Source organism: Zingiber officinale, chromosome 4A, assembly GCF_018446385.1.
Source record: "Zingiber officinale cultivar Zhangliang chromosome 4A, Zo_v1.1, whole genome shotgun sequence".
NCBI lineage: Eukaryota > Viridiplantae > Streptophyta > Magnoliopsida > Zingiberales > Zingiberaceae > Zingiber > Zingiber officinale.
The window spans coordinates 9,723,718-9,795,806 of NC_055992.1; the positions used below are offsets into that span (position 1 = coordinate 9,723,718).

Genomic DNA, 72,089 nt, shown 5'->3' on the forward strand with positions numbered 1-72,089 from the left:
ATTTTATTAGAATACATATATTCTAATTCTGTTATTCATTACTCTTTGCCAAGATGTTGCATCTTTATCTTGGAGTGTTTCGTCATATGTCCGGAGATCAGGTTCATGTCCTCCAGGGATCGAGTCCAAAAACTCTCCCAAAACATGAATCTTTTTAGGTTACCTAACAACCCTCCCACTACGACAAGGCACTTTCTACAATTGTGTATCATTTGTGATACGTGTTGCAGTTTCCTTGTGGTATCTCATCTTGTACAGTTGGTACTAGATTAGACATGCCTTTTATTATTTCCTTAAGAACAAATTTTCTTATGGGCACATGGTTTATTACATAGTCCTTTTCTAAAAATCGGTCATTGATGCTAACAATGACCTTCTGATTTTTAAGATTATAAACCTACTTTCATTTCACTAGGATAACCCATAAACAAGTGAATTCCTGTCCAACTTATCATTGTCTCTCTTCTGCATATGTGCTGGACTACCCAAATCCGAATATGCTTCGAAATAGGCTTACGCCTATTCAGCAATTCTATATGAGTAGAGAGTTCTGACTTTGGAAGGTACTATATTCACTCCCGTTTCCAGAGTATATCCTTAAAATGATTTTGGTAATATTCTTAATAACTCATCAATCTACTTATTTCCATAAGAGTCCTATACCTTCCTTTTCCTACACCATTCTGTTGGGGTGTACCAGGTGCAGTTAGTTTGGATTGAATCCCTACTTCTGATAAATGACTCCTTAATTCTCCCAAGAGGTACTTGCCACTACGATCTTACCGTAGTGTTTTGATACTTTTACTTTGTCGTTTCTCCACATCAGCCTCGTACTCTGTGAACTAATCAAAGAACTTAGACTTGCGGCACATGAAGTAAATATATTCGTATCTCAAATAGTTGTCTATAAAATAGATGAAATATTTGAAACAACCTCTTGCTTGGATGTTCATAGGATCACACAAATCAGAATGAACCAATTCCAATATATCTTTGACTCCATACCCCTTAGACTTAAAAGCTTCTTGGTTATTTTTCCTTCCAAGTAAGACTCGTAGGTTGGAAAGATTTCCACTACTAATGAACCCAAAAGTTCATCAGCTACCAATGAATCCTACTCAAGTTAATATAACCTAGCCTTAGAAGCCAAAGATATAATTGGTTCATTTTTGAAGGTTACTTTCTCTTAAAGTTAGAAGATGTGTTACTAATTTCCATTTGTTGCATCGTGAGAGTTATTGGATTTATAAATTGCCAACCAATGTATCAGAATAGATAACTTCCCTCTTTTTCTTAATAACAACTTTGTTATTAAAAGAGGCAGAATATCAAGTTCTTTGAATAGTTTATAAACTGAAAACTAGTTCTTTCTAAACTTGGTGCGTAAAGACAATTACTCAAAAATCCATGTTTTCTTCTTATCAAAAGATAAACATCTCCCACTGCAACCATTTTACAGTAGTGCCCATGTAGACGGTGTTTTAATTTTCATTTAGTTGCCGGGTTTCCTGGAACCCTGCAATGAATTGCGGACATGATTAATGGCATTTGTATCTACACTCCAGGTTCTGGTAGATAACACCACTAAACATGTTTCAACTAATGAATTAAATACACCTATATTGTTCTTAGTTCTAAGAAGACAGTCTACCTTAATGTCCAAGTCCTATTTCCAATCATTACAATTGGGATTGCTAAGTCTTTCTTATAGTATGACTACTAGGGGATTGACAAACATTTTAAATCCTAAGAATCACAAAAATATTTGGTCAAGATCAACTCCTTAAAATCTCCATGAATTTTGTGTATACAAAATCGAAGAGGAGATTTTATTCATTAATTTTATTATCTCGTCAACTTTACTTTATGACGAATAAAATTAATAGTTGATCTGTCTTTGATCAAATATTTGGTCAAAACTCTTTGAATTAAAAATAACATTGATTCCTCAAACAATATTATTTAAATTCACCAACACCTCAAACACCGTGAATTTTGCATACCACGTTAGTGTGGACGTATACAAATTCATCATTTGTAAGAGGAGGGTTTTACCCATTGACTATCTTGTCAATATAACTTTTTGACAAATAAAATTACCTCAAACACCATGAATCTTGTATGCCACGTTAGTGTGGACGTATACAAATTCAAACATTTGTAAGAGGGGTTTATTAATTTTATTATATTGCCAATCTAGTTTTATGACAAATCAATAGTTGGTTTCCCTTTGGTCACACAAGTGATAGTAGTGACTCCGTTGGGAGGATACTATTAAATGTGTCTAAGTGTATACCATTACTTGACACTAAGTCCATTAATAAGATTATGCCCCTTCGTTGGGGAAGATCACACGCTCTTAATTAACTTCCTATAGTCATCCAAAATGGAAGTGCATTCTAGTGATCCACAAACAAGCTCATCCGTTATGGAGGAAGGCACTCGAGCCAAGCGCAAGCTTGTTTGCATCACTTACAAACCAGATAATGGAGACCATGGGATTTACTTAAAATCCTCTCCCACTTAGTTATTTATAAATGAGGAATTTTAACTATGCTAGCCTACTAAACTTGTAAACTAACATGCACACACAGCACAATATAAAAGCAATAAATAGAAAATCTAATTTTCAACTATTATGGCTTTTATCTCTAGTTGTCCTCCGTGTGTTGTCATCCCAAGCTGCTGCCATATTTGGCCACCACCACCGGGTCTAGTTGTCGCATCCATCTTGCTCCTAGTTCCGCTGCGCCTCTGGTCCTTAGAAGGTTCCACGCTTTGCAAGATTTGATCCGCGACATAAATAGAATTTTATATTTTTGATCCTATATTCCATAAAAGGAATGTACATGTATCTAGATAAAAAATAAAATCCTAATAAAACTAAATACAGCTCCTGCTGTATTTTAATACAATCATGCACACACATATAAATGCCCTTGACATGTCCAAGGGTCCAATCACACACATAATAACTAAAAGCCATAATAGTTGGATCCTGCATCCACAAAGTTAACACATCCTACTATTAACCTGCCTAAATTATGTATGACATGTGCATAATTAAACTAATACCAAATACACAGAGGCAAAACCCTAGCTCTGATACCAATTGTTGGTTGCTACTCGGAAAACCTAGAGGTTCCACTGTACAAAAATTTTGTACAAAGGTATGAACCTTTTCCTAGCTACCATGTGTTCTTTTAAATTAAATTTTGGATTGCCTGCGGAACTTAACACGTTTGATCCAAAACTTAATCTATTCGTTCTTTTAGGTTTTGAGTTGGGTCTCCTGCGGAACTTAACACGTTCGACCCAAATCACCTTAAGTTATTAATTCCATTAAATATTAATTTCCATAATTGGTTCCCAGTACTGACGTGGCGAGGCACATGGCCTTCTTGGATATGGGAGCAACCACCACCGACTAGACAAAACCTTTTATGGAAAGCTAATATTTAATTTCCTAAAATAACTTTAAGTTAACCGAAAAGAACAATCAAATCACAAGGAAAAGAAAAACAAAAGAACACTATATCGAAAAAATATATTCGAAATTCTAGAATCGTAAGCCTCTTGTATTTGGTATTATTTCCATAAATAACTAGTATGATGCGGAAAGAAAAATTACTAGTTATACCTTGTACAAAAACCTCTTGATCTTCTACCGTATTCCTCTTCTAATCTCGGACGTTGTGTGGGCAACGATCTTCCAAGATGAGAAACCACCAACCACCTTCTTCTCCTCCTAGCTAGGTTCGGCCACAAAAAATAAAGCTTCACCAAGGAAGAAGAAAAAACACCAACCAAGCTCCAAGAGATGCAAGCTTTCTCTCCTCCTTCTTCTTCTTCTCCAAGTAGTATCCGGCCTCCACAAGAGCTCCAAGCAATAGAGAATTTCGGCCACCACAAAGAGGAAGAAAGGGAGAAGATGTTGGCCGGCCACACCAAAGAATAGGAGAGGGAGAATAATAGAGGTTGTATCTTCTGAAAGCACCCTCACCCCTTCTTTTATATTCCTTGGCCTAGGCAAATTAGGAAATTTAATTACAATAAAATTTCCTTAATTCCCTTGACATGATTTAATTGAGAAAAATAAAATAATATTTCCCCAATTAATCTCTAATGGCCGGCCACATCAAGAGGAAATAAATTAGACAAGTTTTAATCAACAAATTAAAACTTCCTAATTTATTTCAGGAAATTTTAAAAATAAAATTTCTCTTTAAAAATCTCTTCATGGTTGATAAAAGGAAATTTCTATAATTTTAATAAATCAACATGTGGATAATTTTAAAGAGAAAATAAAATATCTCACCAATCTACAAATAAGGAAAGAGATTTAATCTCTTTCTTTAATCTTTTGTAGATCTTTTACAAGAGAGATATTTTAATTTTAATTCTCTTTAATAAATTATTTCTTCCACATAATAAAAATTAAAATTAAAATCCCTTTTTAATTTAATTTGGCCGGCCCCCACTAGCTTGAGTTCAAGCTAGGGCCGGCCACCCAATTTTATACCTAGGCCGACCCTAGCTTGGTTCCCAAGCTAGCTTGGCCGGCCCCCTATTGGTGGGTATAGAAGGTGGGTATAGGTGAGTATAGTACTCTATAAATAAGAGGCTACGATAGGGACCGAGAGGAGGAATTGGTTTTGGTCTCCCGATAAAAATAAGCATCCCGTGTTCGCCCCGAACACACAACTTAATTTTATCAATAATAATTCATTCCACTAGAGAACTATTATTGAACTACCGCACCAATCCCAAATTACATTTTTGGGCTCCTTCTTATTATGAGTGTGTTAGTCTCCCTGTGTTTAAGATATCGAATGTCCACTAATTAAGTGAGTTACTGACAACTCATTTAATTAATATCTTAGTCCAAGAGTAGTACCACTCAACCTTATCGTCATGTCGGACTAAGTCCACTGCAGGTTTAACATGACAATCTTTATGAGCTCCTCTTGGGGACATTATCAACCTAGTATCTCTAGGACACAGTTTCCTTCTATAATCAACAACACACACTATAAGTGATACCATTTCCCAACTTATCGGGCTTATTGATTCATCGAACTAAATCTCACCCATTGATAAATTAAAGAAATAAATATCAAATATATGTTCTTGTTATTATATTAGGATTAAGAGCACACACTTCCATAATAACAGAGGTCTTTATTTCTTTATAAAGTCAGTATAAAAGAAACGACCTCAAATGGTCCTACTCAATACACTCTGAGTGTACTAGTGTAATTATACAGTCAAGATAAACTGATACCTAATTACACTACGACCTTTCAATGGTTTGTTCCTTTCCATTATGGTCGTGAGCTACTGTTTATAATTTATAAGGTACTGATAACATGATCCTCTGTGTGTGACGCCACACACCATGTTATCTACAATATAAATTAATTGAACAACTACATTTATCATAAATGTAGACATTTGACCAATGTGATTCTTATTTCTAGATAAATGTTTATACCAAAAGCTAGGCTTTTAGTATACACTCTAACAGACCCGACAACTAGGATGAGGCCGGAGGAAGCTCCTGAAGGCAAAGCGTGAAGGATGAGGAGATATCCGAGGGATGCAAGATTGATGGAGGAGGCTAGAAGGCTAGTTCGAGGTTGGTCGCGTGTGGCCAAATGCTAGGCATGGAGACCCAACAGGTCACGATTGACCGGAAGTTGGGGTTGGGACTTTGGACTTGAGTTTGAGTCAAGTTCAGGGTGTTCAATCAATCGGGCGATCGATTGAATAGGGTCCAAATCGATCGGTCGATCGATTGGGACTGTGCTGCGATTATGGGAAGGCCCAATCGATCGGTCGATCGATTGGGATGTGAAATCGCAAGCACAGAGACTTTCCCAATCAATCGGGCAATCGATTGGGAGTTGCCAATCGATCGGTCGATCGATTTGGCAGCAGAAGCTCTTGCGCGATCGCGAGAGCATAGAAAGGTTCTGAATCGATCGACCGATCGATTCAAGCAGTCCCAATCGATTGGTCGATCGATTGGGAAGTGATCGTTGCGTAGGATGCAGGTGATGGACGGCTGCGATGGAGCGATACTGATGTGACTATCGATTGGGGTTGATTTCAATCGATTGGGAGCACTGTATATAGCCTGGGCAGAGCTTTTTCTTCGCCAGAACTTTGCGTTCTTCTCCTGTGATTTTCTGCGATTTTCACCAGCGATCTCCTCCGAGATTCTTGATAGTTCTTGAGGGTTCTTGGAGTGCATCTCCAAGATTCAAGAGGCAACAACAACAAGCAACAAGTAAGCAAGAAGAAGGGTGTATTTCAGTTACATTCTTGTATTTTTTTTCTTGTGTGAGTGTTGTAGTGTTGTGTGTGTTTGTACAAGACTTCTCCACCTCCGGTTGCGATCGAGAAGGAGTATTTCATAGTGGAGGAGTGAGTCGGTGTGTGGATCCTTAGATTAGTCATCTCTTCTTGAGGTGGATACCAAGTAAACTCTAGGTGTTAGCGTTTTGGTTTATTGTGTCTTTCTTTCCACTGCATATCATCAAGACGACGCAACCAACGAGCGCACGACGAGACACTATTCACCCCCCTCTAGCGGGCACATCGGTCCCAACAGGTTTTTCTAATGCCCCCTCTATATTTATGTGGCTTATGAATCATATTTTTAAGCATTCATTGGAAAATTTATTGTTGTCTACTTTGATAACATTTTGATGTACAACTCTAGCGGGAAAGAACACTTGGAGCACATTTGACAAGTTTTTGAGTTGTTTCAAGAGTAAAAATCGTTTGCCAACTTGAAGAAGTGGCATTTCTTTACTAATAGCCTAATTTTCTTTGAATATATTATTTCCTCATATGGCATCAAAATGGATGAGAACAAGATTGAAGCTATGAGCTGGTTGACTCTTAAATCGCTACATGATATTCGAAGTTTCCATGGCTTGGCGTCTTTTTATCACATGTTTATTAAGAACTTTAGTACTATCATTGCACCTATAACGGAATATTTGAAGGGTGGCAACTTCAAGTGTATAGAGGAAGCACAACAAAGCTGAACTTCTTAAAAGAAAGGTGACAGAAGCTCCAATACTATAAGTATCATATTTTGATAAAGTCTTTAAGGTGGATTGTGACGTATCAAATGTGGGAATTGGTGGTGTTCTGAGCTAAGAAGGTAAGCCCATTGCTTTCATTAGTAAAATGTTGAATCATTCTTGACGAAATTATTATATATATGAAAAAGAATTCTTTGCTATTATCCGAGCATTGGATCATTGACAATATTATCTCCTACATAAAGAGTTTGTTCTTTTCTCGAATTATGAGGCCTTGAAGTACTTAAACACTCAACAAAAATTGAAACCTCATCATGCTAAATGAGTGGAGTTCCTACAAGCCTTTGACTTTGTTATCAAACACAAGTTCAGTGTTTTTAATCTGGTGGCAGATGCTCTTAGCTGACAACATGCTTTATTGTATACTCTACAACTAAGGGTACTTGGATTTGAGGTGGTCAAAGATCTCTACAAAAATGATCCCTATTTTGGTTACATCTAGGAATAATGTCTGAACGATCCATTCAGACTTTTCTTGATTCATGTTAGGTTTCTCTTCAAGGACAAATGTCTATGTGTTCCAGATTGTTCTCTAAAGTATGTCATCATCAATGAAGTCCATAGTGGAGGTCTTGCGGGATATTTTGGTAGGGACAAGACTCTTGCACTTGGCCAAGAGAATTGGCCAAGCATGGATCGGGATGTAAAAAAATATATTGAAAGTTGTTGAACTTGTCACATTACCAAGAGTTATGGTCAAAATACTGGACTATATACTCCATTACTAGTACCATCAGGTTTGTGGGAGGATTTAAGTATAGACTTTGTGGTTGGATTACCACACACCCAAAGGAACAAAGATTCAATAATGGTGGTGGTTGATCGGTTCTCAAAAATGGCACACTTTATTCTCCGTACCAAGAATTTGGATAATACACATGTAGCTAATCTATATTTCAAAAAAATTGTAAGACTTCATGGTATTCTGAAAATCATCACATCTGATCAGGATTCTAAATTTATGAGTCATTTTTGGTGCACCTTATGGCAGAAGCTGGGAACTCAACTCCAATTCATAAACAGATGGACAAACAGAAATAGTAACCCGAAGTTTGGAAAATCTTCTTAGAAGCTTGGTTGGTAAAAATCTCTACCAATTGGATGCGATCATAGCTCAAGCCGAGTTTGCTTATAATCAGACTATGAGTCAAACTACAAGACAAAGTCCCTTCAAGATTGTATATAGACTTAATCTCTGTCACTCATCATTTAAGTGGAGATGGAGAAGAGTATGTATGGTCCATCAAGAAGTTGCATGAGCAAGTTCGACAAGAAATTATTAAGTAGAATGAAAAATATTAGAAAAATGCGAATGAGAACCGAAGACAAGCGGTTTTCAAGGAAGGGGAATTGGTATGGAGTTACTTAAGAAAAGAGTGATTCCTGTTAGGATCGACGGTCTCGGCTAGAGAGGGGGGGTGTGAATAGCCGCCCCAAATCGTTCGTTTCTTTCTACAAATCAAGGTTAGCGCAGCGGAAATAAACAATAGAAATGACAACGGAGAATAGAAAACCTCAAACTCGTCGATGTAACGAGGTTCGGAGATGAAACTCCTACTCCTCGGCGTGTCCGTAAGGTGGACGAAGCCTATCAATCCGTCGGTGGATAAGTCCCCGGAAAACCGGCTAATAAGAACACTCCTTCTGGGTGGAGAAACCTCGCCACAGAAACTTCTTGCAACAGCAAGAAAGGTGTACAAAAATACAGCACAAAACAGAAGACAATATGAATGTACAAAACAAAGCTTGCCTACTGTTCTTGTCGACTGGAACCCGAAGCAGCAATTTCAGGAAACTCACAGCAGTCGAGGAAAGCTCACCTGAAGCTTCAAGAAGGAGCTCACACGAAGCTCAGTAAGCTAAGAGCTCAGCAAAGCTCGATCACAGTCAGGAGTAGGAAGAAGAAGAGTAGCAGCACTGTAGAAGCCCTTGAACTCCTTTTATAACTCGACTCAGCACCTGCACTGCGAAGAGCGAAGGCGAAGACTAGCGTTGTGAGCCAGCGGCTGATTCGACCGATCGAGCTTCTGATCGGTCGAGGAACTCGATCGGTCACGGGGACCGAACAGGTGGCAATCGGTCCTCGGACGATCCCACCTCTCAGAAGAGAGGTGGTGCGTCTCGATCGATCGTGGAGACCGATCAGACTCCTGTGATCGGTCTCGGTGATCGGATGACTCTGAATCCTTCATTTGTTATCGATCGGTCATCGGACCGTCGAGATACTCGGCATATCATTGGATCGGTCACGGACCGATCCGGTTTAGAGCTCCGACCTAAACCTAAATGGTCCACGAGCGAGCTACGAGCCTCTCTTGACCTAGTCAGAAGAACGTGCTACGAGCCCTCTCCGACGTCCGGTCCGAGAACGAGCTACCGAGCCCTCTCCGACTTTCCGTGCCAAGTCTCCAACTTGGTCTTCTCCGTGCAAGTCTTCATACTTGGACTTTTCCGTGCCAAGCTCCCTGCTTGGACTTTTCACCTGATGGTCAACCTTGACCCATCTGGATTTCCTGCACGGCTTCACTCACCGGGACTTCCAAACTACGACTTCACTCACGGGACTTTCCCTTGCCGCTTCACTCACTGTGTCTTCCCAACCGCCTAGCTTCACTCACGGGACTTTCTCCAATTGGCTTCACTCACGTGACTTTCACTTTCACCTAGCTTCACTCACTAGGATTTTCACCGGCTTCACTCACCAGGATTTCCACTCTGCCTGGCTTCACTTTCACTCACCAGGACTTTCGATCTGCCTAACATCCCAGTTAGGACTTCCCAGTCAAGTATCCGGTCAACCTTGACCTACTTGACTCTTCTTCATCCAACCTGATCAGACCCTGATCAGTATCTCTCCGCATGGACAACTGCACCTGCATTGTCCATGTCTACATGTCTTTCTGTATTGTCAAACATCGAAACCATGACCAAGGTTTACGCTTGGTCAACTAGGTCAACCTTGACCTACTGGAAATTGCACCAACAATCTCTCCCTTTTTGATGTTTGACAATACCTTTAAGTTAGGCTAATCCAATAGCCTCAACTTTCTTCATGTCACTAGGTAATGAAACATAAGTTACAACCTTACATTCTCCTTCTAAGAAGGCAACCTCCTTCTTAGATAATGAAGGCCTAACTTAAACCCTTCATTCTCCCCCTATTGGCACACATCAACAAACTCTCCCCCTGAAGAGTAAGTTATTGTTGTTCACAACTTCACTCGTCGTGATCAACAAACTCTCCCACTAACTCCAATGTTCTTCCTTGAACATTCTCTACACATTCTTCCCCTTTTTGACACACATCAAAAGGAGTGAATCAAGGTCAAGAGTTTCTCCCTAATGAAAGTCTCATACCTTTCATTGAAACCCTTAATTTCCCCCTTGATACTAAATTCAACAATCAACTTAGTGATAATCCCATATCACTCATCCTCAAAAATTTCGACGAGTAAAAACTCCCCCTAAAAGTCAACTCCTCCTTGACTAATAGGTAAAACTCCCCCTAAAGGTCAACTCCCCCTTGACCATTGCACCAACAATGTCTTGGAGAGTTTCAAACCTTTAGAACTCTAAAACACCACTTCCATAGCTACAATTTCAGACAAACAGTCGAAATTCAGCAGGTTGGCACGCCCTGATCGGTCACCAGACCGATCAGGCTCCCTCTGGATCGGTCACAGTGACCGATCCAGGCTCCCCTGGACCGATCAGAAACCCTTCTGATCGGTCCACAAACCTGATAAAGGTCTGATTTCTCTCCACGAAATTCAGAAACCTCTAGAAAATTACAGAAAATTTCAAAAATTGTGAAATTTTGAGGATACATTCCTCATAATATATACTATCAAGGAAAAATAGTTTTCTATGAAAATAACTTCCATTTTTCAATCTTGATACAAAGTTCACAAGTCTTTGAAATAGCTCAAAGTTAACTCATCTTTGTATCACTTTGCTCAATGATGAATGCTATCACTAGAAAAGCTTCATCAAGGTTTTTCAAATCAATTTTGAAATGATTTTAAACCCTTTAATTTGGGACCACAATCTTAGGGCTAAATGTACATGACCTGTACATAAGCTTTCCCTATGATCCTCAATTTCGAATTAGGCTCATCTAGGTACAAGAACTATGCACCTTGATCCTAACTCATAATCCTAATATCTTACACACATCTAAGGTGTATCAAACACATCCAAGTCAATTTTGATGTGAGATATGGGTTTAGGTCATCTTAAGCTAAGTTCTCATGCATTTTCTAAACAACAATTTGATTTCCGTATCAAATTATGTTTTTGTCCTTAAATCAAATTAATTGATTTTAAATGCAAATGATGATGACATGGCATAATACAATATCATAAGTAAAAACATATGTCAATGTCATGATGTCATGGCATAAAGTATGAAACTTAAATAAAGCATGACATCTAAATAACCTAAGCATTATCATGACATTTCAAATGATACTAAATTAAATATGATGTCATGACATGGCATATGACAAACAATATATGACAAATAACATGTAAAAGTATAGAAGATACCTAATTCTAGCCTTAATTGCCATTTTTGATAGTTTTGATCATTTTGCCATAAATTCTATATTCCTAAGTGTAATAGACCTAAAATCATATCCTCAAGACTTTTAGATCACTATGTGCCAACTAGATTGACTCTAGAAAAATTCCTCAAATGTGGTTGGCACATCCTAATTATCTTAGGAATAATTTTCATTTCATTTTCAAGGCTTGATTACACCTTGAAAATTCCTAAGGTGCCACCTTTTGCCATGATTAGGTTAACTACCTATTCAAGTAAGGTTGGCACACCCTAAACCATCTAGTGTGATGGAATCACGCTCCTAGGAACCCAATACCTATTGGAGCTCATTGGGTTCACTAAGTATTCACTAGGGATGACTTCCCTAGCGACCCTTCTAATGACTCTCCTAGGCTTTGAAGCCTTGGTCATTTGGGACTCATCAAGATCAACTCTAGGGGTGACTCCCCTTGTGACCTTGGTGATGATCTTCCTTGCCCTAGATTTTGTTCCATAATCTAATGGAACATTGTGATAAGTGGGCTTGACCACTTGGGACTTAGGTTTGTGACCCAAACCTTTCTTGTCCTTGGACATTGGTTTTTGACCCTTAAACCCTAGAGATGACTTCTCCAAGTTCTTAAGAGCATTTTCCAAAGTATCAAGTCTTGACCTCAAGACTTGATTCTCCTTCTCTAATACCTCAATTTTTAATTTTTCATTTTTCTTTGAGGTATTCCTAGGCATGTGTCTAGTTGTCTTGGGGTTTCTACCTAGATTTTCCTTAACCTTAGATGAATTAATCCTAGGGTTGGTATTTCTAGTGTTGTCCTTATCTAGGCTCACATGTTTGGCACCTAAGCATGTGTATCGATTCCTATAATTAACATGCTTATCATTATTAGCAATTGCAATAAAACTACTAGCATGTGTCTTATTAGAATTGCAATAATGTGCCTTAAAAGGTACCTTAGGGTTTGCCTTAGCTCCCCCTATCAATGTGCTCGGTCTCTTGTCCTTGTGAGGTTGCCTCCCCCTCGGACATTGACTCCTATAGTGTCCCCTTTGCTTGCATTGGAAGCACACCACGTGCTCCTTGCCTTTACGTATCGGGACTCCGACTTTCTTGACCTTTGGCACCAGTGGGGACTTTCTAATCCTCTTTGGACACTTACTCTTGTAGTGCCCAAATTCCCTACACTCAAAGCACATTATGTGTAATTTGCTAGAAATTAAAATGCTTGAGTTACCTAGGTTTGAGGATGGATGAAAGCTCTCTTCTTCATCCCTTCCGGAGGTAGAAACTTCTTCTTCTTCTTGCTCCGAACTTGAAAAGGAGCTCTCCTCCACTTCATCCTTAGATGTTGAGTGGCCCTCAACTTCTAATTCGACACTTCCATGATGTGAGCTACTTGGCTCACTTGACTCCTCCTCATGGCTTGAATTGGAGCTCTCCTCATGGAACTTCGCCAAGTTGTTCCACAACTCCTTGGCATCGTTGTAACCACCTATCTCACACAAGACATCATTAGGTAATGAAAATTCCAGAATTTTCGTTACCTCGTCATTGATTCCGGATCGGTGGATTTGATCCTTCGTCCACTTTTTCTTCTCGATAGGTTTTCCTTCTTCATCCATTGGAGGAGCGAAACCTACTTGGACACAACTCCAATTCTCAAGATTAGTCATAAGAAAATATTTCATTCTTACCTTCCAAAATGTGAAGTCGTCACCATCGTAGAAGGGTGGAATCGTGATGTCTTCTTCAAGTAGATCCATTCTCTAGCTTGTGCTCCCTTGGGTGTTAATCCGTCGAAGAGCAACCTTGCTCTGATACCACTTGTTAGGATCGACGGTCTCAGCTAGAGAGGGGGGTGTGAATAGCCGCCCCAAATCGTTCGTTTCTTTCTACAAATCAAGGTTAGCGCAACGGAAATAAACAATAGAAATGACAACGGAGAATAGCAAACCTCAAACTCGTCGATGTAACGAGGTTCGGAGATGAAACTCCTACTCCTCGGCGTGTCCGTAAGGTGGACGAAGCCTATCAATCCGTCGGTGGATGAGTCCCCGGAAAACTGGCTAATAAGAACACTCCTTCTGGGTCGAAAAACCTCGCCACAGAAACTTCTTGCAACAGCAAGAAAGGTGTACAAAAATACAGCACAAAACAGAAGACAATATGAATGTACAAAACAAAGCTTGCCCTCGTTTTGTCGATGGAACCCGCAACTTCAAAACTCACAGCAGATGATCGAGGAAAGCTCACCAAGCTTCAAGAAGGAGCTCACACGGCTCGAGCTAAGAGCTCAAGAAAGCTCGATCACGATCGGAGTGGGAAGAAGAAGAGCGTGAAGCCCCGAACTCCTTTTATAACTCGTGACTCAACCCGCACTGCGAAGAAGAAGACTAGCGTTGTGAGCCAGCGGCTGAGTTCGACCGACCGAGCTTCACCGATCGGTCGGAACCTCGATCGGTCCCGGGACCGATCGATCGGCTTGATCGGTCCGGACGATCCCACCTCTCGTAAAGAGGTGGTGCATCTCTGATCGATCGTGAGACCGATCAGACTCCCGATCGGTCTCCGGCCGATCGGATGACTTACTAACCCTTCTGTTTGTTATCGATCGGTCATCAAACCGATCGATAAGTCATCATGGATCGGTCACCAGACGATCAGTTTAGAGCTCCAGCCCTAAACCCTAAATGGTCCTGAGAACGAGCTACCGAGCCTTCTCTTGACTTAGTCCGGAGAACGAGCTACCGAGCCCTCTCCGACTTCGTCCGGTCCAGAGAACGAGCTACCGAGCCCTCTCCGACTTTCCGTGCCAAGTCTCCAATTTGGTCTTCTCCGTGCCAAGTCTCCATACTTGGACTTTTCCCGTGCCAAGCTCCCTGCTTGGACTTTTCACCAGATGTCTGGTCAACCTTGACCCATCTGGATTTCCCTTGCCTGGCTTCACTCACCAGGACTTCCAAACTACCTTGCTTCACTCACCAGGACTTTCCCTTGCCTGGCTTCACTCACCAGGTCTTCCCAACTGCCTAGCTTCACTCATCAGGACTTTCTCCAACTACCTGGCTTCACTCACCAGGACTTTCACTTTCACCTAGCTTCACTCACTAGGATTTTCACCTGGCTTCACTCACCAGGATTTCTCGACTGCCTGGCTTCACTCACCAGGACTTTCCGAACTGCCTGGCTTCACTCACCAGGACTTTCCGAACTGTCTAACATCCCAGTTAGGACTTCCCAGTCAAGTATCCGGTCAACCTTGACCTACTTGACTCTTCTTCATCCAACCTGATCAGACCCTGATCAGTATCTCTCCGCATGGACAACTGCACCTGCATTGTCCATGTCTACATGTCTTTCTGTATTGTCAAATATCGAAACTATGACCAAGGTTTACGCTTGGTCAACTAGGTCAACCTTGACCTACTGGAAATTGCACCAACAATTCCCACATGGTTAACATGGCAAGTTAAAACCTTGAGCTAATGGTCCTTTTAGAATCTTGAAAAGAATTGGCAATCATGCTTATGAAATTGGTTTGCCATGTGATTATGGTGTTTGTACAACGTTCAATGTCGCTGACCTTTCTCCATATGTTGATACTCAACCCAATCTCGATTCGAGGACGAATCTTTTCCAACTGGGGGAGATTGACATAGAAACACCCCAAGAAGATCCACTCGAGAATAATGAAGATCCATTCGGGAGTAATGAAGAACCACTCGGGAATGAAGACAACCACTCCTTGAGAAGATCTACTCAGGAATAATGAAGATCCACTCGGGAATAAAAAGAATCACTCCCCGAGAAGATCTATTCGGGAATAATGAAAAACATTTAACTCCTTTGTAGGATTTATACTCGAGAATGTGTACTCCTTGATACTTACAAATGAACTTGTTTTTAATGTCTAAATGCTACCTTGTTAAATGCAATTTTCATTTCCAAGGACTTAGGAACTCTAAATCTTATTAATGATTGTTTGTCTTTTCTTAGAGGATTGTTCCAAGTTTGTCTATAAAGGCTCTTCTTTAGTAAGATGAGAAGGTTGATTTTTTAGATTAAAATATATTTGAGCTTTTAAGCTTGTGAGAAGAATTATCTTCTTGTATCTCTCTAAATTCTTTGGTGGATTTCGTAGAGTGGTGAGTTGAGAGCCTTGCCTTGTATTACCTCTTATTTCTTCTATGTTTCCAATGTTAGTAAATCATGGAGTCAACTTATAGTCAACTGTCGATTAATTAGGGGTGGGAGAAGTTTTTTCTCCAAGGACATATATCCGTCGGAAATTGATATCTGTCTCATTATAATAAATTTATCACCCTCTAATTAATTAAGTACCCCATGAAGACTAATATTAGAACTTTGTGATTCTTACCCAAGTAGTTAGTAAATGGACAATAGTTTTAAGTTAATTGCTAGATATTACTTACGAAGATGCGTGCTTGTTGATTCTCCCTCTCTCCTCTGCTTGTATACATTTTACATTTGATATTGGTGATTTTATGGCGGCTCCTCAGTCCTCAAAAATCTCATCCCGAAAAGAATTTGTATTGTCATGAAAGTGTACAACCGTGGTAAACCAGTGACAGATTTGCATTCCAAATCACCTGTGTCAACACAGAACACCTTGAAACATACATATCGAATCCTGACCATGGCTGTTGGATTTACATCTCAACAATAGACGAATCAAGCGACCTAACTTTCAAATGTAAAACTATTAAAACTCTTAAGATTAAATTGATAGCAAATGCCTTTGCATTTGGCTTTTAGTAGTTCTGAACGAAATTCTAAACTGATATATGCTGCAGCAGTAGGGAATGTTTAGTTATTTCATCACCATGGTAATTGGGTAGTTTAACTCACATGGAGAGCTAGAGTTCTTCTAAGGAGGAGATAAATACTTATCCGAAGCAGTTTTTCGATCACATGAATCTCAACCGACTAGGTCTTTGGATGACTTTATGTCATTTGTGAAGAAAGTAACATACAGCAAGCATGCTCCATGAGTCTGATATACGAAAGTATGCACTTAGTGACATGTACTAATGGCTAATGCTGTGATGATTCTATTGCATTTTGCAAGTGAAATTGTCGTTTCCGCCGGTGTGGTGCGGTAAAATAGGAATAAATAAAAGGATAGAATTCGAATTTCAATAGTAATGACTATCTTGTTGGTCGATTTTTAAATTTTCATAAATTGTACTTTCAAGAGGAAAAATGATCTCTCTATCCGGATAGACAAGGGGAATTTTGTCAGAGAAAAACAAATAAATACTTGGCACGTGAAATGAAGACCAAAGGATTCCATCCAGGTAGATATGGGTCCGAAATGACTCATCCAACTTGCTAAATTCCTAAAGCAACCACCTCAGCTGGACACCACACCAGTCCTCTATATAAAACACTAGCTGCCTTACCCTACTTATCCCATCCCACATATTTCAGACAAGTATTGCACAGCAGTGGCTTCCACTCCATGCAAACTCATAAAGCAGGGCCTGGCCGCACCCGCGGGCTGGATCAACCGGTTAAGGCGTGACATCCTTGTACAATGAGTCGTAGGGTCAAAGGTCCACGGACGCGCACTGGATGAATAATCTGGGCCGGCTGTGTTAAATTCCGGAGACACCACACTTTACCCGGGTCAGCATTCACCGCTGATTTACCTCCTCCTAGGATCCCTATGGGACCAGGCCTAGGGGGCCGCTGGGCGGCGGGACCCGCCTTTTGCACAATAAAGCAAGGCCTGGCCATATCCCAAACCCATCCAGCTTTAAAAGTAGTGTACCCTAAAAATCAACACAGAGTGACTTATTCAGTGTTAACTGAGTGAGTGAATTGTAGACAATTACATGCAAATGCACCGGGCTGTTGGTACGTAATTAAACGTGGTATTTAGTTCATGTTGCTCCCCCAAAGGACCTTGCTCCCTCTGTGGCCTCCTACATGGTCACATGTACCTTGGTCCATGAAAAAAGGCACCCTCAATTCCTCCACCATCACCCCTCGAGCCAAATATTTTCCTGTAGTAAAGTTGTCAACATCTTCCCTCCCTCTACCCAAGCTTAATTACTCTCTACCCGAGTTCAAAAACAATGGCTTGGGATTGTGTTCTAAGGCATTAAAGAAGGAATGCAGTCCCACTCAACACCCCTCATTGCGACATTTAACTCGGCTATAATATGCAGGGTCAAAAATGGTGTATTATGACCCATGCATCACCGTTCTTTTGGACACGCGTTGAGCATCCAGCGCGTCTGGGAGAGAGCTCCCGAGTCCTAACCAGTTACTCCGTCCCCTTCGCCTTGCAGACAGATTTGCAGAAACAAGACCTTTATGCACAAAAAGGAGGCCTCACCTTTCCCTTCTCCTTTGCCGTCTCTCGGAAACCCTAACGACTTGCGACTGCAGCTGAGAAGCTCGGAGTCGGCTGGTGGAGTTCAGAGAGATCAGTTGAGTTTCCTGAAGGCACAAAGATTGAGCGATCTACCCGGTCATTTCGAGTCTTCCCCGAGAACCAGCATATTAAGAAAACACCAACTTTTCGGCTTTTTTGTGCTCCCAAAATCCAATCTTTCTGGGGTTTTCGCTTCAAAGATTTGATTTTTATGTCGCTCCCACTCCCGCAGCAGCAGTTTCCACCGCCAGCGGCGGTGTACCCCGCGCCGTACCGATCACAAGGCGGTTCCGTCGGGCCGGTGATCGCGGCCCTAGCCTTGATCGCTGTGCTGGGGGTGATCGCGGGTATCGTCGGCCGCCTCTGCTCCGGCCGGACCATAATGGGCTACGGCCACTACGACCTCTCGGGGTGGGTCGAGCGGAAGTGCGCCTCTTGCATCGACGGGAGACTGGAGGCGCCGCCGCCGCCTCCACAACGACCGAGCTCCAACGGCCCCGGAAGCGCGCCTCCTCTCGACGCGCCTCAGCAAGTGAAACAGCCGGAGGTGGCGGAGTCGTGATGCGTGACTTCGATCGGAGCTTTGTGTCGTAAACTTTCTCTATCTCTTGTTTATCTCTTGCTTTGATGTTTTGCTATGTCATGGTGGAAATCAAAACGCCATTGATGGAAAAAAAAATTGAGCTTTTGCATGGATATTTACTTAGAAATTTGAAATGGATATTTGTTTCACAAAATTGTTCATTTTCATTCGAGTTGCCTGTCAACTGCTTTCGTGTCAAGAACTCAACAAAAGTTGAAGTGAACCAGCTTTTGTTTATGTGATTTGATTTGTGTTTCTACCAACTTGATGGGATTGTTTTTCCATGAACAATACCAGATCATCTGGTGGGATCCGCCAATTTTATGGGTAGTCATCACCAACGTAATGAATAAAGATTAGTGTTTGTATCCAAAATCTATGATAAAAAAAAGTGACCTAGATTTTAAGTTAGGCAATTTTTTTTATGGGGAGTTTAAAATTTTCCATATTAAAAGTATATTATTGCTATAATAATAACACTAATACTAATAATAATTGTTGTTGTTACTACAAAGAAAAAGATTACATTGAAAGTAAAAACAAAAAAAACAAAAGAAACAGATGCGTCTTCTTTGATTATTGCAGTTGGTAGAGGAGGATCCAGTTGAATTTTAGGAGAATAAAGAACACAATGATGGTTTTCAAAATCTAACAAGGTGATTTAATCTAAACTGTCTTGATAAATCTAAATCCCATTCAAGCATAAACAAACAAAATGTTTTGCCACACCGCTCTAACGAGTTAAAACTCACACCAAAGTTTTATTATCCAATGATTATCAAGGGCAGTGTTCTTATCCTTTGAAGAATTTGATGCCAAAAAAGTCGACTCCAAAGTTTTGTTTGACGTCTCAATGGTGAAATGTGGCTGGAGGAGCTTAGCCATGTACACAAAAACAATAACTTTAGGTTCATAATAGCCCTTCAAGTGACAAGAAGGATAAACTATATCTACGTAGATCCTAAAGAGCATACATCTTTTTGTATTCGCTATTTAGTAATTCTGAGTCTGAAGCCACTGATATCATGGACCTGCTCTCTGAGTTCCTCCTCATGTTTCTCATGTTCTTCTCTTCAATTCTGTGAACAATTACAAAGTAGATCATAGATCCCAAAGTTGCCAACATAATTGAAGCACCAATGGCCATGGTTAACCAAGCCAGCCACATATCTTGCTTTCCCACAACAACATATGTTAGAGAGATGAAGGCGACCGATATAAAGAGGCAAGCCAGCCACATAAGCTTGTTCATCACAAAAACCATCCTCCTCTTTGCCTTCTGCTCAATAACAATCAAGGAAGTCTGGACAACCACCACAGCTAGTGAGATGAATAAAGCCAAAGAATCGAAGACCAGAAATATGATGAATGCTGCGTTATCTGCTATGTAGGCTTGTCCAAGAGTAAATTCCGGTTGAGCTTGATCAACAAAAGACCCTGGAAGTTGGAATATCGCAGCAAAGGCCACAGTGGCTATGAGCACTGCAACCACGGTATTTGAATTGATGGCGTTATTGAGGCCTCCGAGGTGTAGCTTCTTAAGTCTCTTCTTGATCTTTTGCACCCTCATTACTGTTTGACGGGTTTGCTTAAGTTGAGATTGAACATCATGCTTTATGTCACTGACTGTTTGCTTCAGTTGCTTTGCAGCAGATGCTGTATTTGTCGATTCTATTGCAACGACTGCACCAAATTCTGTTAAAATTGCAGCAATATCTTCATTTTCAGTTTTTTGTGCAATGCTGAGGGCAGTTTCACCTGTTCTATTCACTGCATTGACCTCAATTCCTTCAACTTGCAACAAAACTTGCACAATCTGCAAATCCAAAGCAATAGGTATAATCAAAGACTGCAAGGAAAGGCAAATTATTCAATGCATGAAGCTTCTCCCGATGCTAGTGGATGCCCCAAACTAGTAAAACATGTTTAGATACCCTAGGAAAAAAAACAACCTGACACACTGAAGTCGATGAAATCTAGCATTTTGTTGCAAAAGTTGCTGAAGCGAGAGTAATGTTATAAGCCGGCATGTGTAAGAGCAGACAGAAACAAGCATGCAAATTACAGAGCTGGCACATCAGATAGCACAAATTAAACAATGGCATAGTGTGACTTGCCTTTAGATTACCCTTCCTTGTAGCAATATGCAATGGTCTGTTCCCCTTGCCATCCTCCAAATTAACTATTGATTCATCAGGCTCCAGCAATGCCATCAGCATTTCAACATTTTGTCCCTTTGCAGCCATGTGAAATGCTGTCTGCCCCTTCTTATCAGTCCTTAAGCCAATGCTAGGATCTTTTTCTAATAGCAATTTTACCACATCCACATGCCCCATTCTTGCAGCAGAATGTAAAACTGTTTTCCCATTTTTCTTTGCTATCTTAGCAAGGCTTGCATCAGTTTCTAACAGAAGGTTAACAATATCAATATGTCCTTGAGTTGCAGCTGTGTCTAAGGCTGTAGAATTTAATGAATTTGTTGTCATGGCCAGAGCTGGGAAAGGTTGCAAGAGGTCCTTCAAAACTTCTGCATTTCCCAAGACAGTTGTAAATACACGTCCAAGCTAAGAAAAAGGTAACAATTTGCATTTGATAGAAAATCTGAACAAAGGTATAGATCAATCCTTCAAGATATTTCAAAGGAATTGTGTGTTGCTATAAAATTGCCAATACTAGCAAATTATATACTGATTCTAGCAAACTATAGTCCGAGTTGAGTATGAGTATGAGTGTGAGCAATAATGCAAGCATGAGTGTAGGTTGTTAAAGTATATTAGCAAGAAAATTCTTGCAGAAAGAGATTTTGGCTATTGAAAAAAAAAAGTACATATCCTTGTAGCAATTCTTCATGATTTCTAAAATCATAAACTCAAAGGTGATGCCCATAAGAACAGTTACCACACAGCTTAAGGTGGCATGAAATTGCATACAGATATCATGATACTATCTATCCTAATTTTGCAAATATCTGTCCCTTGTTTAAGATCTTTCATGGAACAAAACGAAGTGTTCATCAGTGATTACAGTGGCTTACCAAGATACCCTTGCTTAGCAGCTATATGAAATGGATCGTAGCTGTTGTCTGCCTTGATCCCAGCTGATTGAATGTCTGAGACTTTCAGTATCTCCCGAACAACCTCGACATGACCTTTTTCTGCAGCAACATACAGTGCGGTCTCGCCATCCTGGTTCTGCTTGTAAATCAAATCCTTCAACTCGGCCTCACTACAATCTGAAAGAATCTTCTGCACATGCAATACGTTGCCAGCCCTTGCAGCAAGATGGAGCTCCAGATCCCCTCGCTTTCCTGGGCTGTTTTTGTTCTTCCTTTCTTTGAAGCTTTGCTGTCTAACTCCCAATCGAAAACTCTTTTGCTTCCCCAACCGAAAGCTCTGCAACTTCTCCAAGGCTCCAACTCTCGGCAGCTTCTCCATGTCCAAAGCACACGGAAGAACTGTTGCAAGAAAATCTAGCCCACAACTGATTATTTCAAGTAGATCACTCAACAAAAACCTAGGGTATATGAAATCTAAGTTTCCACCTTAATAAGTTCTGGATCACCAACCATATTAGGGCTTATGGAAAGGAAAAATCTATGCTACTACACCGAAAGCCCCAATCGGACCGAAATATCCCCTTTATCCCAGATACAGGAATAACCAAGGGTTTTTCAGATAAAGGAGGTACCTTTACGCTTAATCCGAGCAACCAAACCCCCTACTGCTAAAGGTCCAAGTTTTCTTGATTTCTAGCAGATAAATCAGGCCCTCTATCGAGATGGAGCATCAAAGACCCGTCTTTTTTGCTACTCTCCTCCGCGTCCCCAGTCCCGAACCTTGAGCAGCTAAAGATGCAAGCACTAAGATGCACACCGGTCAATCTTTCGAACTTGTGTTAAATGCGCAAAAAAAACTCGCTTTGTGCGTTAAGATGCTGAGCACCGGCCTTACGGTTCGTGCCACAGTTTAAAGTAGAAGCAGAAGTAGGCAGGTTTGGGTTTGTTGTGAAGGATAGCGTAAAAATGATGGCGGTTATTGCAGTCGCCATCAAAGAAGGCGAAGGTGGGGCGACGAAGACGAAAGTCTCCACTGGGTACCAGTCAAAGATAGGATTCAGCGAGAGTCGGCAAATTAGGAGACCTCGTTAAGGCTGTGACTGGACCTGTTAAATATCGAATCGATTTAATAATTTAATATAGTATACTTTTAATGTTTTTATTATATAATTTAATATAATATTTAAATTTTCTATTAGAATTTAATATCAAATATTTTATTTTATTTTTACATCATACGCCATTTCTTCTTCTTTCTTAGCAATTAAAAATGTTGATTGTCAGAACACACACGTTTGTTGTATGATGTGATGCATCACTCTTAAATGTTAAATTTTAGTATGAAATATATTTTTTTTAAAAAATGAGGTTTTAAATTAGATTTGATTTTGTTTGTGTATTTGCACGGACAAATTTACTAACTTCTGCCCATGTAAGGAGGAAGTTATTATTAGGGATATAAATAAATTAAGTCGTTCGTGAGTTATTCGAAATTCGATTCGATAAAAGTTCATTTAATGAGGCTCGTTAAGATAAATAAACCAAGCTCAAGCTTCGTAATACTCGGCTCGTTAGCTTATGAACACGTTCGTTACTCATGAATCAACTTTTAAATTAAAAAATAATAATTTTAATATTAAATTTATAGATTTTACACTCTACTTATGAAAAATATAGACAAATATATTAAATTTATTAATTAGAATAAAATTATAAATTTTAATAAGAATATTATAATTTTCTCTAAATATATAATTTAATTTTTAATAAATATTTAAATTTATAGTTTATACTTATTAAACTCGTTTAAATTCGATAAAAGTTTAAATAAGCTCGTGAGGCATGAATATATTCGTTAAATAAAGCTCGAGCTCGACTCGATTATAAACGAATCAAGTTCAAACATTCAAGAGCTCGGCTCAATTACACCCCTAGCTACTATAACAACTCTTTTTTATAAAAAAAATAATTTATTTTTTTATATCAAATAATTATAAATATTACGTTTAATTTTAACAAAAAATAATATATATATATATATATATATATATATATATATATATATATATATATATATATATAATATTTTTATGATATTATTTAAATTAAAAAGAATATATATTTTTATATAAAACATTAAAAAATTATTAATAAATTTTTAAATGATTTTTAATATGAAAAGAAGTAAAAAATTTATTATTCATCTCCGTATTTTTAATTAAATAGTATGGTATATAAATTAAATTTATTATTTTAATTTATTCCCAAACGAACTTAAAATATTGGCACCCCTTTTGTCAAATGGGGTCCAAGCCGTCAAAAATAATTCACGGCTTAAATAAGACACGTGAATGATTTGAGTTGCCACCCGCCATGAATGTTTGACTAAAAGTCAATTGTGGATGATCGTATGCATCCAAGTCAACCTAATTGACCAGACCTCAACCTTGTCTCGACGTTCAATTATTTTCCACCCACTTTCTACTTTTGCTTTGCGTATACATAAGATAATCAATAAAATTGTGCTATATTGATATTGACAAATTAAACATGAACTAAGTGAGCATGCATGATCTTTGTTAAAAACATGCATATAACAAGTATTTATTGCGACCCATAAATCTTTGGCAAAATTTTCTTTTAGCCTAATTAACTAGAAATTTTCATCTTAGATGGAAACATGAATAATCCTAGATGCATCTTCTCATGATAGTGCAATGATTAAAGTATAGAATATTATCATATAAAATTTTGAGGTCGAATATGTCTTCTCTTGTCCCTTAATTAGGAATGAATTGATAAAATGCTAGAGTGAATGAATCATCTTTTACCAAATGGATAATCTTATATGGTTAAAAGGCTGTATTATAATTGTTGGGAATCAAGTATTTTAACTACTTATATTTAGCTGAGAAATTTGAAAAAATAAAGATGTTGACTTGGAGTGGATGAAAAATATAAGTTTTTTGTTTTATTTGGAGCAATTTTGCCGAGTGAGATTATACAGAGGATAATGGAATTTGTGTGTTTTGAATATAATTGTCGAGGAGAAAAAATAAAAATTTTCAACTAAAAAGTTTAATATCAGTTCTTTCCTTTCACTTTGGTCCCCAAAGTAAAAAAATAGAAAAGAGAGGTAAAATGTTGCAATTGACATTATTAGAATATAAGGTAAGTTGAGAAGGAAATAATAAACTTTCCCTATAATTTATAAAATAAAATTTTGAATATTTTTTAAAAATTATTTTTAAAATGATAGAAAATAGACAAGAAAAAAATTTTAAAAAAAAGGACAAAATAGATTTTTAGAAACCATTAATATAATTTTTTTCCCTATAGCTTATTTATTTTGGTATTTTGTCCATACAATTTAGAATTAATAATACATCTTACTTCCTATAATTTTGAATTTTTGTCATTTTTAGTAGGACCGTAGATGAATCAAAAGTTTATAAACAAGTTTGGTGTTTGATTTAGTAAGAATTTGTTTATATTCATTTAATATACACAAGATCAATTAAATAAATAACCTTAAATAGCTTGTTAAACTGAATAAATAAGTTTGAACACATATATGTTCTGCTTGCTTGCTAATATTCATAAGCAATGTTTACGAATCATATTTGTTAATAAAACTATTATTAACATGATAAATAAATACAATAAATAAATAAATTTTAATTATCAAGCTCAATAATCAATCAAATAAGTTTGAATTGAGAGCTTGATAATAATTTAAATGAACTAAATTCGAATCAAGCTTAAGCGAAACTTGAATTGAGAACTCAATAATATCTAAATGAACCAAACTCAACCCAAGCTTCAAACCAGCTCAAATTCATAAAAAATAAATCAAATCAAGTTTGAATAATCATTTCAAAAACTTGATTTATTTTAAGTTTGACTTGCTTTGATTCAATTACTTTATCAAACAAATTTAAACATCTCAAAACTTGATTCTAGTTGGCTCAACCTTTTTATAGCCCTATAGCTTCATACTTTTAATATGCATTTTTGGTGAAATAAAATTAGATTTGATGGCTCTTCTTGGCGCTAGATGAAAACGAGCACAAATCTCCCAGGAATTTTTTGTTGGTGTCAACTGTTTGGGAGAAGTTTCTATCAACCTTATAAGTTGTCCACCATCCCTTCTCCTTCAACAGTGCTCAACAAAGCTGATTGGAAGTTAGCATGGGTGTCCACCCCAGTTGGCTTATCCTTTTTGAGGGATACGCATCGTTTAAGGATAAAAAGTTTCCATTCTAGAAAACCAGGACGTGGGTTAATTTGTATAGAGTATTTCAAGACAAGTGTTGGTACACCACGAGTAAAGTTTGTTAAGCTCAAATACGAGAACTATATATGTACTTTTTTTATGGTGTATCAATATATCATCGCGTCCCTATATTTTCTTGCAACTCTGCAGTGGTATGCTTGATTTTGTTTACATTGCTGGCGAGCACGGAGAGATGCCAGATGAGGATAGGTTTGTCTCCTACGAGACAATGTCACAAGAATTTGATACAAATAATGGAACTGATCCGAAGCCGCTAACAAATAATGGAATTTTGAAGCCACTATTTGCTCAAGTTGCGGCAAATTCAATTTCATTATATTTCATTAAATTTTCTTACTTCTTGATTGTCTATATATTCTAGTTGGAAGACGACAGATGAAATAAATAAAAATAATATAATCATGGTCAAATATTTTTAATTCTTTTATTTTGTTATTAAATTTCATTATGTGTGAGTAAAAAAATTAATCACAAAGATCCTAAAAGAAGGTATATACAAAAATTGAATCATGAGAAATCCTGGCATTGCTAAATACAGACCAGAAATTTTACTGATTTATAACAAAAGTCCTTCATATCATAAGTTACCCTTAACAATTTGTGGGGCTTCAGTCACTGTGGCTTTAACTGGCTGAATGCTTCTGCTGCCATTAGTTTTACTGTATGAAAATGTAAAGAACAAAACAACGGTTGTCCTTTTTAACATAATCAAACTTCAGATTGTCTATGTTGACATCTTGATCACTATTTAATTGTGACGAATAATGGTCAAGTGGTCACCTAGAATCAAAATTTTTTTTTAAAAAAAACTATTAGTCTAAGCAATAGCGGATAAACAAAATTTAAATAACATAATATCTATACAGAACAAATAAAGAAAATAAAAGGAATCAAATTGGTTTTCTATACAACTAATTCCATTTTCCTCCATTTTTTTATTATACTGATTTTGGTTTTTATACTACCACAGCAACTACAGTACAGTTTTCATTAGGAGTGAAAAAAAAATAAAAAATTCAATATATTGTATATACCATATCGAAATATATAAAACCATCCAATTTAATAGTATATCAAACATTTCAATATGGTATTATACTATACCATCCAATTTTATTAGTATCGGTATGAGATATATATCAAAATTTTTAAATCGATACCGAAAATTCACAATAATCAATATAAATTTATACCATACCCAAAATTCAGTAAAACGGATTTTCGATATACCAAAATTTAGATTCGATATCAGTTTGAATTTTTTTTATTCTAAACTTTTAGTTACAATATATGGTATGCGGTTTAGAGTTTGATATATCATATTCAACCATCCCTAATTTCTATAATACTTTTGTTTGACCGTCCACAATCACCTAGCGGCATTTGTTTAAGGACAATTCACTACTGTCGTTCCAGTGGTTGCAGCTCCGCTGTCGTCCAGCAACATTTGTTTAAGGACAGTTCGTTGCGGTTGCTCCAATGGTTGTAGCAACCTCGACACCTACAACTTCTTCATTGTCACCGCCAATAGCATCAGTTTCCTCAAATTCGATACCTAGACGATCCGATTCTAAAGAATGATCAATCAATATTTTGGACTTCAACTCTAAATTTAGAGCTTCTGCCTCAAGAATTTCTTACACCTCAAGAACCAGAGGCGAATTCAGATACGTATCATTTTCCTCTACGTGTCAATCGAAAAATCAAATTAACATACGATATAAGATTAAGAAAAGAGGGTTCTTGGATCTGAAACGATATTGGAGTAAGAAAAAGGCATTCTTAGCCCCAAGAATGCCTCTATCGTCATCCAACCAACCAACTCTGAAGAGCCAAAAAAAAAAAAAAAAAAAAAAAGGAGATAGGCAAAAAGAAAACTCATAGTGCATTCAGCAATGAGATGTTCGGCAAATCTTCCTCTTGTCGGACAAATTGCTCCAGATTGAAGGCGGCCTTGCCTGACCCAGGCCATCGTATATCTCAATAAATTCCAATTGTGCCTTGCGATTTTCCTCTGTATCGCTAATGGCAGATGTCGAATTTACGGGTCAAAGAAAATAAATTAATTTATAAGAAAAAGGGTGTTCTTTGCCTAAGAACGATCTTTCTTTCTATCCGGCAATGAAAAAAGAGAAAATTTACATTGATGTCATGTGATCTGATTCCAAAGGAGGGTTATCAGCTGACAAGATCTTCCTCTATATTTGCCAAAAGGATTCAGACTACCGTATATCTCAGTAAATTCTGATTGTGCCTTGAGATTTTCTTTTATATCACTAATGGTAAATGTTGAATTATACCTATTGAAGAAAATTAAATTAATTTATCACACAAAATCAAAATAAGAGGTATTCTTGGATAAAACATCTTCGCGCCGAGAAAAAGGGAGTTCTTGAGCCCAAGAGCAGTCCCCCTCTCAATCTTGTGACAAAAAGAAAGGAAAAACATACATTGATGTCACAACCTCATAGAATCCGATTTCAAAAGAGGGTTATCAACTAACAGCTCAATAATTTCCTTTGTATGGTCAAAGGGATCTCGGCTACCATATGTCTTAGTAAATTTCGATTGTGTCTTAAGATTTTAGCATATGCTAGATTATACAAACCGAAGAAAATTAAATTAATTTATCATATAAGATCAAGAAAAAGAAGTATTCTTAGGTAAGATATCCCTGACACCAAGCAAAAGGGTGTTCTTGGGCCCAATAACGATCCCTCTCTCCATCTGACCACAAAATGAATGAAAAAACTTATACCGATCACATAGAATCTGATTCCAAAAGAGGATTATCATCTGATGCCTAGAGATTTTCCTCGATATCACCAAAAGGACCTAGGCTACCGTATATCTTAGTAAATTCCGATTACAAGTTGAGATTTCTTTTGGTTATACCGTATATCTCAGTAAATTTTGATTGTAACTCGAGATTTTCTTCTGTATCACTAATGATAGATGCCGAATTATATGGACCAAAAAAAATTAAATTAATAAGACATTCTTTATGAAAAAAAGGGTGTTCTTAAGTTTAAGAACTGTACCTCTCTCCATCTAACAACAAAAAAAAAAGAAAAAAACTTACATCAATGTCACGAGATTCGATTCCAAAGGAGGTTTATCATATGACACATTGAGATTTTCCTATGTATCACCAAAATGACCCAAGTTACCGTATATCTCTGTAAATTATAAATTCTGATTGTGCCTCGAGATTTTCTTTTGTATTACTAATGGCAAGTGTAGAATTGTACGAACTGAAGAAAATTAAATTATTTTATCGTACAAGATCAAGAAAAGAAGAATTCTTGGGTAAGACGTTCTTGACACTAGGGAAATTAGCATTCTTGGGCCCAAGAACGATTTATCTCTCTCCATTTGGCAGCAAAAATAAAGAAAAAACTTACATCGATGTTATTGTTGGTGCAACCTTAGGTCAAGGTTGACCTGGTTGACCCGACTCGAGTTGACGTGACTCGAGTTGTATTTTGATGTTTGACTTGGGAAGATTGTCGGTGCAACCTTAGGTCAAGGTTGACCTAGTTGTGTTGCATGTTGATGTTTGACACTCGTGAGAGAGTTCTATTCTTGATGTGGGACAAGAATAGATGTTTGGGAGATTATTGGTGCAACCGCAGGTCAAGGTTGACCTGGTTGACCTGATTCGGGAAAAGTCCAAGTATGGAGACTTGGCACGGAAAAGTCCAAGCAGGGAGCTTGGCACGCGAAAAGTCCAAGTATGGAGACTTGGCACTGGAAAAGTCCAAGTATGGAGACTTGGCACTGGGAAAGTCCAAACAGGGAGTTTGGCACGGGGAAAAGTCCTGGTGAGTGAAGCCAGGCAGTCGGGAAATCCTGGTGAGTGAATCCAGGTGAAAATCCTAGTGAGTGAAGCTAGGTGAAGGTGAAAGTCCTGGTAAGTGAAGCCAGGCATTCGGGAAATCTTGGTGAGTGAAGCCAGACAGTCGGGAAATCCTGGTGAGTGAATCCAGGTGAAAATCCTAGTGAGTGAAGCTAGGTGAAGGTGAAAGTCCTGGTAAGTGAAGCCAGGCATTCGGGAAAATCCTGGTGAGTGAAGCCAGGTGAAAATCCTAGTGAGTGAAGCTAGGTGAATGAGAAAGTCCTAAATGGGATGTTAGGCAGTGTGAAATCCTGGTGAGTGAAGTCAGGTGGAAAGTCCTGGTGAGTGAAGCCGGGCAAGGGAAAATCCAGATGGATCAAGGGTGATCGGACATCTGGTGTTGAGAAGTCCAAGTGAGTGAAGCTTGGCATATGGAGTCGGAGAGGGCTCGGTAGCTCGTTCTCCGAACTAGGTTAGAGAGGGCACTCTAAACCGAGGAGTTGGATCGGTGCCGATCGGGTGTCTGCTGATGTTGCCACTCGGTGCGGGACCGATCAGCTCATGAGTCCTACGGCTCCAGTCGATGATCCGGAGACCGATAGGAGGCAACGCAACCTTGCGAGAAGAAAACCGTGGATCGGTCTGACCGATCCACCCATTTGATCGGTCGGCGGACCGATCCAGTGAAGCGTCAGAGAAGGGGCGATCGGTCTATGGACCGATCGGAGGTTCCGATCGGTCCAGGGACCGATCGGGGCTTGGCGACACACTGATCGATCCGGGACCGATCAGGCAAGCGAATGTTCCCCAGGCTAATCGATCTGCGGACCGATCGGGGTTCTAGCCGTTGCGACGCAACGGTTATCTTGCAGGTATAAAGGGGTCGAGAGCTGCTACTGCACTGTTACTTCTTCCTCTTCTCTTCTGCTACAGAGCTGCTGTTCTGGTGCTTGAGCTTTGTTGAGTTCTTCTTCGCAAGCTTCGCGTGAGCTTCTCGACTAGGATATCCTGCTGTTGTAGGTGTTCTGAGGAGCTGCTGCTTCAACGAAATCCAGTCGGCGAGGAGGCAAGAAAACCTGTGTTTTTACATTCATTGTTCTTGTCTTCTTGTATTTCTTATTGTATTCCTTTCTTGCTGTTGCAAGAATATTGTGGCGAGGTTTCTCCACCCACAAGGAGTATATTGTATTAGCCGGTTTTCCGGGGACTCATCCACCGACGGATTGATAGGCTTCGTCCACCTTACGGACACGCTGAGGAGTAGGAGTTTCATCTCCGAACCTCGTTACATCCTTGTGTTAAGGTTTGGTATTCTTCCTTTCGTTTCTATTTGTATTTTCCGCTGCGCTAACACGTTTTTGTAGAAAGAACGCGAGAATTTGGGGCGGCTATTCACACCCCCCTCTCTAGCCGAGTACGAACGATCCTAACAAGTGGTATCAGAGCAAGGTCGCTCTTCATCGGATTCACACCCGTGGGAGCACAAGCGTTAGAGAATGGATCGGTTCGGAGAAGATGTCACAATTCCGCCTTTCTACGACCGCGACGATTTCACGTTTTGGAAGGTAAGAATGAAGTATTTTCTTATGACTAACTTAGTGCATTGGAGTTGTGTACAATTAGGGTTCAATCCTCCGATGGATAAAGAAGGAGGACCTTTAGAAAAGAAGAAGTGGACGGAGGAACAAATCCACCAATCCGAGATCAACGATGAGGTAACGAAAATTCTTGAGTTTTCATTACCTAATGACATCTTGTGTGAGATAGGTGGTTACAACAACGCCAAGGGGTTGTGGAACAACTTGGCCAAGTTCCATGAGGAGAGCTCCACTTCAAGCCATGAAGAGGAGTCAAGTGAGCTAAGTAGCTCACACCATGGAGGAGAGGAATTAGAAGTTGAGGGTTACTCAACATCTAAGGAAGAAGAGGATGAGAGCACTTCTTCAAGATTGGAGCAAGAAGAAGAAGCATCTACCTCCGGAAGGGATGAAGAAAAGAGCATTCATCCATCTTCAAACCTAGGTAACTCAAACATGTTAATTTCAAGTAAATTGCATATAATGTGTTTTGAGTGTAGGGAATTTGGGCACTACAAGAGTAAGTGTCCAAAGAGGGTAAGAAAGACTCCACCGGCACCAAAGGTCAAGAAAACCGGAGTCCCGATACGCAAAGGCAAGGAGCACGTAGTGTGCTTCCAATGCAAGCGAAGGGGACACTATAGGAGCCATTGTCCAAGGGGGAGGCAACCTCACAAGGACAAGGGATGCACATCGATAAGGGGAGCTAAGGCAAACCCTAAGGTACCTTTTAAGGCATACTATTGCAATTCAAATAAGAAACATGCTAGTAGTTTTATTGCTATTGCAAATAATGATGAGCATGTTAACACTAGAAATCAACACATGTGCTTAGGTGCTAAACATGTCAACCTAGATAGGGATACTACTAGGAATGCCAACCCTAGAATTACCTCATCTAAGGTTAAGGAGAACCTAGGTAGGAATCCCAAATCAACTAGACACATGCCTAGGAATGCCTCAAAGAAAAATGACAAATCAAAAATTGAGGTATTAGAGAAGGAGAATCAAGTCTTGAGGTCAAGACTTGATACTTTGGAAAAAGCTCTTAAGAACTTGGAGAAGTCATCTCTAGGGTTTAAGGGTCAAATTTCAAAGCCCAAGGACAAGAAAGGTTTGGGTCACAAACCTAAGTCCCAATTGGTCAAGCCCACTTACCATAATGTTTCATTCGATTATGGAACAAAATCTAGGACTAGGAAGACCACCACCAAGGTCACAAGGGAAGTCACCCCTATAGTTGACCTTGATGAGACCCAAATGACCAAGGCTTTAAAGCCTAAGAGGGTCATTAGGAGGGTTGCTAGGGAAGTCATCCCTAGTGAATATTTAGTGAACCCAATGAGCTCTAATAGGTATTGGGTTCCTAGGAGCATTTTCTCTACCCCATAGATGGGTTAGAGAGTGTCAACTCCAATAAGAAGGGTAGTTAACCCAACTTTGAGGAAATTGACACTCAAGGAGCATTTTCAAGGTTTTTGGGAACCTTTGAAAATGAAATGGAATAATCTTTGTCATTCACTCCTTGGAAGAGTAAGTTGTGCCAAAGTGAGAATATATTAATCTTACTTTAAGTTGACACAATTTGGAAAAACCTAGAGAAATATCAAATTGGGATTTTGATATTCTCTTAGGTAATCAAGGCAATCCGGGCCTTAACTTAGAAGTGCTACTCTTGTAGAATTTTAAATGGTATAAATCAAACAAGAGATCAAGAAATGTCAATTTGGGTTTTGACATTTTCTTGGAGCACTTTGGGCAATCTAGGATTAGAATTTAAGTTAGCTAAGTGATTAAGGATACTTAGATAGGTAATCTAGGTATTTTATTTGTGTTAACTTACCATGGTTGTTTGCCATATGTCATGTCATGACATCATATTTAATTTATGATCATTTGAAATGCCATGTCATCATCTCTTGCATTATAATCAATGAAATTGATTTAAGGACAAACATATAATTTGATATTGAGATCAAATTGATGTTTAGAAAATGCATGAGAACTTAGCCTAAGTTGACCTTAACCCATATCTCACATCAAATTGACTTGAATGTGGTTTGATACACCTTAGATGTGTGTGAGATATTAGGATCATGAGTTAGGATCAAGGTGCATAGTTTTTGTACCTAGATGAGCCTAATTCAAGAAAAGGAGGATCATAGGGAAAGCTTGTGCACAAGTCATGTACATCTAGCCCTAAGATTATGGTCCTAAATTCAAATGATTTTAAAAGCATTTTAAAATTGATTTGAAAAACCTTGATGAAGCTTTCCTAGTGATAGCATTCATCATTGAACATTGTGATACAAAGTTGAGTTAAACTTGAACTTTTCAAAGTTTTTGAACTTTGTATCAAGATTGAAAATGGAAACTATTTTCATAGAAAATTATTTTTCCGTGATAGTATATGGTATGAGGAGTGTATCCTCAAAATTTTACGATTTTTGGAATTTTCTGGAATTTATTAGGAGTTTCGAATTTCGGAAGAAAAAAAAATTTCGAGTGTGGATCGGTCACCGGACCGATCCGGAGTTCGATCGGTCCGGTGACCGATCATTGACGATCGATGCGATCGGTGAAGCGTGGATCGATGCGGGGACCGATCGAGGGATTCGATCGATGTCCGGGAACCGATCGATGCGTGCGGTTCGATTTTCAATTTGTTGATGCGAAATTTCAATTTGGAAGTTGGGTTTTGTGGATTTCTAAAGGTTTGAAACTCGCCAAGACATTGTTGGTGCAATGGTCAAGGGGGAGTTGACCTGTAGGGGAAGTTTTACTTAATTGTCACGGGGGAGTTGATTTTTTGGGGGTGGTTTTACTCCAAAAGACTTTTAAGGATTTGTGATGTGGGTTTATCACTAAGTTGATTGTTGAGTTTAGTATCAAGGGAAATTAAGAGTTTCAAATGAAAGGTATGGGACTTTCATTAGGAAGAAACTCTTGACCTTGATACCTCCCTTTTTCTTTGATGTGTGTCAAAGGGAGAGTGTTCATTGGAGAATTATTGGAGAACCCAAGTTAGGTTATCGGGTTAACCTAAGCTAGGAAAGAATGTCAAGGAATGTTCAAGGAAGAACATTGGTAATCTTTTGATGTGTGTCAAAAGGGGAGAATTATTGGAGAACCCAAGTTAGGTTATCGGGTTAACCTAAGGGAGAATGTCGAGAGAATGTTCAAGGAAAGAACATTGGACATTGGAAGATGGTTGGAAAACCTAAGTTAGGTTATCGGGTTAACCTAACTTGATTATGGTTTTGTCAAACATCAAAAAGGGGGAGATTGTTGGTGCAACCTTAGGTCAAGGTTGACCTGGTTGACCCGACTCGAGTTGACGTGACTCGAGTTGTATTTTGATGTTTGACTTGGGAAGATTGTCAGGGCAACCTTAGGTCAAGGTTGACCTAGTTGTGTTGCATGTTGATGTTTGACACTCGTGAGAGAGTTCTATTCTTGATGTGGGACAAGAATAGATGTTTGGGAGATTATTGGTGCAACCGTAGGTCAAGGTTGACCTGGTTGACCTGATTCGGGAAAAGTCCAAGTATGGAGACTTGGCACGGAAAAGTCCAAGCAGGGAGCTTGGCACGCGAAAAGTCCAAGTATGGAGACTTGGCACTGGAAAAGTCCAAGTATGGAGACTTGGCACGGGAAAGTCCTAACTGGGATGTTAGGCAGTTGGAAAGTCCTGGTGAGTGAAGCCAGGCAGTCGGGAAATCCTGGTGAGTGAATCCAGGTGAAAATCCTAGTGAGTGAAGCTAGGTGAAGGTGAAAGTCCTGGTAAGTGAAGCCAGGCATTCGGGAAATCCTGGTGAGTGAAGCCAGGCAGTCGGGAAATCTTGGTGAGTGAATCCAGGTGAAAATCCTAGTGAGTGAAGCTAGGTGAAGGTGAAAGTCCTGGTAAGTGAAGCCAGGCATTCGGGAAAATCCTGGTGAGTGAAGCTAGGTGAAAATCCTAGTGAGTGAAGCTAGGTGAATGAGAAAGTCCTAAATGGGATGTTAGGCAGTGTGAAATCCTGGTGAGTGAAGCCAGGTGGAAAGTCCTGGTGAGTGAAGCCGGGCAAGGGAAAATCCAGATGGATCAAGGGTGATCGGACATCTGGTGTTGAGAAGTCCAAGTGAGTGAAGCTTGGCATATGGAGTCGGAGAGGGCTCGGTAGCTCGTTCTCCGAACTAGGTTAGAGAGGGCACTCTAAGCAGGGAGTTGGATCGGTCGGTGCCGATCCGGTGATCTGCGTTTGCCACGATCGGTGCGGTGACCGATCGTAATCGATCGATGGCTCATCGATTGCAATCTGATCGATGCAGACCGATCGAGGCAACGCAACCTGCGAGAAGAAACCGTGGATCGGTCTGGCGATCCGACCCATCTTTGATCGGTCGGCGGACCGATCGACGTGACGATCGTGAGGCAAGCTGATCGGTCTATGGACCGATCGGAGGTTCCCTGATCGGTCCGCGGACCGATCAGGGCTTCGATCGCGACACCTGATCGATGCGGGACCGATCGGTGACAACGAAGCCTCATGCGCTGGGTGATCGGTCTGCGGACCGATCGGGTTCTAACCCGTTGACGCAAGCGGCTAGTTTCTTCATTGTCTTCTTCGCGGTATAAAGGGTGAGAGGCTGCTGTTACTTCTTCCTCTTCTCTTCTGCTCTGTGATGCTCGGTGCTTGAGCTTTGTTGAGCTCTTCTTCGAAGCTTCGCGTGAGCTTCTCGACTAGGATATCCTGCTGTTGTAGGTGTTCTGAGGAGCTGCTGCTTCAACGAAATCCAGTCGGCGAGGAGGCAAGAAAACCTGTGTTTTTACATTCATTGTTCTTGTCTTCTTGTATTTCTTATTGTATTCCTTTCTTGCTGTTGCAAGAATATTGTGGCGAGGTTTCTCCACCCACAAGGAGTATATTGTATTAGCCGGTTTTCCGGGGACTCATCCACCGACGGATTGATAGGCTTCGTCCACCTTACGGACACGCCGAGGAGTAGGAGTTTCATCTCTGAACCTCGTTACATCCTTGTGTTAAGGTTTGGTATTCTTCCTTTCGTTTCTATTTGTATTTTCCGCTGCGCTAACACGTTTTTGTAGAAAGAACGCGAGAATTTGGGGCGGCTATTCACACCCCCCTCTCTAGCCGAGTACGAACGATCCTAACAGTTATGACTTCACATTATCCAATTCCAAATTAGGGTTATCATCTAATGTCTTTAGATTTTCCTCTGTATCATCAAAAGGACCCAAGCTACCGTATATTTAAGTAAATTCTGATTGCACCTCAAGATTTTCTTCTGTATCTCTAATGGCAGATGCCGAATTGTACGTATTGAAGAATATTAAATTTACTTATCGTACAAGGTCAAGATAAGAAGCATTTTTGGATAGGGCATTCTTTGTGCCAAGAAAAAGGGTGTTCTTGGGCCCAAGAACTATCACTCTCTCCATCCGTCGACAAAAAAAGAAAGAAAGAAAAACTTACATCGTTCTCACGGAATTCGATTCCAAAGGAGTGTTATCATCTGACATCTCGAGATTTTCCTCTATATCGCCAAAAGGACATGTTATCGTATATCACAGTAAATTCCGATTGCACCTTGAGATTTTCGTGTATCGCTAATGGCAATTGCTGAATTGTACGGTGGAAAAAAATTAAACTAATTTATCATACAAAATCAAGAAAAAAAAAACATTCTTGGGTAAGGCCTTCTTCAGGGAAAGAAAAAGGGTGTTCTTGGGTCCAAAAATGATTCTTTTCTCCATTCGGCAACAAAAAGATAAAAAAGACTTACATCGATGTCACGAGATCTGATTCCAAAGGAGGATTATCATCTAACATCTTGACGTTTTCCTCTATATCGCTAATAGGACCCAGACTAATGTATATCTGAGTAAATTCAAATTGAGTTTCGAAATTTTCTTCTGTATCGCTAATGGAAGATGCCGAATTGTACAAACTAAAAAAATAAATAAATTAAGTTATCTTGCAAGAGCAAGAAAAGAAGCATTCTTCGGCAAGACATTCTTGCACCAAGAAAGAGGGCTTTCTTTGGCCCAAGAATGATCCCTCTCTCCATTCGGCGAAAAAAAAAAAAAGTAAAACTTACATCAATGTCACAAGATCCGATTTCAAAGGATAGTTATTGTTAGGAAATTATTATTATTATTAAATATTTATTTGTTTCCTAGTTATTAGGAAATACACACCTCAAGATTTTTCTCTATATGGCCAAAAGGACCAAGCTATCGTACATCTTAGTAAATTTCAGTTGTGCCTTGAGATTTTCTTCTGTATCATTAATGATAGATGCTAAATTTTACGAACGGAAGAAAATTTAATTAATTTATCGTACAAGGTCAAGACAAGAAGCATTTTGGGTAAGATGTTTTTAGCACCAAGAGAAAGGGGATTATTGGGCTCAAGAACTATCCCTCTCTTCATCCGATGACAAAAATAAAGGAAAAAACTTACATCAATGTCATGGGATTTGATTTCAAAGGACGGTATCATCTGACATCTCAAACTTTTTTTCTGTATCGCTAAAAGGACCCAAGCTACCATATATCTTAGTAAATTCTGATTGTGCCTTAAGATTTTACTTTGCACCGCTAATGACATATTCCGAATTGTACCCATAAGAAAATTAAATAAATTTGTAATACAAGATTAAGAAAAGAAGCATTCTTGGGTAAAGCACTCTTGGTGCCAAGAAAAAGGGCATTCCTAGGCCCAAGAATAATCCTTCTCTCCATCCGGCGACAAAAAGAAAAAAAAACCTACATTGATCGATGTCATGGGATCCGATTCCAAAGGAGAGTTATCATCTGACGCCTCGAATTTTTCCTCTATATCGCTAAAAGTACCTAAGTTACCGAATATCTTAGTAAATTTTAATCAAGTCTCGAGATTTTCTTCTGTATCGCTAATGGCAAATGTTAAATTGTATGGACAGAAGAAAATTAAATTAATTTATCGCACAAGATAAATAAAAGAAACATTCTTGAGTGAGACCGTCTTAGCACTCAGAAAAAGGTCATTATTGGGCACAAGAATGATCCCTCTCTCAATCCGACGATAAAAAAAGGGAAAACTTACATCGATGTCACAGACTCCGATTTCAAAAGAGGGTTATCATATGACACGTTGAGATTTTCCTCTATATCGTCAAAAGGACCTAGGCTTACCATATATCTTAGTAAATTCTGATTGTACCTTGAGATTTTCTTCTTTATCGCTAATGACAGGTGCTTACGGGCTGAAGAAAATTAAATTAATTTATCATACAAGATCAAGAAAAGAGCATTCTTGGGTAAGACATTCATGGCACCAAGAAAAAGAGCATTCTTGGGCTCAGAATGATTCCTCTCAATCCCTTTCTCTCTATATGGCGACAAACAAAAAGAAAAAAAAAAAACTTGTATCAATGTCATTGCCTCACAGGATCTTCCAAAGTATGTTATCATCTAACATCTTGAGATTTTCCTTTGAGGACCCAAGTTATCGTATATCTCAATAAATTTCAATTGTCTCAAGATTTTCTTCTATATGGCTAATGGTAGATAGCAAATTGTACATACTGAAGAAAATTAAATTAATTTATCATACAAAAAAAAAAAACATTATTGGGTAAGACATTTTTTGCGCCAAAAAAGGTCTTTCTTCGGCCCAAAAATGATCCCTCTATTCATCCGATGACAAAAAGAAAAGAAAAATTTACATCAATGTCACGAGATATGATTCCAAAGGAGGGTTATCATATGACGCCTCAAGATTTTCCTCTATATTGCCAATGAAATTTGCCGAATTCTGCGACTCGAAGAAAATTAAATTAATTTATCGAACAACATCAAGAAAAGAAAAATTCTTGGGTAAAGTGTTCTCGGCGCCAAGAAAAAAAACGTTCTTAGGCCCAAGAATAAACTCTATACCTCCGCCTAATCCCTTGCTTCCTCCCTCTCTCTCCATCGACAAAGAGAAAAAAAAAGGAAAAACTTACATCTACATCACGAGATCCGATTTGATTCCAAAGGAGGGTTATTAATTGATTCAGAGATGACAGAGATAGAGAGTTGGAGGTAGAAAGAGAGCTCAAAAGGCGAATTGGGAGACATTTGATTGAGAGTAAAGATTGGTAGTAATTATCTTAACCGATATTGCCTATTTATAATATAAATGAATGTGGTTGAAATTAATAGTACTTTTTTAAGAAAATAAAGTAACGCGTACGAGAACGTTATGTAATTTGGAATTGAGAAGCGAGTAGTGACATATATAAATCAGCATTTAGTTAATTCGGTATATAAATTAATAAAATTAATCAAAATTTGATTTAATATTGATTAATCGAATCGAATTGAAATGAAAATTTTATTAAAACTGAATTAGCCGAATCAAATTAAAAAACTATTATTTCAGTTAATATTGAATTAATAAAATTTATTTAAAAAATAAAAAAAAATATACAAAATTAATATCAAATTAATTAAATTAGTTGAATTCTCACTCTTAGTTGCATACAGAGCATTAAAACTGTAACTCGATCCTCCTATATCTTTGCGTGGTGTCGCTTCTATTTTTAAATGCTGAAAGAAGTTTTCATCCTTAAATTGAGAAAGGAGATGACATGAAAATAGGGGTGCGCAAAAGTTCGGTTAAATTGAATAACCCGATCAAAACCGACCGAATTTAAAAATTCGGTTCGGTTTATTCGGAAATTCGGTTTTTTTCCTCCAAAATATCGGTTAATTCGGTTCGGGGTCGGTTTTGAATTTTTTATTAGGTTAAATCGAATTGACCGAATAAATCAAATTTTTTAACCAAATCGATTTTTTACACAATAAATTTTAGATCGAACTAAAATTTTATTAAGCCTTAAATAGATTTCTTTAATATTATTAATTTGATATAAAAATCAAATATATACCTTTTGATAACTTGAATATTTCAAAACATGCGTAAAAATATACAGGATAATCTAGAAATTAATGGCTATTAAAAATTCAATTCTAAAATAAGGAAGAAGACAAGTGCACTTCCCAGCTCTTGAAACTTCTTCACTTTGATTAATGGGCTGAGACAGATGCCATTATGTGGACTTTTAATGATAATTCAAATCTTTTAAATTAAAGTCGTTTGTGCTTTAAATTTAAAATTAATAAAAAGGACGGTTAGAATTTTTTAATATATATATATATATATATATATATATATATATATATATATATATATATATATATATATCATCATCATCATCAAAACAATAAATTTTACTAGATCTCCAATCCTCAAATCTAAAATTGTAACAATTGAACAACATGTTTTTTTACAATTTTGGATAAAAATCAAATACCCTCTTTGTTTAGTTATATTCAATGTTAACTTTCATAATCAGCTTGCACTTTAAATATTAAAACTAAGCAGTATAAACTTATAAATATTTTATATTGAATAATAATATTTCTGTATCTAAAGGAATTCATTTTGATTAAAAATAACAAATAAACTGTCTTATATAAAAAAAGTTCATTTTTAAAAAATATTACATGCTATTTTTAATCAAAGGGTGTTATACCATTTTTTTTAAAAAATAATTATAGTAATTTTTTTTTCTAATTCTAAAGGACAACATTGAGTCTCCGCTTAATCCATAGGGATCTCGGTGGGTTGTAGCCAGCATCTTGGAAAGGATCAACCTGTGGGTGTCGGAGACTTATTGCACCTTCGCTAGATAGATCTTTGAGCAGCACACGAAAGAAGGGGGTGTCAAATTGTGTTGTCTCTTTATTACTGGTTGAATCCAACTTAAATAGCATGTGGAGGGTGCCCTCAACCCGCCGAGTCAACCGCGCGCAGATAAGCTCTGACCTTCGCTGCTTATCCGCCTGAGGGCGCCTCCAACCGCATGGAGGGCGCCCTCGCGCTAGTGTCCAGGGCGCCCTCAAGCTCCATGAGGGCGCCCTCGCGCCTTGCTGTGAGGTTACTTCTCCGAGGTAAACACGTTCAATTTACTTCCTGCAAAATACGTCAGTCCAAGAAACTAACTATACCCTGCAAAACAAAGTTAGACATGATAAATATGTAAGATAAAGTATTTGACAGTCATCGGACTGTCCGGTTTTAACTTCGGATTCCCGACCGAAAATTCTAGGTCGAACCGACTCCTACTGTTCCCTCACAGGGGAGCGCGCCCTCACCTACTCCACTCAAAAGAGTTTACCTGTTGCCAGTTGATCCTCTAGGTCAACTGGACTTTTGCTCAGCATCCGAGCTCCAGGACTTTCTGCTGGACGTCTGCTCCACGACCCGTACAGTCTTTTACCTGGTTCGCGACACCAGAACTTTCCACCTAGGGTTACCACCCATAGGACTTTTGCCCCAAGTCCTTGATCCGCTAAGACTTTCCGCCTAGGGTTACCACCCCTAGGGGTTTCCACCTGCCTAACTGCAGCTAAAACTTTTGCCTAAGTACACTTAGGATTTTTTTGCAAACTATTCAAACATGTTAGATCTCAAATGATCTTAATTTTAACTCTTTGTCATTATCAAAACTTAGGTTCGATCGTCGGATGCTTACTGCACCAACAATCTCCCCCTTTTTTATTATGACAGCAAAATTCAAAGTTAAGTAAAAACATAGCAAGATCATAGCATAAAAACATAATATGATAAATACAACCTAGCATAAAAACATAGCAAGTAACAAATTGTTCTAATTATTCAACTTTAACTTAACTTTTACTTCCCTCTCCCCTTTTGTCATAGATCAAAAATACTAATTATAGAAGAGAATAATTAGCTCCCCTGAAAGGTAGTTCGTACTTAAAATATTAGTAAAGAAACTTTAGCAAAATTTTTGAATTTTTGAAAATGACTTAGAGAGAAAGTTATATACATTTAAAGAATTCTAAAACTTAGTGAAGTACTTTAGAAAAGGTGTGAAAAATAAGCCCAAGATAAGTACTTTTACTCAACGCTTAGCTAAATATTAAGATAATTTGAAAAAAAAATGTTAACTTTAGCAAAAATGAGCTTAAAAGAATCTTAAAATTTAGCACTCTAGCTCGGAAAGAGAAAAATCTTATAAAAACCTTAGTAAAATGTAGTTAAAATAATTTTATCAAAAGACATTTTTAAGTTGAATCAAAAATATTTATTTCAAAAACCAAGAATTTATTTTAACACTGAGTAAGAAATTCCAACATTTAGTAGAATATAGTTAAAATAATTTTGCCAAAAGACATTTTTAAGCTGAGTAAAAAATGTTTATTTCAAAAACCAAGAATTTATTTTTAAAAAAATTCCAACACTTAGTAAAATGTAAAAAAAACTATAAAAAGTTTTCAACACTAAGTAACATAATAATTTTTTTATTATTTCAAAAACTAAGTCAAAAGAAAATATTAACTTGGTTTTAAAAATCCCTTATTCACTCCCCCTTGATTAATGCCAAAATAATTTTGTTATAAAAAAAAATCCTAGATTCCAAGCATGAGTAACCAAACTATTTAATTACAAACAACCGTCTAACCTTTAGTTACTAGCTGTTTACCAAGAGGTAGTAGCTTTCACTTAGTTAGTCAAATTAAGTAAGTGTTCCAGTTAGTTTTGACTAAACATGAATCACTTAATTTGATTGATATAAAGTTTGTATTTGTTGCCCAGACTTATGTCGATGCACAGACATCAGTATTCTGAAGTCCAGGCAGTACCCTATGCATCTCACATCATTCTAAGTATTTTTCATTCACAAGTAACGTAAACCTAGTGTGCTTGTGAGATGCTCTGACTAAGAACTAGGGGTACATGCTTTATAGGGTGTAAATACCTAGGCTAAGTCCAATATTTTGAAAAGCTAACAAAATTGAAATTTTGAAAATATTTTTTCTAGAATTTGAAATTAAAGTATTACAATTTTTGAAATTGCAAAAGAGGAATCAATTTTGAAAGCAACCTCTATTCTACTAAGCACATCCTTATTTGCCTTCTAAGTGCACTGAACTTAAGTTCAGGTAAGGATTTTGTGAAAATGTCAGTCAAGTTTGACTTGGACTCAACATAGTTAAGTACAATGTCACCCTTAGCTATATGATCTCTTACAAAGTGGTGTTTTACTTTTACACTACAAAAAATACCATTATTACCGACTGAATTTTCCGTCGGTATTCCGTCGGTATATGACATTACCGACGGAATACCGACGGAATTTATGATATCGAAAGTATTTTGGTCGGCATTCACTTTACCGACGGAAAAGTAAATCCGTCGGTAGTTACCGACGGAATTATCTATTCAGTCAGTATATTACCGACTGACTTTCTTACCCGTCGGTAAAAAGTCAAACGGCGCTAAACGGAACTTACCGACGGAATCTTTTATTCCGTCGGGGATTACCGACGGAATTATAGTTTCCGTCGGCAAACTCCCGACGGAATTACGGATTCCGTCGGCAAACACCGACGGAATAAAAGATTCCGTCGGTAAACCCCGACGGAATACTTGTTTCCGTCGGTGTTTTCCGACGGAATTACGGATTCCGTCGGGGTTTACCGACGGAAACTATAATTCCGTCGGTAATATATCGAAAAAACCACTGTACTTTTCGATAATATACCGACGGAATTTTAGTTTCCGTCGGTAAAAACCTGGAAAAATTTTGAAATCCTGCCCCTGTTTTGCTAGTTTCCCATATACAAATTTAATACAAATACAAACCATCACAGGCGATGGTATCACAAACACAATCCACACAATATATTCACAACATACAACAACAAGATCACAATATAAATCAATCCACAATCTCCAAAATACAACACACAACAAATATATAAACATAACTGAACGACAAATAGAAAATCTCTAAACTATAATAAAATCTAAGTATCAAGTTCTCACAATCAAAAATATCTAAAAATATACAAGTGAACAACAAATACAAAATATCCAAAATACATACCATGATACATCACTTATACATATATCCGAATATAATCCTGTAAAAGTCAAATACAATAGATTATGATTAGAATAAATCGATGCAAATATAATATAACTCAAACATTGTTATATATAACTAATTTTACTTGTAAAAAAAAATACCTGGATTATATTTTGGATAACCAATATTAGTGGTGATAGTGAATGTATCAGTATGAACTCCTGAAAAATGTAAAACACTTTAAGATAAACCTCTAATAATATCTCAATACAATAAATATATTTGACTTAATGAATTTCTAAAAAAATCTAAAAAAAATCAAGTTATAGTTAAACATACCTCAACAAAATCTAATCATCAGCAGGGTCTGGGTCTGATGGGTCTGGGGTCTCCTCTGACTGGGGCTGCTGTGATGGGTCCCATCGTGCAATTATTGCTTGCATCTGGGCCAATGCCTGCTCCTGTGCAGCTCACTTCTTCTCCCACTTCTGATCCATGGTAGTCATCTGAGTCTTCAAGTCTTAGTTTTCTTTTCTTAATGACTCCACCTCAGAAGAAGAAGAAGAGGAACTCGCACGGCCCCTAGGAGTCCTCAAGCGATCAAATACCACCTTGGCCTGGGAACCAAGGCCGTAGAGGGAGGAGTTCTTTGTCCTTCCACCCACAACATCATAATAAATTTCATTTATTTCCTGGGTGGATAGATCCTGTGACTCCCCTCCCTCTACTGGTGGCTGAGATGCCTGAGCAACCCTGCTTGTCATTTCATCCTGTGTAGAAAAAATATACAATTTATATATTATACACAATTATTAAAGCTAATTAATCATTATTAAAGATTAAATATAAATTGCAAGTTAATAATTCAAACCCCAATGTTCTTTGATCGATCATCAATATATGTGTCATCCTTTCTCTGGTGAGTTTTGAGAAAGATCTCCAAGCAAGTGGGTTGTCTTTCTAAAGAACGCTCCTGCATGTACAAATAAATTTGACTAAAATTATACAAGTTCATTAATAAATAAAAATTTAATTTATATAACTTTAAATTAAAATTACCAGATCCATAGCGTGCTCAACAATGGATCGAGATCCTGATGTATGCCGAGCATATCCGGTACTCGGGCCACCTGGCTCTGTATTCCTATTCGCTCGAGCTTTTAGAGCCTTTGTTTGCCATCTTTCTGCAGACCAAGTGGCCGTCCATGCACTCCAAATCTCGTCGGATACATAAGCAGGTCGTGTGCCATCCTTTCTCACATAGTATAATAGGTCTTTGTACAACTTGGCACAATAAATATTCCAAGTTTTTGCAAATTCTACCTCGTGCCCCTCCTCCCATGTATATTTTTTCTGCAATTTAAAAATAAAATTTTAGAATATTAAAGGATAAATATAATGTACACATTCAATTTACTTACCACAAATTCTTGATAATAGAAATCCTTAGTTGCAGCATCTACATGTCTCCATATAGTCCCAGATATGCAGACTCTTTCCTTAAATTTTCGTATGATATATGTGGATACTCGATGGCCGTCGGGAGTAAACCTACATATAAGCAATATTAAGACATAAGATATATGTTATAAATAAAGAACTTGAATTACTAATAATAAAAAAAATACTTACGACTCTCCAACAACCCTAAGGACGGTGGATCCATGGAGTGGTGCTGGAAGATTTGCCATGATACCTTATATCTACAAAAACATATTACAGCACATCATAATAAGTCTTTAATAACATGATAAATAAGCAACAAAACATGATTAAAGCATAACTTACTAGATGAATAATAATGCTAAAATTTAATCAATGCTAGACTCTGGAAGCATTTCTACTCATCATTAACAGTTTGTAAGTCGTCGTCGCTAGACTCTGTTAGTTCAACAAAATCCTCACTGCTGGATTTCTCTCCATCATCTATCTCCTCGTCAGTGGCATTACCATCTACAAGAAATTGTGATGTAGATTGGAGTTGTGAATCAACCAAATGTCTCTCTACTTCGTCATTCTGAAATGCATCATGGTTTTGAGCAGTAATAGTGTTCGACATTTCTATGGTAGAACGAGACTTCAATCAACAAACAGACAACCATTCACTAGCTCTTCTTCTCTTCGTAGGATATTCAAGATAAACCACCTGACCCGCTTGTATTGCAAAAATGAAAGGTTCAAACTTATTGAACCTTCCGTTTGCATTAACCTCTACTAAATTATAATTTGGATGTATTCTCATACCTGTTCTTGGGGTTGGATCATACCATGAACATTTGAACAACACACACCTTTTTATCGGTAATGCAGGATACTCAACCTCTATAATTTCCTCAAGTCTACCATAGTAATCAAACTCAGTGTTATTGGTGTCGATAGATCCTTTAACGCAGACACCAGAATTAAAAGTTAATCTCTGCGAATCTCGTTGTCTCACATGGAATTTGAGACCATTAACATAGTAACCCGAATAGACCATTATTTGGCGTAGGGGTCCAGATGCAAGATTCAATATTCTATCATCTTGTACATTAGATATTCTTCGGTCTTTCACCTATCAAAATAGTAATAAGAAAAATTAGGACCGAATTTATTTTAATAAAGAATTATGAAAATTTCTCTAACTCACATATATTTGAAACCATAATGCAAATTCGGTCTCTAACTTTTCAGCAACCTCACTTGCAGTCATTGATGGATTTTGAAGATGTAATTGTTGCTCATACAAGCTTTGAAAAAAGGTAATTATAAGAAAATTAGGATATCAAGCAATTAACTACAACGAAATAAAAGCTTGATTAGAGAAGTTAACTTACTTTATGTATGGTTTGACCTCATCACAGTTTAAGAGTATGTATGTTCTTGCAGCATGGTATTCTTGTTGAGTTAACCATCTAGAAACAGATGCACCCATTGGTTTACCAGAAAATTTGAAAATAGAAAGCATCGATGGATTTATATTCTGAGTATCATCGAAATTTCTAGGGCATTTGCGATGTCTGGTTTTAACATTATCAGCAAAATAATAAGAGCAGAAAGAAGATGCTTCCTCCACCAGATAAGCATTACATATTGACCCTTCAACTCTTGCTTTATTACGAACATTATTTTTTAATTTTCTCAAAAACCTTTCAAATGGGTACATCCATCTGTACTGCACAGGACCAGCTATTCGTGCCTCATATGGTAAATGTACCGGTAGATGTTCCATTGAATCAAAAAAACTTGGTGGAAATATGCGCTCCAACTTACAAAGTATGAGAGGAATGTCAGTCTCTAGCTGAATCATATCAACCGTCATAATACACCTCGCTGTCAAATCTCTGAAAAAAAGACTCAACTCTGTAAGTGCTTGCCAAACATTATTGGGAAGTAAATCATGAAAAGCTATTGGAATAAGTCTTTGCATGAACACATGACAATCATGACTCTTCATTCCAAACATCTTTAATTTGTTCATGTCAACGCATCGAGCCATATTCGAAGCATATCCATCTGGAAATTTGATTTCTTTTAACCAACTACATAAAGCTTGTTTACCATCTTTGTCCAATGTATAACAAGCTTTTGGAAACTTATTGGTTGTTTCATTCTGATGCAATTCTGGTCTGTTGACTAGTTCTTTTAATTTTTCACGTGATTTTGCAGTGTCCTTAGTTCTTCCAGGTACATTCATCACAGTGTTGAAGATATTATCAAAGAAATTTTTCTCAACATGCATCACATCTATATTGTGTCGAATGAGTAGATACTTCCAATAAGGCAACTCCCAGAATATGCTCCTTTTCTTCCAACCACACTTGCACATCCTCACAAGATACTTATTTATCTCATCAGAATTAGGCTGAGATACTGGGAGGAATCCATAACTATCTATTTGTTCAATGATTTCTTCACCTGAAGTATGGACTGCTGGGGGAGGTTTTCTGACTACAACATTCTTTATAAAATTTTTCTTATTTCGCCTAAAAGGGTGATCCAGTGGTAGAAATTTACGATGATTATCAAACCAAGATACCTTCCCACTGCAAGGCAATGAAAATGCATCGGACTCTGTCATGCAATGTGGGCATGCTAATTTACCAGCCGTGCTCCATCCCGACAACATTGAGTATGCTGGAAAATCATTGATCGTCCATAATAAGGCCGCATGCAATGTAAAATTAGTTTTACTTGCAATATCATAAGTAACCGACCCTACATTCCATAATTCATTAAGCTCGGCAATTAGAGGTTGCAAGAAAACATCTATCTTATCTTTTGGATTGGCTGGACCAGGAATAAGCACGGTAAGAAACATAAATTCATCTTTCATGCACATCCATGGTGGTAAATTGTACGGTGTTAATATAACTGGCCAAGATGAATATTGTTGTCCCGACTGACCAAATGGTTGAAATCCATCTGCAGAAAGTCCCAATCTCACATTTCGTGGTTCCATTGCAAAGGAGGGAAAGACAGTATCAAGATGTTTCCATGCAGGAGAATCACAAGGATGACACATTATACCTCCTTCATGCTCATGCTCATGCTCATGATGCCACAACATGTGGTTAGCTGTAGCTGCAGATGCATACAAGCGTTGAAGTCTAGCAGTTAACGGAAAATAATACATCACTTTCCAAGCAATATTTTTCTTCTTCTTCCCTGGTATGCGATTACGATGCTTAAAACGAGGGTGAGTACAGATTTTACATTCATTCAAATCACTGTCTTCATTCCAAAATATCATGCGATTGTTTATACAACAATCAATTTTCTCTACAGGCAAACTAAACCTCTGATCAATTTCTTTGTTTCATAGAAGCTATCGGTCATTATGTTATCGAGGAGCAACTCGACATCAATTGACAAATGTCATCGTAACATCTTTCCGAGAAATGATGTTACGCTTTCATATTCAATAACCTTCTCAGTAGCTGATGTGAATGACCGGAAGGAATGTCTTCCCACACTTCTCTTTCACTAGCCTTTAACATTTCATATAGTTGCCGATATTTGGGGTTGGTATTTCATCTATATTCGAATAATCAATTGCATTCATCGCATCTTGAACCATTGATTGCATTGAAATATCAATATTATTTGATGCTTGAGGAGCGATAACAGTAGTCCGAACCACCGGATGACCCAATTGGTTCATATATATAAGGTTCTCCGTGGCAATACCAATTGTAGTAATTTGGCACAAATCCATTTCTACATATGTGCATTTTTACGGTATCTTCATCACGAAATGCTCTATTTTGACATTTTTATGATTGCATGGACACCGTAACTCGAACCATTCATACATTCTGGATGACTTTTAGCAAAAATCACAAACTGTTCAACTTCAGCAATAAAATCATCTCTGATAAAACCATTGTCTAATCGATTGTACATCCAAGCTTTGTTCATATACATTGGTATAACCTAAAGAGAATATAAATTTAAACATTATTAAACTTGTTGTATCACTTGAAATAAGTTTAAATAAAGAATTATGTGCACAATTTCATCTCACGATCATCATATCATATTACCATAAATCACCTCTACACTAGAACAATTAAATGAAACTATTATAAACATGTTGTTCCTTATAACATTATCAAATGAAATAATCATACATATATGAGAAGCATCGATCAAACTATATTTTATGCCAGTACAATAGCGAAATTGATCAAAATATGTCACGACACTTAAATTTTCTAGGGTTTACATTGTGCTCAGCTACGAACAGTAACAAAGCATCGCTACAATTGCAAGCAGGCTGCTGGCCGCGAGCAGCGAGTCGTGAGCAGGCCGCCAGCCGCGAGCATTGAGGCGCGAGCAGCCCGTTGGCCGCGAGCAGGCCGCTGCCCGCTGGCCGCAGACCGCGAGCAGGCCGCTGCCCGCTGGCCGCCGGCAGCGAGCAGGCCGCTGGCCGCCGGCCTCGAGCAGCACACTGGCCGCCGGCCTCGAGCAGCACACTGGCCGCCGGCCTCGAGCAGCCCAGGAACCCCCGAGCAGGCCGGCGGCCGCGAGCAGCCCGCCGGCCGCAAGGACCCTGCCGGCCTCGAGCAGGCCGCCGGCAGCGATCCGCGAGCAGGGCGCGGCTGCCGGCCGTGTGAAAACGCAAACGAGAGAGGAGAATAGAAGAGCATACCTGAGAGATCGCCGGAACGGTGTGAACGGGAGGAAAGGGCGCCGAGATCGCTGGAGAGAGCCGCCGGAAATCGCCGCCGCTGAGGAAAGAAAGAGGTCGCGCGAAGAGGAAAGGGGCAATCTGTGCCCTAAAATGTGATTTACCGACGGAAATATAGTTCCGTCGGTAATCACCGACGGAATAATACTTCAGTCGGTAATCACCGACGGAATGGTTAATTCCGTCGGTGATTTCGGCTAGTTATCGGGTAAGGTTTAGCGAATGCAAAGAAAACGGGTACGGGGCAGAAACTTACCGACGGAATATTATTTCCGTTGGTATAATAAAACCCTAAACCCAATAATTACCGACTGAATATAATTCCGTCGGTAATGTTTACGCCCGCACTCGCCTATTTACCGACGGAATAAGAAGTCCGTCGGAAATACACAAAAATTCTAACGGCGATATTATGGACTCCCCGACGGAATAGTATTCCGTCGGTCATTACCGACGGAAATAGTAATTCCGTCGGTAATTACCGACAGAAGTTTAATTCCGTCGGTAATTACCGACCAATATAAATCCCGTCGGTACGTACCGACAGAGGTATTTTCAGTCGGTATACGCCGACGGAGTTAAGATTCCGTCGGTACTCCCGTCGTTAAACTCATGCATTTTTGTAGTGTTATGTGTTTAGTCCTTGAGTGGTAAATTAGATTCTTGGTTAAGTTAATTGAACTTATATTATCAATTGAAATTTTTTATATTTTTATATTCTAGTCGATAGTCCTTTAAGGCATGCATCATCCATAATAGTTGAGATGCACATTCCCCTAGGGCTATGTACTCAACTTCAGTAGTGGATAAAGCAACACAATGTTGCTTTTTGCTTGACCAACTTACTAGGCACTGACCTAGAAATTGACAGTTATCACTTGTACTTTTTCTATCTAGTTTACACCCTGCATAGTCTGAGTCAGAATAGTCAATTAGGTCAAAGATACAAGTCCTAGGGTACCAGAGTCCTACATTTAGGATTCCCTTAATATACCTAAGTATTCTTTTAACATTTGTTAGGTGTGACTCTTTTACACAAGATTGGTATCTTACACACATACCTACTGCAAATAGGATGTTCAGTCGATTTGCAGTTAGGTAGAGTAGACTCTTTATCGCACTTCGATAGTATTTTGAGTCTACTGGATTTCCTTCTAAGTTAGAGTCTATTTTAACATTAGTTGCTATTGGAGTATTTATATTTTTAGAATTTTCCATGCCAAATTTTCTAATTAACTCTTTAGCATATTTTGTTTGAAAAATATAAATTCTATCTTTGGTTTGTTTAATTTGAAAGCCTAAGAAAAAGTTGAGTTCTCTAACTAGGCTCATTTCAAATTCACTTTCCATTAATTTGGTAAAATTTTTTAAAAGTTTAGTGTTTGTTGAATAAAAAATTATATCGTCTACGTAAATTTGAGGTATAAAGATGTCTTTTCTAAACTTTTTAAAAATAAGGTTTGATCTATTTGATCTTGTTTAAATCCTTTAGATATTAGATAATTTGATAGTCGTTCATACCAAGTCCTAGGTGCTTGTTTTAGTCCATATAGGGTCTTTTTTAACCTAAAAACATGGTTTGGGTGGTCCAAATCCTCAAATCTTGGGGGTTGACTAACATATACTTCTTCCTTAATGAACTCATTTAAGAAAGTGGACTTTACATCCATTTGGTATAGCTTGAATCCTTTATGTTCTGCATAGGCTAGCAGCATTCTAATAGATTCAAGTCTAGTTACGAGTGTATAGGTTTCATTATAGTCTAACCCTTCTACTTGGTTGAACCCTTTAACAACTAACCTAGCTTTATTTCTTACTATTTCACCCTGATAATCCAATTTATTTCTAAATACTCATTTAGTGTCAACTATGATTTTATTTATGGGTTTAGGTACTAATTCCCAGACCTGATTTTTTTCAAATTGTACTAACTCCTCTTGCATTGCTAATGTCCAGTCTGGGTCAAGTAGAGCTTCTTCTATAGTTTTGGGTTCAATTTTAGAAATGAGGACTATTTGACTTAGGTTTTTATAAGATGACCTAGTCCGAACTCCTAGGGTTGGATCACTCAAAATTTGGTTAGATGGGTGATTGATACTTATTCTTGATGGTCTTAAATTAGGGTCAATAATTGATTCTTTTGTTTCTCTAGGTTTAAATTGAACATCTTCATCATCTTCTATGTTTCTTGAATTAATATTTTCTGTGTTTAGATTAGAATTTTTATTTATTGAGTTAAGTAGGTTATTTTCTTCATCAAAAATCACATTAATTATTTTTTCAACTTTTAGGGTACTTTTGTTATAAACTCCGTAGGCCCTACTGGTTGCGGAATACCCTAAAAAGATTTCTAGGGTTGATTTTGATGTGAATTTACCTAAGTAGTCTTTAGTGTTTAGAATATGAACTTTACACCCAAGCACCTTTAAATAGTTTAAGTTTGAGATTTTATTATAATATATTTCATATACAGTTTTATTTTGAATTTTATTGATTAAAATTCTATTTTGAATGTAACAGGTTGTATTAATTGTCTCAGCCCAAAATTGATTATTTAAGTTGTATTCATTTAACATGGTTCTAGCGACTTCTTGTAGGGTTCTATTTTTCCGTTCTACTAAATCATTTTGTTGGGGGGTTATAGGGCATGAGTATTCATATTTATATCCATTAATTTCACAAAATTCAATAAATTTGAGGTTTTCAAATTCCCCCCCCCCCCCCATGGTCACTTCTAATTCTTTTAATTTTAGTATCTTTTCATTTTCTACTAAGTTACAAAAGGTTTTAAAGATTTCATAGGTTTCATCTTTAGATTTTAGAAATTTTACACAAGTAAACCTTGAATAATAATCAATTATTACTAAGCAATATTAATTTTTGCTTAGTGACTTAACCCTATGTGAATCAAATAGGTCTAAGTGTAGGAGCTTAAGTATTGAATTAGTTCTACTTAAGTTGGTTAACTTATGAGTTGACTTGGTTTGTTTACCCTGTTGACACACATTACAAATTGAATTTTCGGTAAATTTTAATTTGGGCAAGCCTTTAACTAAGCTATTTTGACTCATTTTTGAAATGAGTCTGGTATGAGTGTGACCCAGTCTTCTGTGACACAACTTAGTTTCATCTTGTTGTGACAATGGACACTTAAATGAGGAGGTTAGTGTTGGTGCAACCTTAGGTCAAGGTTGGCCTGGTTGACCCGACTCGAGGTGACTTGACTCGAGTTGTATTTTGATGTTTGACTTGGGAAGATTGTCGGTGCAACCCTAGGTCAAGGTTGACCTAGTTGAGTTGCATGTTGATGTTTGACACTCGTGAGAGAGTTCTATTCTTGATATGGGACAAGAATAGATGTTTGGGAGATTATTGGTGCAACCGTAAGTCAAGGTTGACTTGGTTGACCTGATTCGGGAAAAAGTCCAAGTATGGAGACTTGGCACGGAAAAGTCCAAGCAGGGAGCTTGGCAAGTGGGAAGTCCTAACTGGGATGTTAGGCAGTGTGGAAAGTCCTGGTGAGTGAAGCCAGGCAGTGGGAAAGTCCTAACTGGGATGTTAGGCAGTTGGAAAGTCCTGGTGAGTGAAGCCAGGCAGTGGGAAAGTCCTAACTGGGATGTTAGGCAGTTGGAAAGTCTTGGTGAGTGAAGCCAGGCAGTGAGAAAGTCCTAACTGGGATGTTAGGCAGTGTGGAAAGTCCTGGTGAGTGAAGCAGCAAGGGAAAGTCTTAACCGAGATGTTAGGCGGTTGGAAAGTCACGGTGAGTGAAGCCGGGAAATGAAAAGTCAGCGATGTTAGGCGGTTGGGAAGTCCCGTGAGTGAAGCGGGCAGGAAAATCCAGATGGATCGAGGATGATCGGACATCTGGTGTTGAGAAGTCCAGTAGGTCAAGGGTGACCGGATACTTGACATAAAGAGAAAGTCCAAGTGGGTCAAAGGATTGACCGGACACTTGGTGGAGAGTCTTAGCAGGTCAAGGGAGTGACCGGATGCTAAGCATGATGTACCAACAGTCAAGGTTGACCGGATGTTGGCTTGGGAGACTTGGGACTTGGTTTGGGCAAAACCAAGCTCGATCGGCCCGCAGACCGATCCAGGATCGCTTGTATATCGCCGGTGCGTGACCGATCGGATAATAAACGAAGGCAAAGCGCGATTCAGAGCTACTTCGACGGTCGGGGACCGATCGGCATAAGCGATCGGTCTCCACGGCCGATCGACACTCACCGAGAGGTGGGATCGGTCGTGGACCGATCCATCCATGGCCCGATGGTGACCGATCAGAAACGAACAGAAAGTTGGGCGCTTTACGTGGAGCAATCTGATCGGTCTAAGGACCGATCAGCCCAGGGCCTGATCGGTCCCCAGACCGATCAGAAGGGTCCTGGACCGATCAAGGTGGAGCCTGATCGGTCCACGATTCGACCGTTGAGTCACAACGGGTCGCTCCGTCTTCTCCGCTGGCTTCTATCTTCGCTGTGCAGGTTCGCAGGTTATAAAAGGAGATCAAGGCTTTGGTGCTTCTGCTTCTTCTTCTACTTCTTCCTTCTTTCCTCCCTTCTGCTGAAGATTTGTGGGCTGCCATAAGAGCTCTGTTGAGTTCTTCCGAAAGCTTCGCGTGAGCTTCCCCGACTGGAACAGCTGCTGCTGTTAGGGTTTCTTGAAGCTGCTGCTTCATCTGGACTCCAGTCGACGAGAAAGCAAGATTGGTAGAGTGCTTGTGTATTCTTATTGTATTTCTTGCTTATTCTTTGTACTTGTACTCCTGTTTGCTGTTGAAAATAAGTGTGGCGAGGTTTCTCCACCCAGAAGGAGTTTTTATTAGCCGGTTTTCCGGGGACTCATCCACCGACGGATTGATTGGGTTCGTCCACCTTACGGACACGCCGAGGAGTAGGAGCATCATCTCCGAACCTCGTACATAGCTGTGTTAAGGTTTGATATTCTTCCTTTTGTTTCTAGTTTATTTTTCCGCTGCGCTAACGAATTGTAGGAAGAAACGAGCGATTTGGGGCGGCTATTCACACCCCCCTCTCTAGCCAAGTACGAAGGATCCTAACAAGTGGAATCAGAGCGAGGTTGCTCTTCATCGGATTCACACCCGTGGGAGCAAAGCTAGAGAATGGATCTCTATGGAGAAGACGTCACCATTCCACCCTTCTACGAATGCGGTGACTTCGCGTATTGGAAGGTAAGGATGAAGTACTTTCTTATGACTAACATAATGAATTGGTTTTGTGTACAAGAAGGTTTTATTCCTCCGGTGGATAAGGAAGGAAAACCACTTGAGAAGAAGGAGTGGACAAGAGAACAAATTCACAAATCTGAAATCAACGAAGAGGTAATGAGAATAATTGAATTTTCATTGCCTACTAACATCTTGTGTAAGATAGGTTACAACAATGCCAAGGAATTATGGGATAACTTGGCCAAGTACCATGAGGAGAGCTCCACTTCAAATCATGAAGAGGAGACAAGTGAGTCATCAAGTAGCTCACATCATGGAGGAGAGGAATTAGAAGTTGAGGGTTACTCAACATCTAAGGACGAAGAGGAGGAGAGTTCTTTTTCAAGTTCGGAGCAAGAAGAAAAAGCTTCTACCTCCGAAAGGGATGAAGAAGAGAGCTCGCATCCACCCTCAACCCTAGGTAACTCAAGCAATTTAAGTTCAATTAAATTACACATTATGTGCTTTGAGTGTAGGGAACATGGACATTACAAGAGTAAGTGTCCAAAGAGGGTAAGAAAGACTCCACCGGCGCCAAAGGTCAAGGAAGCCGGAGTCCCGAAACGCAAGGGCAAGGAGCACATCGTGTGCTTCCAATGCAAGCAAAGGGGACACTATAGGAGCCATTGTCCGAGGGGGAGGCAACCTCACAAGGGCAAGAGACCGGGCACATCGATAGGGGGAGCTAAGGCAAACCCTAAGGTAACCTCTAAGGTTCATTTTTGTAATTCTAATAAAATGCATGCTAGGAATTTTATTGCACTTGTCGATAATAACAAGCATGATAACCTTAGGAATCAATACATGTGCTTAGGAGCTAAACATGTGAGTCTAGATAAGGATAATTCTAGAAAGGCTAACCCTAGGATCAACCCATCTAAGGCTAAGGATAACCTAGGTAAGAATCCTAAATCAACTAGACACATGCCTAGGAATACCTCAAAGACAAAGGACAAGTTAAAAATTGAGGTATTAGAGAAGGAAAATCAAGTCTTGAGGTCAAGACTTGATAATTTAGAAAAGGCTCTTAAAAACATGGAGAAGTCATCTCTAGGGTTTAAGAGTCAAAAACCCAAGTCCAAGGACAAGAAAGGTTTGGGTCACAAACCTAAGTCCCAAGTGGTCAAGCCCACTTATCATAGTGTTCCATTCGATTATGGAACAAAACCTAGGGCTAGGAAGACCACCACCAAGGTCACAAGGGGAGTCACCCCTAGAGTTGATCTTGATGAGTCTCAAATGACCAAGGCTTTAAAGCCTAAGAGGGTCATTAGGAGGGTTGCTAGGGAAGTAATCCCTAGTGAATATTTAGTGAACCCAATGAGCTCAAATAGGTATTGGGTTCCTAGGAGCATCCTCTCTACCTCATAGATGGGTTAGAGAGTGTCAACTCCGCTTAGAAGGGTAGTTAGCCCAACTTTGAGGAAATTGACACTCAAGGAGCATTTTCAAGGTTTTGTTAACCTTTGAAAATGAAATAGAATTACTAGTTACTCCTTGAAGAGTTAAATGTGCCTAATGGTGGAAATATCATTTTTAATCTTAAGTGGCACAATTTGAGGAAAACCTAGAGAAATACCATAATTGAGATTTTGGTTTCTCTTAGGGATATAAGGGCAATCTAGGATTAGGTGCTAAATTAGCTAAGTGATTAAGGATACTTAGATAGGTAATCTAGGTATTTCATTTATGCTAAATCTTGCCATGATTGTTTGCCCTCACATGTCATGACATCATGTTTAGTTTTATCATCATTTGAAATGTCATGATAATGCTTAGGCTAGTTTTTATGTCATGTTTATTTAAATTTCATACTTTATGCCATGACATCATGACATTGGCACATGTTTTCATTTATGATACCATTTTATGCCATGTCATCATTTCTTGCATTAATAATCAATTGAATTGATTTAAGGATGAAAAAAACACATTTTGATATTGAGATCAAATTGGTGTTTAGAAAATGCATGAGAACTTAGCCTAAGTTGACCTTAACCCATATCTCACATCAAATTGACTTGAATGTGGTTTGATACACCTTAGATGTGTGTGAGATATTAGGATCATGAGTTAGGATCAAGGTGCATTGTCCTTGTACCTAGATGACCCTAATTCAAGAAATTAAGGATCATAGGGAAAGCTTGTGTACAAGTCATGTACATCTAGCCCTAAGATTATGGTCCTAAATTCAAATGGTTTTAAAAGCATTTTAAAATTGATTTGAAAAACCTTGATGAAGCTTTCCTAGTGATTGCATTCATCATTGAACATTGTGATACAAAGTTGAGTTAAACTTGAACTATTTCAAAGTTTTTGAACTTTGTATCAAGATTGAAAAATGGAAGTTATTTTCATAGAAAACTATTTTTCCATGATAGTGTATGATATGAGGAATGTATCCTCAAAGTTTCGTAATTTTTGGAATTTTCTTGAATTTATTAGGAGTTTCTGATTTTCCGGAAGGGGAAATCAGAAGTTCTGATTTCAGTGGCTGGATCGGTCCGGGGACCGATCCAGGGAAGATCTGATCGGTCTGCGGACCGATCCAGAGTATTGTGGATCGGTCTGCAGACCGATCCAGTGAGTTCCAGTAGCACGAGTGCGATCTGGTGAAGGGCTGATCGGTCTGGGGACCGATCAGGGCGTGCCGAATTTCTGATTTTTTTGCTGTTGTCTGAAATTTCAGTTATGGAAGTGGATTTTCAGATTTCTAAAGGTTTGAAACTCTCTAAGACATTGTTGGTGCAATGGTCAAGGGGGAGTTGACTTTTAGGGGGAGTTTTTACTCCTTAAGACTTTTGAGGATTAGTGATATGGGATTATCACTAAGTTGATTGTTAAGTTTAGTATCAAGGGGGAAATTAAGAGTTTCAATGAAAAATATGGGACTTTCATTAGGAAGAAACTCTTGACCTTGATACTCTCCTTTTTCGTTTTGATGTGTGTCAAAAAGGGGAGAGTGTTCATTGGAGAATTATTGAGAACCCAAGTTAGGTTATCGGATTAACCTAAGCTAGGGGAAGAATGTCAAGGAATGTTCGAGGAAGAACATTGGAATTCTTTTTGATGTGTGTCAAAAAGGGGGAGAATTATTGGAGAACCCAAGTTAGGTTATCGGGTTAACCTAAGGGGAGAATGTCCAGAGAATGTTCAAGGAAAGAACATTGGACATTGGAAGATGGTTGGAAAACCAAAGTTAGGTTATCGGGTTAATCTAACTTGATTATGGGTTTTGTCAAACATCAAAAAGGGGGAGATTGTTGGTGCAACCTTAGGTCGAGGTTGACCTGGTTGACCCGACTCGAGGTGACTTGACTCGAGTTGTATTTTGATGTTTGACTTGGGAAGATTGTCGGTGCAACCTTAGGTCAAGGTTGACCTAGTTGAGTTGCATGTTGATGTTTGACACTCGTGAGAGAGTTCTATTCTTGATATGGGACAAGAATAGATGTTTGGGAGATTATTGGTGCAACCGTAAGTCAAGGTTGACTTGGTTGACCTGATTCGGGAAAAAGTCCAAGTATGGAGACTTGGCACGGAAAAGTCCAAGCAGGGAGCTTGGCAAGTGGGAAGTCCTAACTGGGATGTTAGGCAGTGTGGAAAGTCCTGGTGAGTGAAGCCAGGCAGTGGGAAAGTCCTAACTGGGATGTTAGGCAGTTGGTGAGTGAAGCCAGGCAGTGGGAAAGTCCTAACTGGGATGTTAGGCAGTTGGAAAGTCTTGGTGAGTGAAGCCAGGCAGTGAGAAAGTCCTAACTGGGATGTTAGGCAGTGTGGAAAGTCCTGGTGAGTGAAGCCAGGCAGTGGGAAAGTCTTAACTGAGATGTTAGGCAGTTGGAAAGTCCTGGTGAGTGAAGCCAGGCAGTGAGAAAGTCCTAACTGGGATGTTAGGCAGTTGGGAAGTCCTGGTGAGTGAAGCCGGGCAAGGGAAAATCCAGATGGATCAAGGATGATCGGACATCTGGTGTTGAGAAGGTCAAGTAGGTCAAAGGGTGACCGGATACTTGACACAAAGAGAAAAGTCCAAGTGGGTCAAAGGGATTGACCGGACACTTGGTGGAGAGTCTTAGCAGGTCAAGGGAGTGACCGGATGCTAAGCATGATGTACCAACAGGTCAAGGTTGACCGGATGTTGGCTTGGGAGACTTGGGACTTGGTTTGGGCAAAAACCAAGCTCTGGATCGGTCTGCAGACCGATCCAGTGATACGTTTGTATATCTGTCGGGATGTGTCGAGTGAGCACCGAATTAGGTGTTGTACCCCATGAGACCGATCAGGCGTCCTGATCGGTCCACGACCGATCGACACTATACCGAGACGATAGATGTTCTGTGGACCGATCCATCTGTGGCCTGATCGGTCCACAGACCGATCAGGAAACGAACAGAAAGTTGGGCCGCTTTCTGTGGAGCAATCTGATCGGTCTAGGGACCGATCAGCCCAGGGCCTGATCGGTCCCCAGACCGATCAGAAGGGTCCTGGACCGATCAGGGTGGAGCCTGATCGGTCCACGATTCGACCGTTGAGTCACAACGGGTCGCTCCGTCTTCTCCGCTGGCTTCTATCTTCGCTGTGCAGGTTCGCAGGTTATAAAAGGAGATCAAGGCTTTGGTGCTTCTGCTTCTTCTTCTACTTCTTCCTTCTTTCCTCCCTTCTGCTGAAGATTTGTGGGCTGCCATAAGAGCTCTGTTGAGTTCTTCCGAAAGCTTCGCGTGAGCTTCCCCGACTGGAACAGCTGCTGCTGTTAGGGTTTCTTGAAGCTGCTGCTTCATCTGGACTCCAGTCGACGAGAAAGCAAGATTGGTAGAGTGCTTGTGTATTCTTATTGTATTTCTTGCTTATTCTTTGTACTTGTACTCCTGTTTGCTGTTGAAAATAAGTGTGGCGAGGTTTCTCCACCCAGAAGGAGTTTTTATTAGCCGGTTTTCCGGAGACTCATCCACCGACGGATTGATTGGGTTCGTCCACCTTACGGACACACCGAGGAGTAGGAGCATCATCTCCGAACCTCGTACATAGCTGTGTTAAGGTTTGATATTCTTCCTTTTGTTTCTAGTTTATTTTTCCGCTGCGCTAACGAATTGTAGGAAGAAACGAGCGATTTGGGGTGGCTATTCACACCCCCCTCTCTAGCCGAGTACGAAGGATCCTAACAGTTAGTAGATCAATTGAATAGATATTCTTTTTCCTAATTCCTTTAAGTGTGATTTTAAGATTTTCAACATTTTTAATTAAGCACTTAGATTTTGAAAATGTGACTAAGTACCCTGAGTCACATAATTAGCTAATACTAAGTAAGTTAAAATTCAATCGATCAACCAATAAAACTTTTTGAATATAAAAATCAGAACTCAGTTGGATATTACTTGTTCCGATTGCCTTAAGTATTCCGTCGTTGCCGAATGTAATGGACCCTAGGTTCTTGAATTTCAGCTTAGTGAATTTCAATTTATCTCAGTCATGTGCCTGGATCATCCACTATCTAATATCCATTGATCCAAATATTTTATGTTCCTACACATAAAGTATTTGATTTGGTTCAATTTAACGGATTAAAAGATAGTTTGATTAAAATTAACTTCTTAATGTTCCATCTCACCCAATCTAGGCTATCAAATATGGTATCCTTATGGGTGATTGTGAGATGATTTTATTGAGTTAATCAGGTTAAAGTTTAAGTTGATTTATTAATTAAGTTAAATTGAGTTATTAAGTAAGTTAAAATGATTAGTTTAAATTGATTTATTAAGTTAAAATGATTTATTAAGTAAGTTAAAAATGATTTATTTATTAAGTTAAATTGATTTATTAATTAGTTTAAATTGATTTATTTATTAAGTTAAATTGATTTATTAATTAAGTTAAATTGATTTATTAATTAGTTTAAATTAATTTATTAATTAAGTTAAAATTGGTTTATTAATTAAGTTAAATTGATTTATTAATTAGTTTAAATTGATTTATTAATTAGTTTAAATTAATTTATTAATTAAGTTAAATTTGGTTTATTAATTAAGTTAAATTGATTGATTTTATTCTAAATTGCACTTAGGTCCATCTCACCCATTTCTAAGTTATAATCAGGGAACCTTATGGATTTTGTGAGATGGTTAATTTTGTCTTTGATTTAAATTATGTCTAAGGATTAATTTACATTTGGGTTAGACTCAGATTTTTCAATTAGTCAATTAAATATACATTTCAAAGATTAGCTTCCAGGCTGTGGCGAGACACTAGGCCTTCTTGGGTATGGGATCATCCACCACTTCTAAGCAAAGTCTTTCAAAGAAATTGGATATTTAATTTTCCTTTTGAAACCCCTAGATCTAACTAGTCAAGTATAAATTACGCCTAGATCTTTAACTAGCCTAATCTAAGCATGTATAATAAAAGCAGTAAAATCAATCATTAAACAATTCTTTTTGTTGATAAAAATGGTCTTTCTATTGGCTCCCCATGGATCATAGTCTCGATAAGGTATATCAAGGTAATGAATTTGATCCTTGGGGACCCAATAGTATCCAAGTCCAACTTGATTAACCAAGTTTGATTTAGGGACCCATACTTGAACTAATTTTCTATTATTTTGATTAACAAGGGATAAATAAGACTTGTATTTTCCATTAGCGTTAAATCCAAGTCCGGATCGGTTGTAAACGACTCATTGTTTTCTAAGAATCAGAACAAGATTCTTGGAGCCTAAAGTAAATCGTTCCAATGTATCTTTTAGTTCCTTGACTTGATTTTTCTGGCTAGAATTCTCTTCCTCAAGCTTTTGGACTTGAGTTGAGATTCCAGTCTGAACGAGATCAGTCAAGAAGCTAGGGTTAGTCACTTCTTTAAGGGTTGTTACCTCCTTTTGAAGTGATTTGACTCACATTTGATTTAGCTAACTTGCGTATTAAATAATTAACTAAATTATGCATTGAATTTCTTATAGTGGGTTTGGGTCCTTCGGAAACGAATACGGATCTATGGCTTCTCTTGGACTCAGCTTCTGATTCGCTTTCGATTTCTGATTTGTCGATGTGTTCCCGGGCCGTCAGTGCAAGAAAGCTCGTCTGTTCGAGCTCTTTGTCGGAGTCTTCTGAAGAGGACTCGCCCCATGTTGCCTGCAGTGCTTTCTTCTTCCTCTGTTTCTTTGCTTCTTTTAGGTTTGGACAAATGGCCTTGACGTGCCCCTTTTGATTGCACCCGTAGCAGGTTACTTCAAACTTTACCTTTGGACTCGTTTGCACCTTTTTGGATTGAACCATCTTCTTGATATCCATCTTTATGAACCCCTTCTTCTTTCTGTAGAACTTGCGTACTAGGTTGATGAGTTCGGCTTCTATCTTGTCATATTCATCTTCGAGTCCAGTTCTTCTTTGGACTCTGGTTCGATTTTACGCTTGTTTTTGCTTCTCGAGTTCTGCTTGTACCTACAATCAAGGCATTACCCTTCTCGGCAGAGTGTGTATTAATCTGTTCGTGTAATTCAAATTCCGAAAAAAGTTCGTCTAACTTAATTAAAGAAAGATCCTTGGATACCTTGTAAGCATCTACCATGGATGCCCACAAGGTATTCCTCAGAAAAGCGTTTAACGCATACCTGATTATGTCTCAATTCTCTACCTTCTGTCCGATTGCGTGGAGACCGTTGAGGAGGTCTTGGATGCGTGTGTGCAATTGACTTGCTGTTTCACCTTACTGCAATTTAATGTTATATAATTTTTTAAAAATCAAATCCCTTTTACTTACTTTTGTGTCAGAAGTCCCTTCATGCAGTTCAATCAGCTTCTCCCATAAGTCTTTGGCACTTGAGAATGGTCCAACTCAGTTCAACTCCTTCTTTGTTAAACCACATTGAAAGGCACATGTAGCTTTTGTGTTGGCTTCGACTTTCTTTATGATATTTGCGCCCCAATTCTCACATGATAGTGGTTTTCATGAGATGTCGAGTGGAAGTGTGATGCCAGTCTTGATGATCATCTACATCTCAAACTGAGTTTGGAGGTAGGACTCCATTCGGCCCTTCCAGTAGCTGAAGTCTTCGCTGGAGAAAAGCGGCGGGTGGGTTGTGCTGTAGCCTTCTTGATAGGCCATTGTTGAAAAAAATATCTTGCACACACAAAAAAAACTTGTTCCAAGACTCAATCTTGAATTAGTAGTGCGGGATTAAGAAATTAAAATACGAACTCGAGTGGCGTTGTACCAATTTTGAGAAAAAATTTGATTACGAAAAGAAAACAGATCAGAAGGAGGCAATTTTACCGATCCCGATCGATTCCGAAAAATTGAAAAACTACCACGAAAAAATTTGCTTGAGTTGTGGTTTCACCAATTCGAAGCGACCCCGCTCTCATACCAATTGTTGGATTGAAAGCGCTAGAGGGAGGGGGGTGTGAATAGCGCTCGTGACTTTTACTTTCGTTTAGGAAGATTCAGATTAAATGCAGCGGAAAAGTAAATAATACAAACATGCAAATTTTAAATTTTTACTTAGTTCGGAGCATGAAAAATCAATAGTTATCATTCAAGTTATCCTATAACGCTTAGCCTTCAATTAATGTAAATCATCAATCAATTTACATCAATAGAATATTAGACTTAAAAAATTGAATAAATTGTTTAACAATTGATCATTCAATTCGACTATCAATCAAATGGTGATTTTTTTATCAAATTAATTGATATTTTATAGTTTAATTTATTCGATTTTAAAAAAAATTAGCGGGTTTAGGTAAATAAAAATAATAATAATTTATTCGATTTCGATTTAAACTACTCGAACAGTTAAATTATTAACCAATTAGTTACCCCTATTTAGGACATGACCGAAAGTACTCGGTCATCAACTATTAGATCCTGCAAGAACTTGACTTGAATTGGTAGTAAAAGATGAAATTATTACTTCGACAGTTCTTTTAGAGTGATCCTTCATTGTTTGGAAGACAGGTAAATCATGGGAGACTTCGATGGTTCGATGGATGAAATATTTTTTTAATATTATATATATATATATATATAACAAGAAAAAAAAATGCTCTAGTAGAACTAGATGTTGTATTAAATCATAAAAGCTAAATGTTTAATATGAATATTTCAACCATATTTTGGTCTTTTAATGACTTTTTAATACCTTCCTCTAAATTTTAATATATTTTTTTTCTGGTTTAGTTATTTTTAAACTTAAAAATATCTATGTAATAATGAATAACTATATAACTTCAAAGCAATTCTGGAATTTCTAAGCTTTCGACGAGTAACACCGGCTCCTGGTAAAACTCTCCAGGAAAGAAAAACTAATGTCAAGATCATCAGCTTCTTACTCATGAACGCCTCCAACTCTTCTGGTCGCCTTTCTGCCTCCCTCCTTCAGGATGTGGTGACTCGAATCCAAGAACACTCTCTCAATAAAACAAACAAAAAAGTCAAAACATACTCACTTATATCAAATCACTATTTGAGAAATCTTCCTTTGCATCATCAGGAAGCAATTCGCAGATAGTGTCTGATCTAGATTCTGATTTCATTTGTAGAGAATTAATATCATGGAAAGGTCTAATCAGTCCTGGGTTAGGGGTGAGCCAAAGATTTAATTCGAATTAACCAAACAAAATTAGAATTTGATTCAGTTAATTTAATATTTTAATTTTTTTAAATATAGATTATTTAGATCAAATCAGTGTTTTAAAAATCTAAATTTATTAAATCAATTAAATTGAAAATAACAATAGGCCGCAAACAATTAATATAAATATACCGATTTCCATTAATAGACTGCTAGATTTTAAAAATGATTTAATAATTGATGTTTGATTTGAAATCTAATTAATCAATATTTTATTGGTTTCATTTATTAGGTTATTTTTAAAAAAGTTTAGTCGGTTTAAATAGATAAAGAATATCAATTTATTTGATTTCGATTTAAATTATTGTTCAATTATTAACCGATTGCTCATTTCTATTTGAGACATAACACACAAATAGAAGGAACTCAATCGACAAGTACTATTAAATCTTATGAGAACTTGACTTGAAAACTCAATCGACAACTATTAAATGAGAACTTCAATTTAGATGAAATATTTATTATAGTTCCGTTCGTTGTTATACTACGAAATTCGAATGAAATCGAATTTGATTTTAATATTTCATATCTCTCCTTGTCCAATCCAAACAAAAGGTCCACATCTTTTTTTATAATTAGTCTGTTTTTATTTTATGTTATTTCGTACCGTACAATTCCTTTAGTTTGCGGGATCATTTTCCCCTTACTCTAAGGCTATGTTTACTTGGGAGAGTGGAAAGTAAAATTAAGGAAAAGTTTCCACAGTGGAAAAGTTTCCGTCGTTTACTTCATTAAAATTTTCCGAAGGAAAAGTAACACAATCCATCCGCGGATAATTTTTGAGCCAAACTCGATCATCTCAAAATCGGACGGAAAGCAGCGGATGGAAAAAAAAATGACGCATGTACCCCTTTTGCATTCACAAAATTACACCATATACCAAAAAAAATGACGCATGTAGCCTTTTTAACTCATAAAATTACACTATGTATCCAAAAAAATGACGCATGCACCCTTTTTGATTTACAAAATTACATTATAAGTATTCACCTTCCTCTATCAAGGTAAACAAGTGTGCGAAGGAAAAGATTTCTTCACCATTTCTTTTCTCTTCCTCCAAAGATAACTTTCCATAGTTGATTCCTTTCCTTTCATCATCCACACTTGAGTAAACATAGCCTAAAGGTGCGTTTGGTTGAGGGTTATCCTTGATAACCTTGGTTATCCATCCAAGGTCATCAACAAAAATCATGTTTGGTTTAGGTAATCGATGATTCCCGAGTAATGTCTCATGCCCGACATGTCAGCAAAAGGGGCATGCAACCAGGAATCGGAAAACCTCGGAAAACTGAGGTTTTTCTTGATTCTGGGGTTATCGATTTTTTTTTACCCAAAATACCCTCGGATAAAAGAAAATTGTGAAAAAAAAAGTAAAATGTAAAGGAAAAAATGAAAAATATAAAAAATAAAATTAAAAAAAACGTAATTTTTTAAAAAAATATTTAAAAATAATAAAAATATAAAAAATGGTAAAAAAACTTTTTAAAAATATAAAAATTTTAAAAATAGAAAAAACATTAAAAATTTTTTTAAAAAAATACAAAAAACATAAAAAAATAGAAAAAACATAAAAAAAATTTAAAATACAAAAAAAACATAAAAAAATTTTAAAATAAAAAATAGAAAAAACATTAAAAATTAAAAAAGTACAAAAAGAACATAAAAAAAAAATAAAAAAAATTAAAAAAAATTAAAAAAAATACAAAAAACATAAAAAAAATTAAAAAGCAAAAAATAATTAAAAAAATGTTAAAAAAACATAAAAAAATTAAAAAATAGAAAAAAGTAAAAAATCCTAAAAAATAAAAATAATAAAAAAGTAAAAAAATAAAAAAAAACTTTATAAAATAAAAAAAAATAAAAATTAAAAACATAAAAAAAATAAATTAAAAATATATATAAATTAAAAAAAATGAAAATATAGTAAATAGAATAGAGTTTAAATAATAATAATAATAATAATAATAATAATAATAATAATAATATTATTATTATTATTATTATTATTATTATGTATAGTTGGTTTTGTAACTAAGGGTAATCTAGTAAAATACTAAACTAGGTTGTTCATTAAAACCTTCAAACAAACATGTTTTTGTTGCATTACCTACATTGAACCAAACAACATTTGGTTATGTTTTATTACCCATAACCTTGGTTATGTTTTATTACCCATAACCTTGGTTATGTGATTACCTGGTAATCACATAACCAAGGTTATACATGATAACTTGAACCAAACGCACCCTAAGGGTAATGAAAATAATTATAGAATGGATTGTTAATTATGCTAAGATCTCAGATAAATGCAAATTTTATTGATAAGACCTCTTCAATTGTGGCCAATATCTTATTACGAATAATTTCGACAACTTCTGGAGAAAAAAAGGCATTTACCTATTACAGAGATAGTGCAATTTGATTCTTTTTTTCAGGTCCAGTATTAAAAAGACTTGAATGATTTGATAGAGTGGATTGTTTTTTTTTATTATTAATAGTTTTCTGATCGACCAGATTTTTACCATTAAGATTTACTTGAAAAAAGGGACAATACTAAATAACCTAAATCTGGTTATTAGAATATTTTTTTTATAATTTTTAAGATTATTATTAAGGATGTACAAATAATTTCATATTTTTATAAGTCAATTATATTCTTTTTCACCTATTTAATTTTAATTTTTAAAAATAATACCTAATTAATTTTCATTAATAATACTCCATTAATTTTTTAATTAATATAATCAATGATATAGCAGACTTAAATTGTATTAAAGGATAAAGCTAGATGTGTAATATGAATATTTCAACCATATTTTGGTCTTTTAATGATTTTCTGAATACATTATTTTAAATTTTAATAGATTTCATACCAAAAATTTATGTAAAGTAAAAATAATATTCTTATTTGATGTAAAATATGAAAATTTGAAATTTATAGTATTAATTTATTAGTGTTTGCACTATATTGTTATTTAAGTAATGAAATAATTCTATTAGTTGAGAATAAAATAACTTTAAAATTTAAAGATTTTATAACATAAAATTTTGTAGACTGAAATATAAAATTTATCTTGTAGTTAAGTCGAACTAATTTCTTATTAATTTAGAAAGCCCAAAAATGATAAAAATTAAAAAGGTAACGTAATTTGATATGCGTGTCACATAGATATTTGACATGAGTGTCATAGGAATACCAGGTGAGTGTATCCACGTAACTAACAAATTTGGAATGTTTCATTTAAGAAAAAAGTATTTTTTTTTAAGATGGAATTTTATCAAATTGGATTTAAGGTCCATCAACGCAATTAGATATTGTTTATACCAATCATAAAATTCTTTGAAATTACACAAAATCACAGCTTATAAAAATATTTCCATGATGCAGCGATATGTGATTGCATAACTAATATTCCCTAAGATCCAAGTAACTGATTAAAGAAAACCAACTTAATTGAATAAAATAATTATTAGTAATTAGGATAGAGTATTTTTTTTCATCAAAGATAAATATATTTGAGTAATTTAGTAAAGTAGGGCCTTTACTATTAAAAGTTATTAAAAAATACTACACAATTATGTTTATAAAATAATTATAGAAATACTTTTTATAATTATATAATTCATAATTATAAAGAGCTCCAAAATCGACAATATATTCTGTGTTCAAAGTTTAACACATGCAGGGACGAGCGAACGTTGATTGGGATCACATGACAACGCATGCATTAGGATTCTCATCGCTAAAGATCTGCGGCGGATACGCGTAGAACTCCGCTGGGTACTTCGGATAGTAGTAGTAGTTTTCGTTCTTAATTAATATCTTCCTTGCGCCGCCGGCACCTTCGCCGTCGGCAGATGGTGGAGGCGGTGGAGTACTCGTCGCTCCGATGTCTACGACGACTACTTCCTCCACCTTGTTTTCCTCCTTTTTTGGGTCGGTCTTCTTCTCCTTCTCTTTCGTGTCAGCATCGCCGTCGGCTTTCTTCTCGCTCTGTTCCCCTTCGTTGCGGCTGCCGCAGTCCTCGTCCTCCTTGTCAACTTGTTCTCTGCCTTCAGGATTCTTCTCGTCTTTCGCATCATCCCCGGCTGCAGTCGGTGGTGGCGGCTCCTTAGCCTTGGACTTCTCGGGATCCTCTACCGGCTTCTCCTCCGGCTCCTGCTTCACCACGGTCGCGTGCTTTCCCGTTCTCTTGAGGACGTACGCCGCCAGGATCTCCGGGTGGAACACGCCCTTCACCGTCACCTCAGACGCCTTCAGGTTTGGCTCTGTGGAACGGACTCCTGTCGTCAAGGAAATAATCTTACCTTTAATAATCAATCAATTCAAAATCAATCGCACGTTGCTTCTTCAGTGGGAGCATGAATAATAAAAAAAAGATTGAATTCGCGTGCTTTTCCATCAGATTTAATTGGATGATTAAGAAATTAATGGAATAATGCATGATAAAGACCTTTCATCCTTAGAATCCTCTTCTTGATCTCTTGAGCGCAGGCTTCGCAATGCATATAAACTCTCAGCACAGCGACGATCACTTGCGGCTGCTGCAGTGCAATTGAAATGTAAAAACAGAGAGTGGAAACTGGAAACTGGAAAAGGCATAGCATTTGCAGAGAAAAAAAAATTGATGGGGAACGATTTGAATCTTAGGCCTCGACCATTTCCTCTCCAATAGGTTTCTGATCCTCTTCCTTCTTCTCCGGCGGCGTCGGCGGGGTAGGTAGGGGGCTTAGCAAATCCACTTTCTTTCCGCTTTTCTTTTGGACTCTCGCTACCACCTTCAGCGGATCCTCCGCTGCCTTCCTCCCCTTCACCACGACACGGTGCGTCCAGCTATTAACCACCACCTCCTCCACACCTTCCAATCCGATCCAATACAAAGTTTAACTATATTCTCATTGATCCCGTCCGGAAGCTGAGTCGGATGGAGGCGAGCCTTGGTGCACTGGAAGTTGACGGAAAGTCGTCGGATCTACCTGGTACCCCTTGGAAAAGTTTGCACGGGCGGCTGACCTAGGAAGATGACCAAGACGATAACGCTGCTGCTCTGCGTACACTCAGACGAGCCCACGAGTTCTTAGAGACCAGAAACCAGGGAAAAAGTCCCCGGGTCAGGCCCTCTGACGCTCAAGTCAAGTACTTTTTCCCCAGAAAATACAGAGAAAGGACGAAAAGTAAAGACTGGTGAGAAGTGACGAGTGAGCGTACCTGCATAAGGGACAAAACATCCCTTTTTATACTGCAACGGCTGTCTCTGGGACCTGACGAGCATCAGGGAATGTCGGCTGTCAGGCTTTGTCTGACGGTGATCGACACGTGGCTCTCAATAGGCTGGCGGCAAAACCGAAGGTGTAGCGAGCCCTGACTGTTAGCATATTCTCTGACGCATTGATTGTTCTCTGACATTCTCTAACAAGCGGTTACGATTCCTTGGCTTGTTTGTCCTGTAGTGCCTAGACGCTAGGTCTGCATCCTGACCTGCTTCGATCCACTACTATCCATGGCTTGTACGTTCCGACCTGCCTGACCAGTCTGTTTCCTGACCTGCATTTGCCTACTATAATCTCTGGCTTGTACGTTCCGACCTGCCTGACTGGTCTATTTCCTGACCTGCATTTGCCTACTGTAATTCATGGCTTGCACGTTCCGACCTGCCCAACCGGTCTGTTTCCTGACCGGCATTTGTCTACTGTAATCCATGGCTTGCACGTTCCGACCTGCCCGACCGGTCTGTTTCCTGACCTGCATTTGTCTACTATAATCCATGGCTTGCACGTTCTGGCCTGCCCGACCGGTCTGTTTCCTGACCTGCATTTGTCTACTATAATCCATGGCTTGCACGTTCCGACCTGCCCGACATGTCTGTTTCCTGACCTGCATTTGTCTACTATAATCCCTGGCTTGTACGTTCCGACCTGCCTGACCGGTTTGTTTCCTAACCTGCATTTGTTTACTGTTATCCTTGGCTTGTATGTCCCGACCTATACGTCAGGTCTATTTCCCGACCTGCTTCTGTTTACTGTTATCCTTGACTTGTATGTTCCGACCTGTACGCCAGGTCTGTTTCCCGACCTGCTTCTGTTTACTGTTATCCTTGGCTTGTATGTTCCGACCTGTACACCAGGTCTGTTTCCCGACCTGCTTCTGTTTACTGTTATCCTTGTCTTGCATGTCCCGACCTGTACGTTAGGTCTGTTTCCTTACCTACTTCTGTTTACCGTTATCCTTGGTTTGTACGTCCCGACCTGTGAGCCAGGTCCATCTCCCGACCTGCTTCTGTTTACCATTATCCTGGGTTTGTACATCCCGACCTGTACGCCAGGTCTGTTTATTCTACACTCAGGGCCTTCTTTCCTTTACCTTTACTTGGCTTGTGGGCTCAATTCTCAAATGTATCTGGCCCGTGGGCTCTGTCTTTGACCGCTATCAGGGTTGGCCCTTGTCCGACTTATACTCCTATCCTTTGACCGTCCCGTCAGTTGAAACTTTGACCCAGGCCACGCAAGTTTGACTTCTGACCAGCCATGGAGGCTTGACTTCTGATTTCCACGTAATCCTGACTTCTGACCTTCACGTAAGCTTGACTTTTGACCACCTCATCTAACAGACCCCACGAACATGCACCGTATCACTCATCAAAGGTCCAGTTTCGAAGGCTTAAAAGGACTATTTCTTCAATAGATTGACCAATACCTGGAAAGCCCCGAAGGCTC

General features: G+C 38.2%; 3 protein-coding genes across 5 annotated transcripts in view; 1 reads left to right on the forward strand and 2 right to left on the reverse strand.

The window, feature by feature from the left end:
• Nucleotides 1–17,844: 17,844 nt before the first annotated feature.
• On the forward strand, nucleotides 17,845–18,833 carry LOC121973119. The gene has a single exon (XM_042524700.1). The coding sequence runs from the start codon at nucleotides 18,292–18,294 to the stop codon at nucleotides 18,640–18,642; it is 351 nt and encodes a 116-aa protein (XP_042380634.1). The 5' UTR covers nucleotides 17,845–18,291; the 3' UTR covers nucleotides 18,643–18,833.
• A 716-nt stretch (nucleotides 18,834–19,549) lies between these two features.
• LOC121969519 (ankyrin repeat-containing protein At5g02620-like) lies at nucleotides 19,550–22,664 on the reverse strand. Of its 3 annotated transcripts, none has more exons than XM_042519660.1 (4): nucleotides 22,351–22,664; nucleotides 21,698–22,117; nucleotides 20,781–21,190; nucleotides 19,550–20,479 (listed from the first exon to the last, which is right to left on the reverse strand). In XM_042519660.1, exons 2-4 carry the CDS (start codon nucleotides 22,095–22,097, stop codon nucleotides 19,625–19,627), a joined length of 1,665 nt encoding a protein of 554 aa, XP_042375594.1. In that variant the 5' UTR covers nucleotides 22,098–22,117; nucleotides 22,351–22,664; the 3' UTR covers nucleotides 19,550–19,624. The 3 variants fall into 3 exon arrangements, with proteins under 3 accessions (XP_042375594.1, XP_042375593.1, XP_042375595.1); XM_042519659.1 differs by having other exon boundaries at nucleotides 21,698–22,132; nucleotides 22,351–22,663; XM_042519661.1 differs by lacking the exon at nucleotides 22,351–22,664 and adding an exon at nucleotides 22,205–22,334.
• A 46,420-nt stretch (nucleotides 22,665–69,084) lies between these two features.
• The window catches only part of LOC121972229 (heavy metal-associated isoprenylated plant protein 7-like), a 9,293-nt gene continuing 6,288 nt past the window's right edge, over nucleotides 69,085–72,089 (reverse strand). Inside the window, exons 3-6 of the mRNA XM_042523923.1 lie at nucleotides 72,070–72,089; nucleotides 70,035–70,234; nucleotides 69,830–69,920; nucleotides 69,085–69,659 (exon numbers count right to left, since the gene is read on the reverse strand). The exon at nucleotides 72,070–72,089 is cut by the window's right edge and continues 151 nt beyond it. Coding sequence (XP_042379857.1) covers nucleotides 69,085–69,659; nucleotides 69,830–69,920; nucleotides 70,035–70,234; nucleotides 72,070–72,089 — 886 coding nt within the window. The remainder of the gene's footprint in view (nucleotides 69,660–69,829; nucleotides 69,921–70,034; nucleotides 70,235–72,069) is intronic.

Bases quoted from the DNA above. Each gene is read 5' to 3' on its own strand.
- LOC121969519 (XM_042519660.1), bottom strand. From the start codon at position 22,097: ATGGAGAAGCTGCCGAGAGTTGGAGCCTTGGAGAAGTTGCAGAGCTTT. The intron at 21,191-21,697 runs GTAAGCCACTGT...TGGGAAATGCAG, and splicing joins TGCTAAGCAAGGGTATCTTG to AAGTTTTGAAGGACCTCTTG. The intron at 20,480-20,780 runs GCAAGTCACACT...TTGGATTTGCAG, and splicing joins CAAGGAAGGGTAATCTAAAG to ATTGTGCAAGTTTTGTTGCA.
- LOC121973119 (XM_042524700.1), top strand. From the start codon at position 18,292: ATGTCGCTCCCACTCCCGCAGCAGCAGTTTCCACCGCCAGCGGCGGTG.